At 41.2% G+C, this 71,377-nt stretch overlaps 4 protein-coding genes across 9 annotated transcripts in view; all 4 read left to right on the forward strand.

Moving 5' to 3' along the window:
* The first annotated feature begins 11,102 nt into the window (after window positions 1-11,102).
* Window positions 11,103-24,793, forward strand: LOC135097692 (fibrocystin-L-like). The gene is made up of 4 exons (XM_063999654.1): window positions 11,103-11,681; window positions 14,626-14,843; window positions 24,337-24,434; window positions 24,588-24,793. The coding sequence occupies exons 1-4, from the start codon at window positions 11,674-11,676 to the stop codon at window positions 24,738-24,740; spliced, it is 477 nt and encodes a 158-aa protein (XP_063855724.1). The 5' UTR covers window positions 11,103-11,673; the 3' UTR covers window positions 24,741-24,793.
* Window positions 24,794-26,117: 1,324 nt separating this feature from the next.
* LOC135097691 (uncharacterized) lies at window positions 26,118-48,778 on the forward strand. 6 transcript variants are annotated; one of them, XM_063999652.1, is made up of 10 exons: window positions 26,118-26,407; window positions 26,785-26,879; window positions 31,393-31,514; window positions 33,781-34,191; window positions 38,568-38,720; window positions 39,286-39,396; window positions 40,076-40,256; window positions 43,521-43,617; window positions 43,993-44,119; window positions 44,199-44,334. In XM_063999652.1, exons 4-9 carry the CDS (start codon window positions 34,047-34,049, stop codon window positions 44,086-44,088), a joined length of 783 nt encoding a protein of 260 aa, XP_063855722.1. In that variant the 5' UTR covers window positions 26,118-26,407; window positions 26,785-26,879; window positions 31,393-31,514; window positions 33,781-34,046; the 3' UTR covers window positions 44,089-44,119; window positions 44,199-44,334. The 6 variants fall into 6 exon arrangements, 2 of the variants coding, with proteins under 2 accessions (XP_063855722.1, XP_063855723.1); XR_010265977.1 differs by lacking the exons at window positions 43,521-43,617; window positions 43,993-44,119 and adding an exon at window positions 48,653-48,778 and having other exon boundaries at window positions 26,123-26,407; window positions 44,199-44,548; XM_063999653.1 differs by lacking the exon at window positions 43,993-44,119 and having other exon boundaries at window positions 26,206-26,407; window positions 44,199-44,360.
* A 4,977-nt stretch (window positions 48,779-53,755) lies between these two features.
* On the forward strand, window positions 53,756-66,929 carry LOC135097690 (fibrocystin-L-like). The gene is made up of 7 exons (XM_063999651.1): window positions 53,756-53,877; window positions 54,013-54,248; window positions 54,605-54,787; window positions 55,838-56,186; window positions 56,315-56,518; window positions 56,830-57,071; window positions 66,227-66,929. The coding sequence occupies exons 2-7, from the start codon at window positions 54,017-54,019 to the stop codon at window positions 66,265-66,267; spliced, it is 1,251 nt and encodes a 416-aa protein (XP_063855721.1). The 5' UTR covers window positions 53,756-53,877; window positions 54,013-54,016; the 3' UTR covers window positions 66,268-66,929.
* LOC135097704 (fibrocystin-L-like) overlaps window positions 66,293-71,377 on the forward strand; it is a 9,196-nt gene continuing 4,111 nt past the window's right edge. Inside the window, exons 1-3 of the mRNA XM_063999689.1 lie at window positions 66,293-66,370; window positions 66,505-66,687; window positions 66,774-67,225. Of these exons, the coding sequence (XP_063855759.1) occupies window positions 66,293-66,370; window positions 66,505-66,687; window positions 66,774-67,225 (713 nt within the window). The remainder of the gene's footprint in view (window positions 66,371-66,504; window positions 66,688-66,773; window positions 67,226-71,377) is intronic.

Below are 71,377 nucleotides of genomic sequence, written 5' to 3' on the forward strand. Positions count from 1 at the left end.
ACAGAGGTGATAGTGTCTGGCATGGAGGCGTACATTCCTCACTCTTTTTCTCGTCCTAAACCTTCTAAACCTTGGTTTAACACAGCTTGTTCTCGTGCTATACATGATAGAGAGGTGGCCCACAAAAGGTACTTAAGACTTCCTTCACCAGAATCTCATGCACTTTATATTTCTGCCCGGAACCATGCCAAGTCTGTTCTCCAACTAGCCAAAAACTCCTTCATTAACAGAAAATGTCAAAACCTTTCAAGATCTAACTCCCCTCGTGATTTCTGGCATCTAGCCAAAAATATCTCTAATAACTTTGCTTCTTCTTCTTTCCCTCCTCTACTTCAACCAGATGGCACCACTGCTATCACATCTATTTCTAAAGCTGAACTCTTTGCTCAAACCTTTGCTAAAAACTCTACCTTGGACGATTCTGGGCTTGTTCCTCCCTCTCCTCCACCCTCTGACTACTTCATGCCTCGTATTAAAATTCTTCGTAATGATGTTTTCCATGCCCTCGCTGGCCTAAACCCTCAGAAGGCTTATGGACCTGATGGGGTCCCTCCTATTGTTCTCCGAAACTGTGCCTCCGTGCTTGCACCTTGCCTAGTCAAACTCTTTCAGCTCTGTCTGTCAACATCTACCTTTCCTTCTTGCTGGAAGTTTGCCCACATTCAACCTGTTCCTAAAAAGGGTGACCGCTCTAATCCCTCAAACTACCGTCCTATTGCTTTAATTTCCTGCTTATCTAAAGTTTTTGAATCTATCCTCAACAGGAAGATTCTTAAACATCTATCACTTCACAACCTTCTATCTGATCGCCAGTATGGGTTCCGTCAAGGCCGCTCTACTGGTGATCTTCTGGCTTTCCTTACTGAGTCTTGGTCATCCTCTTTTAGAGACTTTGGTGAAACTTTTGCTGTTGCCTTGGACATATCAAAAGCCTTTGATAGAGTCTGGCACAAAGCTTTGATATCCAAACTACCCTCCTACGGTTTCTATCCTTCTCTCTGTAACTTCATCTCAAGTTTCCTTTCTGACCGTTCTATTGCTGCTGTGGTAGACGGTCACTGTTCTTCTCCTAAATCTATTAACAGTGGTGTTCCTCAGGGTTCTGTCCTGTCACCCACTCTCTTCTTATTATTCATTAATGATCTTCTAAACCAAACTTCTTGTCCTATCCACTCCTATGCTGATGATACCACCCTGCACTTTTCCACGTCTTTTCATAGACGTCCAACCCTTCAGGAGGTAAACATACTCGTATCACGCAGGGAAGCCACAGAACGCCTGACTTCTGATCTTTCTAAAATTTCTGATTGGGGCAGAGCAAACTTGGTATTGTTCAATGCCTCAAAAACTCAATTCCTCCATCTATCAACTCGACACAATCTTCCAGACAACTATCCCCTCTTCTTCAAACTGTCCCCCTCTTCTACACTGAACATCCTCGGTCTGTCCTTTACTTATAATCTGAACTGGAAACTTCACATCTCATCTCTAGCTAAAACAGCTTCTATGAAGTTAGGTGTTCTGAGACGTCTCCGCCAGTTTTTCTCACCCCCCCAGCTGCTAACTCTGTACAAGGGCCTTATCCGTCCATGTATGGAGTATGCTTCACATGTCTGGGGGGGTTCCACTCATACTGCTGTTCTAGACAGGGTGGAATCAAAAGCTTTTCGTCTCATCAACTCCTCTCCTCTAACTGACTGTCTTCAGCCTCTCTCTCACCGCCGCAATGTTGCATCTCTAGCTGTCTTCTACCGCTATTTTCATGCTAACTGCTCTTCTGATCTTGCTAACTGCATGCCTCCCCTCCTTCCGCGGCCTCGCTGCACAAGACTTTCTTCTTTCTCTCACTCCTATTCTGTCCACCTCTCTAACGCAAGAGTTAACCAGTATTCTCAATCATTCATCCCTTTCTCTGGTAAACTCTGGAACTCCTTGCCTGCTTCTGTATTTCCACCTTCCTATGACTTGAATTCCTTCAAGAGGGAGGTTTCAAGACACTTATCCACCAATTTTTGACCACTGCTTTGACCCTTTTAGGGACTGGCATTTCAGTGGGCATTTTTTTTTATTAGATTTTTGTTGCCCTTGGCCAGTATCCTTCCTACATAAAAAAAAAAAATATATATATACTGGATAACCAGCTTTGGTGGACACCACCAGACTCACCAGTGAACATAAAATCAAAATGTATGATAAAAAAAAAAAATAACAAAACAAAAAGGAAAATGGTATTACGATGAGTTGAACTGTGAAGATTTATGTGTTTTAAGTATGCTCGCTATTTTCAACAATTTAGCATTGAATGCTGAAATATATTATTACACTTAAGTAGAAAAAATACTCTCGTGAACATGATAGCGCGATCAGAATGAAGATAAAACTCCACATATTGAAAACACAGAGTCATTTATAGCAACATATCACTCGCCGCAACCATCACGACGGCGCGACTGTTGGCGTGGCGTGTGGAGGCGAGCTCCGTATGACCAAGTCTGCGACGCGTTTAATAATCAGATGCCCCCCGCCGCTCCGCAGCTTAGAGCATCTATTATTTATTTATTTATTTATATATTTTATTTATTTATTTTATTTATTTTTTTTTTGTGGTGTGAAATAGACAGACAGCCGACAAAAAAATGAACACAGCGGTAACATAGATCAGGATGATGATGATGATGACTTGTAGATCTTGAGGAAGAAGAGACTAGCGGCATATCAGCGTCCATGGCTGGAGACAGTTGGGTCTAGGAGGTGGAGTTTGTGGCTTAACTCGCCCGAAAACTCTTATTTAAATATTTATGTGCACAAAATAACTTTTCTTTTTATTATTATTTACAAGCTTTATCACCAAGAAAGTATGGTTTTGTGATGCATAAAGTGAAATCTTGCATGGAACACTGAAAACGAAGCATGAAAAGGAAGAGGCTGATTTGCCCCACACGTGCGCGCTCCCCATTCCGCCTCGCAGCAATAAGTTTGTATTGTGATTAAGTATTGTTTTCGTCGCTTCTCCTGCATATATTGGATATTTTCTTTGCATACTTCCACGTTCGTGCCTTGAGGCGAGAAAGGCGCTTTTGGAATCGCCTTGATTCCTTGGCATTGAGTGATAATGAGCTGATGCTCAAATACCACTTCCCTAGGCAGTTGCCAGTGGGTCCTTCCAAAACGTCATTGGAGACACTGCAGGTAAGATGATACTGGTGTTGCATGCTTCATTCAGCACAGGGGCTGGCTGTTGTGGAAATTGTCAGGGAGCCCTTTCCCTGACCTCATTACTGGTCTATTCTCTTACATTCTTCGCATATACCTTTAGGTACACAAAACATAACTTTAAGGCGAGGAAGAAGTGATCCTGTTCTTCAGGGGGTTCAGGGGATGGGCGAAGGCCACCCAGAGGTTAACAGTGGTTAGGTTAGTCACCGTACACTTTTATATGAAACATTACCTAATCTAACGTAACCACGGGGGCTAGACCCACCCTTAAGGACACTAATATAAGTTAGTATAACTTCTGGAACACCCCTAAAGGATGGGGACACATCTCCCCCAACCTTATACTATATTTCAGGTTTATCAAGAGGTATATGCGAAAGAATGGAAGAGGATAGACGTGTAATAAGGACAAGAGGGGACTCTAAACAATTACTACTATTTTTTTTTTTTTTTTTTTTTTTTTTTTTTTTTTTTTTTTTTTTTTTTTTTACAAATTGCACAATATCCCATTAATAACTTTTGTAGGTGAATAAACTGATGTTCAGTATGGTGAATAATATTTAAGTGTGGCTGACTTTCAAGGGTAAAAGGCATAAAAGTCAATCTACTGCATGCCACGGTTTATAAAGTTGTAATCCAGTGTTAGGAATATGTCAAGATTAGTTCCTAGTGTCAAAATATGTGAATGTATAATCAATAAGGAGGGATGAGGGATGATGCTAACCTTACCAAACGTGCCATCAAGTACACCTGGGTGTACTTGAACGGTGCACTACATATAGAGGGATCATTGAATTTATGTTGCTGATTTTTTTTTTTTCTTTTTCTTTTTTCTTTTTTTTTTTTTTTTTTTTTGCTTACAGCAGAAAGATGTATCTTATTTAAAATAAATAAAATGAAAACTAATGGCTTATAATCTGCTTTCAGGACTTACGTAAGTGTCAGCAGGGTCTTCGAGTGTGTGTGCATTGTGTTGAGTGATAAGTCGGTGCAGGAAATCAAGATGCCTTCAACACACCTTGATCAAAGGAGAACTGCACAGCAGTTCTTCAGGATCAAAAATTTCTTAAGAGTTATTGGGACCATTGATGGTAAGATTAACAATAATATATTTTGTTTAAAATTTATTGCTATTGTTATAATCTATCACTTCATCGGTGTTTACTTTGAGTGAAAGGTATCTCACAGCCTCAAGTTCTTGTTAAGCATTAAAAAGTTTTCATATCTTATGTATATTGTGTGCATATCCAGTGCAGGGATGCTATATATATATATATATATATATATATATATATATATATATATATATATATATATATATATATATATATATATATATATATATATTAATGGTAGATATATGTAGCTACTGTGTATCATGATCATCCAATACATTCTTTTGTGTGCACAGGCACCCACATTGCCATCAAGGCCCGAAGAGTGGACGAGGCCCTCTACTTTAACTGGAAAAGCTATCACTCCCTCTGAAAATCCAACTTGTTTGTGATGTGAATGGAGTGATCCTCAGCTACTGCTTCAGATTCCCAGGTATATAGTATTATTGCATTACATGTTTACCCAACCATGTATTTTATTGATTTTCATGTGACTGCAATTGGTTACTGGTATTACATAAGAAAACAGTGTGACAAACCTTGACATTAGTTATAGAAGGAGGCAGTAGACACCTGCCAAAACGATAATTACTCCCAGTGAGGTCTAAAGCACTATTCAGGGTGTGCTGTGAACTTATCATTAAACCCAGCTGTGACCTCACTGAACGTTTCCCTTTGTGTCTCACAACACAAGGAGGCAGTCACAGCCTGCCCTCTAAAGACAACTCTCTTCCTCCACACAAAACTACAAGCACCTAAAAACACACACACCCTTCACTCAAAAATTTCAAAATCATCATGGCGACTCCTACACCAGCCTCCGAGTCCCCATCTGGGGAGGGGACCATAAATGTGCCTAGGTCGGACTGCCTTTCTGTTAACGACCTTAAGTGTCTTGACACCCCCCTCAACGTTCTCTTCATTAACTTCTGCAACATTCGCAGTCTAAGATCTAATTTTCAATCTGTAGAACACCACCTCTCCTCTTCTAAACCTCATCTTCTTTTCCTCCCTGAAAATCAGGTGTCTGAGACAACTGACAGTAGCCCCTTTTCTGTTCCCTCCTACTTTCTCTATCCTCATTTTCGATCCAAAGCTGGATGTTGCCTTTATGTGTGTAATGACTTAACATGCTTTTGTGCCCACGCTCTTGAATCTTCCGAGTTTTCCACCATCTGGCTACGAATACAGAGTCACTCTCAAACTAAATTTATCTGTGCTGTATATCTCTCACCTAACTCCTCTGACTATAAGAAATTCTTTGACTGCTTAACTTCCAAAGTGGAGCACATTCTGACCCTCTTCCCTTTTGCAGAGATCTCCATTCTTGGAGACTTTCATGGACTCTCCCCAATCACTGTTCACCTCAGCCCCCTTGTGTCAGCACTAGAGGCCATCCATACAATTAATACAACAGACCTGCTCATCTCAGCCACTACTGTCAGCACTAGAGGCCATCCATACAAATTAATGCAACAGACTTGTACACCTCAGCCACTACTGTCAGCACTAGAGGCCATCCATACAATTAATGCAACAGACTTGTTCATCTCAGCCACTTCTGTCAGCACTAGAGGCCATCCATACAATTAATGCAACAGACTTGTTCATCTCAGCCACTTCTGTCAGCACTAGAGGCCATCCATACAATTAATGCAACAGACTTGTACACCTCGGCCACTGCTGTCAGCACTAGAGGCCATCCATACAAATTAATGCAACAGACTTGTACACCTCAGCCACTACTGTCAGCACTAGAGGCCATCCATGCAAATTAATGCAACAGACTTGTACACCTCGGCCACTGCTGTCAGCACTAGAGGCCGTACATACAGTTAATGCAGCAGACCTGTTCATCTGAGCCACTTCTGTCAGCATTCCTTATAGTTGTTGTGATACCAGACACACATTTTTCTCAGAGTGATGAAAATCTGGAATTTTCTTGCTAACAGTGTGCCTGAATCTAATTCTGTTGATGGTTTTAGGTACAGTTTGTCCAATTTCTCAGGTGTACATCTGTTTGATTCTTGCTGGTGACATATACGCTGTGCTGCTAGTCAGATTTATTATTTATCTTGGGCTGATGGCACACTTGCCAGGCAGTTAGATAAGCATGTACAGACTTTGGTGTCTTTTTGATAGTGGTGGTGAGCTGACCCTGAACTGGCCCTGAAGGGGTTCTCTCTTGTGAGACCAGCCAGGTAAAAAATATGTTGAAATGTAGCCACATTTACTATTGTGAAGTATTTACTATTCTTTTCATTTCTTCTCTGTTCACAGGTGCTCTGGAAAATCAATTCAAGGCTAATTATTATTTTTTCTTTATTCATTATCCACAGTTGCCTTGGAAAGTGCATTCCTGGCTGAGTGTGGTGCGTGTGCCTGCTACTCGTGTGGTGGTGCTGCTGCTGCGTGAAGCCTCTGCCGTGGGAACCCACCACAAATAGCTAATGGATTCTGTATGACGGGATCAGCAGCAGACAGAATTGCAGTGATGTATTAACATGCCTAGGTTTGGTCCTAAAGGATTGATTTGATGTTGTATTTACTACTCATTTGTCTGTAGTCTATATAGTTTTACTACTACTGGAGTAGTAGTAAAACTGGGGCTTTTTTTCTTTTTTTATTCAAAATTTTTGTTGCCCCTGGCCAGTGGCCCTCTTACAGGAGAAAAGTAGTAGTAGTAATATTTATTTTTGTATGTGTTTGTGTCTATTATAGTATACTGCACTGTAGGAAAAGTTTTGTGAGGAACACATGTTAATCTTGACAGTCATTGGTTTGAACCTGAAGCACAACTTTCCAGAAACAAGACCTTGCATTTAGTATACAACAAACTAACTTACCAGCTTCCTGTGTTAGCTTAATTCTATCTTGTTTGTATTCTTAATGCTTTGCTTTCTCATTAAAAAAACATTTTCAAAGGCCATACAGATGATCACCAAAATTCTCATGGGGCATTTTCTTTTTCTCTTGCAAAATCCTTGCATTGTCAGTCATGAAAATGCCCCTGGAGACCACAACAACACCACCTGAGTAAAGATAAAGGTGAAAATAATGATAGTGGTTGTGGCAGTGGTGGTGGTGGTGGTGGTGGTGGTGGTGGCGGCGGCTCTGAGGAGAATTAAGTACTAATATCAGAAGGATGTGGTTTTCATGTTGCAGAAGAAACCAGATGGAAAAAAAGTGTGTGTGTGTGTGTGTGTGTGTGTGTGTGTGTGGGAGAGAGAGAGAGAGAGAGAGAGAGAGAGAGAGAGAGAGAGAGAGAGAGAGAGAGAGAGAGAGAGAGAGAGAGAGAGAGTGGCTGGGTTAGGGAGAGAGAAGAGAAAGAGGTAAGTGGAGATATGGAGGCAAGGGAGAAGGAAGAAAAAGCAGAGGAGTTATGGGAGAGATGGAAGAAAGGGAGGAGGAGGGAGGGAGGGTAGATGAGCAGTATGTAAGTGAGTGTGAGTGGAGTCAGCATATAAAAGGGAGAGAAATGAATACTCTAAGGAGGGAAGAAATAAAGAATTCATGAAAAGACATTATAGACATATGTAAGGATGAACCAAGGATGTTCTATAGAATGGTAAAATGAAGAATAAGAATGGGTTCAACAAACTGAAAATAAATGGCAAACATGTTGAAGAAGAAGCACAAATTGCAGAGGTTTTGAATGACTTCTTTCAGTGTCTTCACTGGAGAGGGAACATTTGGTAGACCGGTGACAGAAGATGTGAGAGTAGAAGAGTGAGTGAGATTGAGGTAACAGTGGATGAGGTAAGAATAATGATGGAAGACTTGGATGTGAGGAAGGCACAGGGACCAGATGGAGTGTCTGATTGGGTGGTGAAGGAATGCAGAGATCAACCTGCACACATGATTTACAAACTCATCATAACTTCATTAAGGGAAGGAGTGGTGCCCAGCATTGGAAAAAAGCATGTATAGTCCCCATATATAAGAGTGGAAGCAAAGAAGAACCATTTAATTATAGACCAGCATCATTAACAAGTGTAGTGGCAAAATTGTGCCAAAGAATAGTGAAGCAAAGATGGAGTGAATATCTGGAAAAGAGAGAAATATTAACAGACAGACAATTCAGATTTAGGAAAGGAAGGTCATGTATAACAAATTTAAGGTGTTTCTACTCCAGTCATAGATATGGTACAAGAAAGAGAGGGATGGGCAGATTGTGTTTATTTTGATAAGGTGCCCCACAGCAGACTGTTGTGGAAATGAGAAATGTCTGGTGGGCTGAGAGGAGCACTCCTACATTGGATCAGTGACTTTCTGAGAGGAAGGGAAATGAGAACAGTGGTCAAAGATAAAAAGTCATCATGGAGAGAGGTAGTTAGTGGTGTTCTGCAGGGTTCAGTACTACCACCAGTCATGTTTGCTACCTGTGTGAATGATGTGATGGAAGGGGTGAATAGTTACATGAGTCTATTTGCTGATGATGCAGAATTGATGGGAAAAGTGGAGAGGACAGAGGATTGTGAAGCTCTACAGTGAGATCTGAATGTGATTTGGGATTGGAGTGACACTTGGAAAATGGAGTTTAACATAAAAAGATGAGGAGTGTTGAAGTTTGGGCATAGTTGTGTGATGCCAGTCTTCAGTTATAAATTGGGTAATGAGGAAATAAAAGTGAAGAGTGAAGAGAAAGACCCTGGAATTACTGTCACTGATAAGTTGTCCTCAGAGGTACATGTAAGAAGAAAGACAGGGGAAACATATAATCTGGTGAGAAACATAAGAACAACATTCAACTACCTGGATGAAGAGATGATTAGGGATGTAACTGACAATGATAAGACCTAGTTTGAAATATGCAGCAGCGATGTGGTCTCCCAGCACTAAAAGGGACATAAAGAAATTAGAAAGAATACAATGAGCAGCGACAAAGTTGCCTCTGACCCTATCAGACTTATCATATGAAGAGAGACTAAAACTAAACCTACCCACCCTTGGAAGAGAGAAGAGAGAGAGGTGATCTGATGGCCTTATATTGGATTTTGTCAGACTGTGAAAAATTGGACCAGAGTAATTTGGTGGTGAGAGACTTTAGAAGCACGAGAGGGCATGAGAAGATGAAGAAGAAGGGTGTGTGTAGGATGATATTAAGAAAACCATTTGAATCACAAAAACATCCTTGCAAACCCTGACAGCATCCACTAAAACCTGTTAAACTGTCACTAGCCTTATCAAACCATTACTTGATCATGAAAACACCCTTGAAAAACCTGGTAACATCCATTAAAGTCTGTTGAACTATTACTGACCTTATTAAACCATTACTTGAATCATGAAAATGCCCTTGAAAACCCTGATAACATCCACTAAAGCCTTTTAAACTATCATTTCAATCAGGGGAGCTCCAAACACCATTAGAGCCAGTTAATAAAGAAAAGGCACTGAGATATTAGGGATTGCACATTTCAAGCTGTAGCCTTACCTCACATCCTTAACTCCCATAACAGGGCCTTTGTTGGAAGCATCCCCTGTGATATAGTGGACGAGAACCTGGAGCTCTATGACACACTGACAAGGGAGAAGGTTACTTGTCGCTCCAAGGCTAAGCTGGTTGGCCCCATGAACGCCACTGTCTACGTTACTGGAAGAGGGGCATCTGAAGTGACCAAGACAGGAATGTATGTGGACTCCCAGGACAGATTGTACCAGTTCCATACATATGCTGGTGTGTACATATAGTATGCCTGCACATGTATGCATGTGGATCTAGTCTTACCTTATGTGATCAGTGACTTTATCCTGACTATTGGAAATAACTGTATAGGAATTAAGCTTATAATGCCCTGTGTTTTAGTAGTAGATTGTTGTGTTTTTCTTAGTTTTTACATGGTGTCCTCCAAGTTTAGGTACACTTTGGGATTTGATAGTTCAAGTAATTCTAAATTGAAAATACTCTATACACATATGCTGTGTTTTGCTTTATTTTGTGAGAAATTAATGTGTAGCTAAGTTGTGAATTGCGGGAGCTGCTTGCCTGGGTGTGCCTCCGTCTCTTTCCTCCCTCCTTGGCTCATTACGTGGCTCATTACGTACTCACATGGTGCTGCACAGCATTAAGTGATATTTTTTTGTGTTCAACATATGCAGTCAAATCCTTACAGGAAATAACAAATGACATTAAATTTTTGTACTCGTATGTGTCTGAAGAAAATGTGCAGGTAACACAGCAATACAGTGGTTATTCAGTGCTGCTTTTTAAAACATACATGGCAGTTCACTGCAAATGTCATCCCCTTTGACAGTCATCATCTTGACATTTAAATGGTAAGCCTTGTCAATCAAGTGACTGCCTAAGTGCATCATTTTGCTCCTTTCATTCCTTATCTGCTCTGCTGCTTCCTCGGTGGGGTGAATCAGCTCCACTCTGTAACATGATTTGTTCTTGTACACCAAGGATTTCATGAGTCCCCAAAGGAAAGAAATCCGTTGGTGTTAGGTGAGGGGATCTTGCTGGCCATTCCTGTGGGCCTCCATGACCTATCCATCATCAGGAAACTGATCCCAGGCAAGCAGCTCCCACAACACACAACTTACATGTTAATTTCTCACAAAATAAAGCAAACAGCGTGTGTGTGTATAGAGTATTTTTGACCCAGGATTACTTGAACTATCATATCCCAAGGTATGTACCTTAATTTATGGGACACCCTGTATTGTTAGTACACACACACACACACACACACACACACACACACACACACACACACACACACACACACACACACACACACACACACATCAGAGTGATGAAAATCTGGAATTTTCTTGCTAACAGTGTGCCTGAATCTAATTCTGTTGATGGTTTTAGGTACAGTTTGTCCAATTTCTCAGGTGTACATCTGTTTGATTCTTGCTGGTGACATATACGCTGTGCTGCTAGTCAGATTTATTATTTATCTTGGGCTGATGGCACACTTGCCAGGCAGTTAGATAAGCATGTACAGACTTTGGTGTCTTTTTGATAGTGGTGGTGAGCTGACCCTGAACTGGCCCTGAAGGGGTTCTCTCTTGTGAGACCAGCCAGGTAAAAAATATGTTGAAATGTAGCCACATTTACTATTGTGAAGTATTTACTATTCTTTTCATTTCTTCTCTGTTCACAGGTGCTCTGGAAAATCAATTCAAGGCTAATTATTATTTTTTCTTTATTCATTATCCACAGTTGCCTTGGAAAGTGCATTCCTGGCTGAGTGTGGTGCGTGTGCCTGCTACTCGTGTGGTGGTGCTGCTGCTGCGTGAAGCCTCTGCCGTGGGAACCCACCACAAATAGCTAATGGATTCTGTATGACGGGATCAGCAGCAGACAGAATTGCAGTGATGTATTAACATGCCTAGGTTTGGTCCTAAAGGATTGATTTGATGTTGTATTTACTACTCATTTGTCTGTAGTCTATATAGTTTTACTACTACTGGAGTAGTAGTAAAACTGGGGCTTTTTTTCTTTTTTTATTCAAAATTTTTGTTGCCCCTGGCCAGTGGCCCTCTTACAGGAGAAAAGTAGTAGTAGTAATATTTATTTTTGTATGTGTTTGTGTCTATTATAGTATACTGCACTGTAGGAAAAGTTTTGTGAGGAACACATGTTAATCTTGACAGTCATTGGTTTGAACCTGAAGCACAACTTTCCAGAAACAAGACCTTGCATTTAGTATACAACAAACTAACTTACCAGCTTCCTGTGTTAGCTTAATTCTATCTTGTTTGTATTCTTAATGCTTTGCTTTCTCATTAAAAAAACATTTTCAAAGGCCATACAGATGATCACCAAAATTCTCATGGGGCATTTTCTTTTTCTCTTGCAAAATCCTTGCATTGTCAGTCATGAAAATGCCCCTGGAGACCACAACAACACCACCTGAGTAAAGATAAAGGTGAAAATAATGATAGTGGTTGTGGCAGTGGTGGTGGTGGTGGTGGTGGTGGTGGTGGCGGCGGCTCTGAGGAGAATTAAGTACTAATATCAGAAGTATGTGGTTTTCATGTTGCAGAAGAAACCAGATGGAAAAAAAGTGTGTGTGTGTGTGTGTGTGTGTGTGTGTGTGTGGGAGAGAGAGAGAGAGAGAGAGAGAGAGAGAGAGAGAGAGAGAGAGAGAGAGAGAGAGAGAGAGAGAGAGAGAGAGAGTGGCTGGGTTAGGGAGAGAGAAGAGAAAGAGGTAAGTGGAGATATGGAGGCAAGGGAGAAGGAAGAAAAAGCAGAGGAGTTATGGGAGAGATGGAAGAAAGGGAGGAGGAGGGAGGGAGGGTAGATGAGCAGTATGTGAGTGTGAGTGGAGTCAGCATATAAAAGGGAGAGAAATGAATACTCTAAGGAGGGAAGAAATAAAGAATTCATGAAAAGACATTATAGACATATGTAAGGATGAACCAAGGATGTTCTATAGAATGGTAAAATGAAGAATAAGAATGGGTTCAACAAACTGAAAATAAATGGCAAACATGTTGAAGAAGAAGCACAAATTGCAGAGGTTTTGAATGACTTCTTTCAGTGTCTTCACTGGAGAGGGAACATTTGGTAGACCGGTGACAGAAGATGTGAGAGTAGAAGAGTGAGTGAGATTGAGGTAACAGTGGATGAGGTAAGAATAATGATGGAAGACTTGGATGTGAGGAAGGCACAGGGACCAGATGGAGTGTCTGATTGGGTGGTGAAGGAATGCAGAGATCAACCTGCACACATGATTTACAAACTCATCATAACTTCATTAAGGGAAGGAGTGGTGCCCAGCATTGGAAAAAAGCATGTATAGTCCCCATATATAAGAGTGGAAGCAAAGAAGAACCATTTAATTATAGACCAGCATCATTAACAAGTGTAGTGGCAAAATTGTGCCAAAGAATAGTGAAGCAAAGATGGAGTGAATATCTGGAAAAGAGAGAAATATTAACAGACAGACAATTCAGATTTAGGAAAGGAAGGTCATGTATAACAAATTTAAGGTGTTTCTACTCCAGTCATAGATATGGTACAAGAAAGAGAGGGATGGGCAGATTGTGTTTATTTTGATAAGGTGCCCCACAGCAGACTGTTGTGGAAATGAGAAATGTCTGGTGGGCTGAGAGGAGCACTCCTACATTGGATCAGTGACTTTCTGAGAGGAAGGGAAATGAGAACAGTGGTCAAAGATAAAAAGTCATCATGGAGAGAGGTAGTTAGTGGTGTTCTGCAGGGTTCAGTACTACCACCAGTCATGTTTGCTACCTGTGTGAATGATGTGATGGAAGGGGTGAATAGTTACATGAGTCTATTTGCTGATGATGCAGAATTGATGGGAAAAGTGGAGAGGACAGAGGATTGTGAAGCTCTACAGTGAGATCTGAATGTGATTTGGGATTGGAGTGACACTTGGAAAATGGAGTTTAACATAAAAAGATGAGGAGTGTTGAAGTTTGGGCATAGTTGTGTGATGCCAGTCTTCAGTTATAAATTGGGTAATGAGGAAATAAAAGTGAAGAGTGAAGAGAAAGACCCTGGAATTACTGTCACTGATAAGTTGTCCTCAGAGGTACATGTAAGAAGAAAGACAGGGGAAACATATAATCTGGTGAGAAACATAAGAACAACATTCAACTACCTGGATGAAGAGATGATTAGGGATGTAACTGACAATGATAAGACCTAGTTTGAAATATGCAGCAGCGATGTGGTCTCCCAGCACTAAAAGGTACATAAAGAAATTAGAAAGAATACAATGAGCAGCGACAAAGTTGCCTCTGACCCTATCAGACTTATCATATGAAGAGAGACTAAAACTAAACCTACCCACCCTTGGAAGAGAGAAGAGAGAGAGGTGATCTGATGGCCTTATATTGGATTTTGTCAGACTGTGAAAAATTGGACCAGAGTAATTTGGTGGTGAGAGACTTTAGAAGCACGAGAGGGCATGAGAAGATGAAGAAGAAGGGTGTGTGTAGGATGATATTAAGAAAACCATTTGAATCACAAAAACATCCTTGCAAACCCTGACAGCATCCACTAAAACCTGTTAAACTGTCACTAGCCTTATCAAACCATTACTTGATCATGAAAACACCCTTGAAAAACCTGGTAACATCCATTAAAGTCTGTTGAACTATTACTGACCTTATTAAACCATTACTTGAATCATGAAAATGCCCTTGAAAACCCTGATAACATCCACTAAAGCCTTTTAAACTATCATTTCAATCAGGGGAGCTCCAAACACCATTAGAGCCAGTTAATAAAGAAAAGGCACTGAGATATTAGGGATTGCACATTTCAAGCTGTAGCCTTACCTCACATCCTTAACTCCCATAACAGGGCCTTTGTTGGAAGCATCCCCTGTGATATAGTGGACGAGAACCTGGAGCTCTATGACACACTGACAAGGGAGAAGGTTACTTGTCGCTCCAAGGCTAAGCTGGTTGGCCCCATGAACGCCACTGTCTACGTTACTGGAAGAGGGGCATCTGAAGTGACCAAGACAGGAATGTATGTGGACTCCCAGGACAGATTGTACCAGTTCCATACATATGCTGGTGTGTACATATAGTATGCCTGCACATGTATGCATGTGGATCTAGTCTTACCTTATGTGATCAGTGACTTTATCCTGACTATTGGAAATAACTGTATAGGAATTAAGCTTATAATGCCCTGTGTTTTAGTAGTAGATTGTTGTGTTTTTCTTAGTTTTTACATGGTGTCCTCCAAGTTTAGGTACACTTTGGGATTTGATAGTTCAAGTAATTCTAAATTGAAAATACTCTATACACATATGCTGTGTTTTGCTTTATTTTGTGAGAAATTAATGTGTAGCTAAGTTGTGAATTGCGGGAGCTGCTTGCCTGGGTGTGCCTCCGTCTCTTTCCTCCCTCCTTGGCTCATTACGTGGCTCATTACGTACTCACATGGTGCTGCACAGCATTAAGTGATATTTTTTTGTGTTCAACATATGCAGTCAAATCCTTACAGGAAATAACAAATGACATTAAATTTTTGTACTCGTATGTGTCTGAAGAAAATGTGCAGGTAACACAGCAATACAGTGGTTATTCAGTGCTGCTTTTTAAAACATACATGGCAGTTCACTGCAAATGTCATCCCCTTTGACAGTCATCATCTTGACATTTAAATGGTAAGCCTTGTCAATCAAGTGACTGCCTAAGTGCATCATTTTGCTCCTTTCATTCCTTATCTGCTCTGCTGCTTCCTCGGTGGGGTGAATCAGCTCCACTCTGTAACATGATTTGTTCTTGTACACCAAGGATTTCATGAGTCCCCAAAGGAAAGAAATCCGTTGGTGTTAGGTGAGGGGATCTTGCTGGCCATTCCTGTGGGCCTCCATGACCTATCCATCATCAGGAAACTGATCCCAGGCAAGCAGCTCCCACAACACACAACTTACATGTTAATTTCTCACAAAATAAAGCAAACAGCGTGTGTGTGTATAGAGTATTTTTGACCCAGGATTACTTGAACTATCATATCCCAAGGTATGTACCTTAATTTATGGGACACCCTGTATTGTTAGTACACACACACACACACACACACACACACACACACACACACACACACACACACACACACACACACACACACACACACACACACTGTGCCGCCCAGCTAATTGGACACATCCACAGCAGCTCTAAGGAGTTACCTAGGTTTTGGTTGTACAGGGGAGCTGAGCTTGAGTCCTGTCTCCATAATAGGGAATTGTGTGATGTGTGAGTGCAGGGGAAGTGAAGTGTAAATTGGGAAGTGGCCGAAAAGGTGATTGGGAGAGTAGTGTACAGGTAAACATTGTCTTACCAGGGAATATTAAGAAGGAAGATGTCAGTGGACATGGCAAATATTTTTGAGGGTTTCAAGGAAGAAGACCTCAGTGTAGCTCATACAAATAAACGAATGTGGAAAATTGAAGAAAATGTCAAAATACAAAAAGAAATACGTAACTTAGCAGTGATAATAAAGACATGAAAGGAAGAGAGAGGGAGGTGGGTGGTGACAATGTAAAAAAGATATCCAGTGATATAATAGAGATGAAGAAGAAGATGGAAAAAGAAAGGAAAACAAAGAACTTAGAGAAGAGGTGACAAAAATAGTGACTTAAACAAGAAGTACTATAAAGAAATCAAGAAACTCAAGGAAGAGAACAAGGTGTTAAAGAAAGCTTTACAAAAGAGAGAGAGAGAGAGAGAGATTAAGGATGGGAAAGTGAAAGGGTAGTGACAGCAGAAGTCAAAAGTTGAAAAGAAGAGAGAGAACAACAACAAAAGGCAGATATGGAAGAGATAATAAGGCAACAGCAACAGGAACACAATAAGGACATGGAAAAGCAAGTGATTAAGATAATAAAGGAAAAAAGTAATCTTGTGAGAGACATGGTACAGAGAAAGATGAATGTGATGGTATTTGAGGCCAAGGAGAACCTACTCATGAAAATAGCTACAGAGAAAAAAAAAAGAGGCAAAGAGGGTTAAGGAGATTATAGCAGAAGTGGCAGAGGAAGGAGAGGAGATAGTTGAACAAATTGAAGAGGTTTACAGGATTGAAAAAGTACAACAAAAATGGAACAAGACCAATGAAAATAAGATTCATGTCACAAACAGCAGCAAAACATGTCTTGCAAAGAACAGGAAAATTGGTAAAAGTAGAAGAAATTAAGGAAATGTGGATAAAAATGAGACATGAACAAAGGAGAGAGAAGTAAACTGAAAGAGTTGAGAGTAGAGGCCCAGTCAAAAAACAAGGAGAGAACACAAGAACAAGCGAGGAGATTCATTTTGAAAGTTCTGGACATGAAAGTGAGGAAATGGTGCCACAAAGATGCCACACAAGATCACCAGGCAGAAGTTTAAAGATTATGTATACTAATATAGATGGTTTGGTGTTGAGCCTATTGGAACTTAAAGAATACCTAAAGAACAATAAATCAGATGTGGTATGTTTAATGGAAAACAAACTAAAACAGGAAATAGAGTTGGGATTTGCAAAGGAAGGTTATAGTGCATGGAGGAGAGATAGAAAAGGAAAGGAAGGAGCAGGAGCAATGATATTGGTAAAAGAGGATATTGTTGTTGATGAAGTTGAATATGGTGATGAAATGGCAGAAACTTTGAGTGTTGTGATTAGGATGAAATGAAGTGAAAAAAAAGGAAAGTTACTGTGATGTACATACCACCGAAAACTAATGCATGGGAGACCAATAGATATAAAACTATAAAACTAGAAACAAGAAATAGCACAGAGGAAATGATAAGAAAAAGTAACAAAGTGCTCTTAGTAGGCAGCTTCAACACTAAAGGAATTAAACTGGAGGAGATGGAAGTGAAAGAAAATGTCAGGTCATGGAGTGAAGAACTTATTTTTTTTATATATTTACTTATTTATTTATTTTTTTATGTAGGAGGGACACCAGCCAAGGGCAACAAAAATCCAGTAAAAGAAAAGCCCACTGAGATGCCAGTCCCCAAATATGGTCAGAAGTGGTAGTCAAGAATTGAAGGATAGGTGTCTTGAAACCTTCCTCTTGAAGGAGTTCAAGTCATAGGAAGGTGGAAATACAGAAGCAGGCAGGCAGTTCCAGAGTTTATCAGAGAAAGGGATGAATGACTGACTGAGAATACTGGTTAACTCTTGCAGTAGAGAGGTGGACAAAGGGGTGAGAGAAAGAAGAGAGTCTTGTGCAGCGAGGCCATGGTAGGAGGGAGACATACAGTTAGCAAGATCAGAAGAGCAGTTAGCATGAAAATAGTGATAGAAGATAACAAGAGATGCAACATTACAGCAATGAGAAAGAGAATGAAGACAGTTAGTTACAGGAGAGTTGATGAGATGAAGAGCTTTTGATTCTACCCTGTCTAGAAGAGTGGTATGAGTGGAACCCTCCCAGACATGTGAAATATACTCCATACACAGACAGATAAGGCCCTTCCACAGAGTTAGCAGCTGGGGCGGGTGAGAAAAACTGGCGGAGATGTCTCAGAACACTTAACTTCATAAAAGATGATTTAGCTAGAGATGATATGTGAAGTTTCCAGTTTAGATTATAAGTAAAGGACAGACCGAGGATGTTCAGTGTAGAAGAGGGGAACAGTTGAGTGTCAATGAAGAAGAGGGGATAGTTGTCTGGAATGTTGTGTTGAGTTGATAGATGGAGGAATTGAGTTTTTGAGGTATTGAACAATACCAAGTTTGCTCTGCCCCAATCAAAAATTCTAGAGACATCAGAAGTCAGGTGTTCTGTGGCATCCCTGTGTGAACTGTTTACTTTCTGAAGGGTTGGATGTCTACAAAAAGACGTAGAAAAGTGCAGGGTGGTATCATCAACATACCATGCATACCATGATAGTCAATACAATCAGACAGTGGGTGAATGAACCTACAAGATACAGAGAAGAACCATCACAGCTGTACTTAGTTTCTACAAAAATCCCAGAAAGTAGACCAAGTATTCATTGAGTCCACTGGAAAGAAATGATCATGTGACAATAGAAATAGTACCATAGTAGGAAAAAGTGCTGCACAGGAATTAACAATTTAGAATGGGAGACAGAACTATGCTAAGGCAAACTTTGCAGAACCTAATAAAATTTATGGAAAAAAGAACTGGAAAGAGCTATTTAAAGGTGAAGTAGTGCAAGAAAAATATGAGATACATTTGAGCAAGTATAGAGAGGGGGTGCAACAGTTTGTGCCAAGTTATAAAGTGAAAATTTGGAAGCATGAATGGTATAATGGCAGGTGAGTAGAAGCAAAAAAGAAAAAGGACAGGGCATGGAGGAAAATTATGAGAAAACTGAACACAAATACTAGGGGAGAATGCAGAAAGGCAAGGAATGAATATGGTATAATAAGAAGAAAAGAAGAAAGAAATTTTGAAAGTGAGATAATAAGAAAATGCAAGGAAGAGCCCAAACTCTTTTACAGTTACATAAATGGGAAAATGAAACAGGGATGACATAAACAAATTAAGAAGAGAAGGAAGAATTTATGAAACTACTGAGATGAGTGACCTAATGAATGAGAGTTTTCAGTCTGCATTTAGAAAGGAAACTGATTTTATGATATTGAAAATAGTATCACAGAATGAGGGAATACAGGAGATACAAGTAAAGGGGCAAGAAATCAAGAAACTGCTGGAAGAGCTGGATTTTAGAAGAGCTATGTGACCAGATCAAGTAACAATCAAGTAACAATCAAGTAATGATAATTACTCCCAGTGAGGTCTAAAGCACTGTTCAGGGGGTGCTGTGAACTTATCATTAAACCCAGCTGTGACCTCACTGAACATTTCCCTTTGTGTCTCACAACACAAGGGGGCAGTCACAGCCTGCCGTCTAAAGACAACTCTCTTCCTCCACACAAAACTACAAGCACCTAATAACACACACATCCTTCCCTCAAAAATTTCAAAATCATCATGGCGACTCCTACACCAGCCTCAGAGTCCCCATCTGGGGAGGGGACCATAAATGTCCTCAGGTCGGACTGCCTTTCTGTCGACGACCCTAAGTGTCTTGACACCCCCCCCCCCTCAACTTTTTCTTCTTTAACTTCTGCAACATTCGCAGTCTAAGATCTAATTTTCAATCTGTAGAACACCACCTCTCCTCTTCTAAACCTTATCTTCTTTTCCTCACTGAAACTCAGGTGTCTGAGGCAACTGACAGTAGCCCCTTTTCTGTTCCCTCCTACTTTCTCTATCCTCATTTTCGATCCAAAGCTGGATGTTGCGTTTATGTGCGCAATGACTTAACCTGCTCTCATGCCCACACTCTTGAATCTTCCGAGTTTTCCACCATCTGGCTACGACTACAGAGTCACTCTCAAACTAAATTTGTCTGTGCTGTATACCTTTCACCAAACTACTCTATAAGAAATTCTTTGACTACTTAACTTCCAAAGTGGAGCACATTCTGACCCTCTTCCCTTTTGCAGAGATCTCCATTCTCGGAGACTTCAGTGCTCACCACCAGCTTTGGCTTTCCTCTCCCTTCACTGACCATCTTGGTGAACTAGCCTACGGTTTAGTATCCTCCACGACCTAGAGCAATTGGTGTAGCACCCTACTCGTACTCCTGACCGTCTTGGAGATACGCCCAACATTCTTGACCTTTTCCTGACCTCTAATCCTTCTGCTTATACTGTCACCCTTTCTTCTCCGTTGGGCTCCTCCGATCACAATCTCATATCTGTATCTTGTCCTATTGCTCCAATCCCTCCTCAGGATCCCCCTAAGCGAAGGTGCCTCTGGCGTTTTGCCTCTGCTAGTTGGGGGGACCTGAGGAGGTATTTTGCTGATTTTCCTTGGAATGACTACTGCTTCCGTATCAGAGACCTATCTTTGTGTGCTGAGCGCATAACGGAGGTGATAGAGTCTGGCATGGAGGCGTACATTCCTCACTCTTTTTCTCGACCTAAACCTTCCAAACCTTGGTTTAACACATATTGTTCTCGTGTTATACATGATAGAGAGGTGGCCCACAAAAGGTACTTAAGCCTTCCATCACCAGAATCTCATGCACTTTATATTTCTGCCTGGAACCATGCCAAGTCTCTTCTCCAACTAGCCAAAAATTCCTTCATTAACAGAAAGTGTCAAAACCTTTCAAGATCTAACTCCCCTCGTGACTTCTGGCATCTAGCCAAAAAATATCTCCAATAACTTTGCTTCTTCTTCCTTCCCTCCTTTATTTCAACCAGATGGCACCACTGCTATCACATCTGTTTCTAAAGCTGAACTCCTCGCTCAGACCTTTGCTAAAAACTCTACCTTGGACGATTCAGGACTTGTTCCTTCCTCTCTTCCATCCTCTGATTTCTTCATGCTACCTATTAAAATTCTTCGCAATGATGTTTTCCATGCCCTTGCTGGCCTAAACCCTCGGAAGGCTTATGGACCTGATGGGATCCCTCCTTTTGTTCTCCGAAACTGTGCCTCCGTGCTTGCACCTTGCCTAGTCAAACTCTTTCAGCTCTCTCTGTCAACATCTACCTTTCCTTCTTGCTGGAAATTTGCCTACATTCAGCCTGTTCCTAAAAAAGGTGACCGTTCCAATCCCTCAAACTACCGTCCTATTGCTTTAATTTCCTGCCTATCTAAAGTTTTTTAATCTATCCTCAACAGGAAGATTCTTAAACATCTCCCTCTTCACAACCTTCCAAACTACCCTCCTACGGCTTCTCTCCTTCTCTCTGTAACTTCATCTCAAGTTTCCTTTCTGACTGTTCTATTGCTGCTGTGGTAGACGGTCACTGTTCTTCTCCTAAATCTATTAAAAGTGCTGTTCCTCAGAGTTCTGTCCTGTCACCCACTCTCTTATTATTCATTAATGATCTTCTAAACCAAACTTCTTGTCCTATCCACTCCTACGCTGATGATACCACCCTGCACTTTTCCACGTCTTTTCATAGACATCCAGCCCTACAGGAGGTAAACATTTTACGCAGGGGAGCCACAGAATGCTTGTCTTCTGATCTTTCTAAAATTTCTGTTTGGGGCAGAGCAAACTTGGTATTGTTCAATGCCTCAAGAACTCAATTCCTCTATTTATCAACTCGACACAACCTTCCAGACAACTATCCCCTCTTCTTCAATGCCACTCAACTGTCCCCCTCTTCTACACTGAACATCCTCGGTCTGTCCTTTACTTATAATCTGAACTGGAAACTTGACATCAAATCTCTAGCTAAAACAGCTTCTATGAAGTTAGGCATTCTGACACGTCTCCGCCAGTTTTTCTCACCCCCCAAGCTGGTAACTCTGTAGAAGGGCCTTATCCGTCCATGTATGGAGTATGCTTCACATGTCTGGGTGAGTTCCACTCATACTGCTCTTCTAGACAGGGTGGAATCAAAAGCTTTTTCGTCTCATCAACTCCTGTCCTCTAATTGACTGTCTTCAGCCTCTCACCACTGCAATGTTGCATCTCTTGTTATTTTCTATCGCTATTTTCATGCTAACTGCTCTTCTGATCTTGCTAACTGCATGCCTCCCCTCCTCCTGCAGCCTCGCTGCACAAGACTTTCTTCTTTCTCTCACCCCTATTCTGTCCACCTCTCTAACACAAGAGTTAACCAGTATTCTCAATCATTCATCCCTTTCTCTGGTAAACTCTGGAACTTCCTGCCTGCTTCTGTATTTCCACCTTCCTATAACTTGAATTCCTTCAAGAGGGAGGTTTCAAGACACTTATCCATCATTTTTTTACTACTGCTTTGACCCTTTTATGGGACTGGCATTTCAGTGTTTTTTTTTTTTATTGGATTTTTGTTGCCCTTTGCCAGTGCCCCTCCTACATAAAAAAAAAAGGATGGATATTAAAAGAATGCAGAGAACAAATGGAAGACCCCATATGGGATATAATTAACAGCTTGTTGAGAGAAGGAAATGTAGCAAGGGAATGGAAAAAAGCTAACATAGTGCCAGTATACAAAGGGGGAAATAAAATGGAACCATTTAAATACAAACCAGTGTCTTTAACAAGTATTGTAAGCAAGCTTTTTCAAATAGTAATTAAAGACAGATGGGTGCAGTATTTAGAAGATGAAAAGATAATTACAGAAAAGCAATTTGGATTCAGAAAAGGAAGATCCTGTGTCACAAATCTACTGAGCTTCTATACAAAAGTAATAGATGGAGTGCAAGAGAGGGACTGATGGGTTTGTACGGTACACCTGGATCTCTAAAAAGCATTTGATAAAGTTCCCCACAAAAGTCTTATGTGGAAATCAGAGAATGGAGGAGGGCTAAAGGGAGCAACATTAAGATGGATGAAGGATTATTTACAAGGGAGGGAAGTGACAACAGTGATCAGAGACAATAATTCAAGTTAGCGCAAAGTGACAAGTGGGGTACCGCAAGGATCTGTGTTGGCACCTATTATGTTTCAAATATATGTAAATGATATGACAGAGGATCTAAATAGTTATATAAACCTTTTTGTTGATGATGGAAAAATAATGAAAATAATAAAGGATGAAAATGACTGCAAGGAGTTACAAAAGGATATTGACAAGATACATGCATGAAGCCAAAGATGGAAACTAGAATTTAATGCTTTCTAGTATTAAATTCTAAATTCCATGTGTTGGAAATAAGAAAAAGTAAAAAGAGACCTTCATGGAATTACAAAATGGGATGAAAAATAATAAAAAGTAATGAAGAAAAGATTTGGGAGTAATGATTCAGGACACACTATCACCTGAAAGCCACATAAACAGAATATTTGGCTCTATATACAGCTTGTTAAGACATTAGGGTGGTGTTTAACTATTTAGATAAAGAAATTATGAAGAAAATTATAACAAGCATGATACTCGTACAACCTAAATTAGAACATGTAGTTTAGGCTGCGCATAGAAAAAAAAAAAAAAAGATATACAGAAACTGGAAAGAACACAGAGGATAGCAACAAATTTAGTACTATAATTGAAAGACTTAAGCTATGAAGAAAGACTTGAAGAGATGGGATTACCAACACTACAAGAGAGAAGAGAAAGAGGAGACCTGATTACAATGTACAAATTAGTAATAGTAAACAATATAGAAAGAATAGACAGAAATGACTTGGTACCACAGATGGAGGAAGGAGAGAGACAGATGAGGCAGCATGGGAAGAAAATAAAGAAGAGTGAATCTTAAGCAACATCAAAGAATACTGCTTCTCATATTGAACTATTGAAATCTGGAATGATTTGAAGGAAGAGGTGGTTGTGGTAAACAATGTACACATGTTTAAAGAGAAACTGGATAAATATGGTTATTGAGACAAGGCAAAATGAGCTTTCGTTCGTGCCCTGGACAATACAACTAGGTAGACACGCATACACACACACACACACACACACACACGATCAGCATGAGTGTTTATGTAGATGCAAGGGACAAAAAAAAACAACAACTGAAGGAGACTTGTCCATGACACCAACCCCTCATTCTAGGCAAACAGCAAAAGAAGTGTGTATGTAGTAGTGCAGTGTGGAGTGGCTAGCGGAGTGACGTGGTGTGTCTCCATGCAGGTATGCGCAATGTGAGTCCTCTCAGGGGGTCCTCTCAGGGCGGCACGCTGTTCACTATTGATGGTGCTGGCTTTGACCCATACAAGGAGCAGACCAAGGTACAGCAACAGTGGTACTGGCTACTCCTTCACTACCCTGTGTTTCTGTATTGCAATGCCCCTGTGGGAGTGCCATGAGTGATGAGGTGTGATGTTCTTGGCTTTGACTCATACAAGGAGAGAGTACTGTGAGTAATGAGGTTTATGCTGCAGGTGTTGGTGGGGGGTGCTCAGTGTGCCATCCAGGACATCACTGATGAGCAAATTCGGTGCCTCACTCCAACCCAAGGGAAGGCCTCGGCCGGCTCAGGTCAGTTCACTGTCTTGCTGGTCATCACTGTACAGGGAGTCCTCAGTTTACAGTGATCTCAGTTTCTGCCGTTTTGGGGGTGCGATGCAGGCAGTTCTTCCCCCCCCCTTTTTTTTTTTTTACTGATTTATTTCATTATTTTTATTTATTGTATATCCTTCATGTGTTTTCTTTACAGGTACAGTAGTTATGTTTAAAAAGTCTTGATTAAGTTATTTAGGTTTTTTCAAAGGGGAACAGTGGTAGTTTGAAAGGTTCTAGTGTTAGTTATTTAGGTTCTTCAAGAGGGCACAGTGGTAGTTTGAAAGGCTCTAGTGTAAGTTATTTAGGTTTTTCACGGGGGCGGACTGCTAGTGTAAAAGGCTCTAGTGTAAGTTTTTTTTTTTCAAGTATTTTATAATTCTGATGGTAGATTAAGAAGGGCAGTAGTAATTTAACAGACTCTATTGGAAGTTATTGCGGTTTTCGAGGGTGTTCTGTCATGACTTACTGTAGGTACTTACTACTTAGGCTGGTTCAGACCTACACTCAAAACTAGTTTATGACATGGCATAGGAACTGAACTCCATCTTAACTCAAGGACCTCCTGTATTTTGAAATGCTGTCCATTCATTAGGGTTGTTTTTACAGGCCATAGAGAGGATTGATCAAGTTCTCATTTTTTTTTTTTTTTACCAAATGATGCAGAATCTGTTGAAGTATTACTAGAATCATGAAAACACACATGGAAACCCTTATAACTTGTGCTGGAATCTGTTAAATTATCACTAGCCTTGTTTAACTATCAAGAAAATCACAAGTAGTCTTGAAAACCACACTGGAGCCTGCTAAACTATCACTACAATCACACACGCACACACACACACACACACTTCATCCTTTCCATGTACAGGTGAGCACAGGTTACTTGTTGAGCTGTACCAAGGAGAATACTTTGAGTCCAACTTCCTGGAGGAGACAAGCTGGGCAGCCCTGTCTCCCTCCCATGCTGGCTACAAGGCTTTTGTCCCTCAAGATGCTGAGCTCAAGTTTCCCATTGAGGTGACCCGGGATACTGTTGGCACTCTGAAAGGTGGGACTCCTGCTTATGTGTGTTATAGTGATAGAGGAAGTGTGTGTCTGTGTTCCCTTATGACTCAATGCAAGATAAGTGATGTATTAGTTCTTCCTGATGGTATTGTGTGCATTTGAGTTAGTGTGTGTCCCCTGCATTCTCTCAGAACTCAGTGCAAGTCTTGTTTTGCCTGTAAGAAAGATAATATATTTAATCTTCATGATGATGAAGAAGAAATATAAAAGTGACACACACACACACATAGACACACACACATACAGACATTCAACCATAATATTTTCAGTTCTTTTTAATGCTGAAGAAGGGATACAAAGGTAATACACAGACATACAAGCATAATATTTTCAGTTCTTTTTAATGGTGAAGAAGGAATGCAGAGGTGACACAGACATGCAACCATAATATTTTCAGTTCTTTTTAATGGTAAAGAAAGAATACAAAGGTGATGCACTGACATACAAGCATAATATTTTTAGTTCTTTCTAATGCTTAAAAAGGAATACAAAGGTGACACTCAAACATACAACCCCATGATCTTCCTGCACAGGGTACCTACATCCACCACATGATGGGACCTACTCTCTATCAGTTCAGGTTGGTGAGCGGATGCTTGTGATGCTGGCAGCCAATGGAGATTCAGACAGCGAAGTAAGACAGACAGAAACACTACTTATTCCATGTCTTGATGAGTTTTTTCACATTGCTTGTCTTTATTTTGAGAAGTTTTAAGAAGAAAAAATAAAAATGTGATCTTTTTTTTTCTTTGTATAAGTGATTGACATGATTTATTTTGTTGCTCATTTGCATTTTGAGAAGCTGGGAAGCTTCTGAGAAAAGTAGAAATATAAGCTTTATTATTATTATTTTTTTTTGTGTATGTAAATGATACACATGATTTATTTGATTTAATCTATACATGGCCTCCCTATCTGTATGTATGTGTGTGTGTGTGTGTGTGTGTGTGTGTGTGTGTGTGTGTGTGTGTGTGTGTGTGTGTGTGTGTGTGTGTGTGTGTGTGTGTCTAGTGTTTTACTTCCACAGTTTGAAGTTATGCAGTGGCAAGAATTTGAACTTAAGAAGGGAACACCTGCTTATTTAGAGATACGGTTCCAGACTAGAGGTTGTTATTGTTACTATTATTATCATTACTATTATTATTATTATTATTATTGTTGTTGTTGTTGTTGTTGTTGTTGTTGTTGTTCACATTCTGTGCATCTTTTTTTCAGCTATACCAGAATTTTTTTTTTTTCTTATGTAGGAAGGACACTGGCCAAGGGCAACAAAAATCCAATAAAAAAATATGCCCACTGAAGTGGGTCTATTTTCCCATAAAAGGGTCAAAGCAATGGGCAAAAACTGATGAATAAGTGTCTTGAAACCTCCATCTTGAAGGAATTCAAGTCATAGGAAGGTGGAAATACAGAAGCAGGCAGGGAGTTCCAGAGTTTACCAGAGAAAGGGATGAATGATTGAAAATACTGGTTAACTCTTGCATTAGAGAGGTGGACAGAATAGGGGTGAGAGAAAGAAGAAAGTCTTGTGCAGTGAGACTGCGGGAGGAGGGGAGGCATGCAGTTAGCAAGTTCAGAAGAGCAGTTAGCACGAAAATAGCAGTAGAAGACAGTTAGATATGCAACATTGTGGTGGTGAGAGAAAGGCTGAAGACCGTCAGTTAGAGGAGAGGAGTTGATGAGACAAAAAGCTTTTGATTCCACCCTGTCTAGAAGAGCAGTATGAGTGGAACCCACAACGACATGTGAAGCATACTCCATACATGGACGGATAAGGCCCTTGTACAGAGTTACCAGCTTGGGGGGTGAGAAAAACTGGTGGAGATGTCTCAGAACGCCTAACTTCATAGAACCTGTTTTAGCTAGAGATGAGATGTGAAGTTTCCAGTTCAGATTATAAGTAAAGGACAGACCCACGCTCTTGAATCTTCTGAGTTTTCCACCATCTGGCTACGACTACAGAGTCACTCTCAAACTAAATTTATCTGTGCTGTATACCTCTCACCTAACTCCTCTGACTAAAACAAATTCTTTGACTACTTAACTTCCAAAGTGGAGCACATTCTGACCCTCTTCCCTTTTGCAGAGATCTCCATTCTTGGAGACTTCAGTGTTCACCACCAGCTTTGGCTTTCCTCTCCCTTCACTGACCATCCTGGTGAACTAGCCTACAACTTTGCTATCCTCCATGATCTAGAGCAATTGGTGCAACACCCTACTGGTATTCCTGACCGTCTTAGAGATACGCCCAACATTCTTGACCTTTTCCTGACCTCAAATCCTACTGCTTATGGTGTCACCCTTTCTTCTCCGTTGGGCTCCTCCGATCACAATCTCATATCTTTGTCTTGTCCTATCATTCCAATCTCTCCTCAGGATCCCCCTAAGCGAAGGTGCCTCTGGCATTTTGCCTCTGCTAGTTGGGGGGACCTGAGGAGGTTTTTTGCTGATTTTCCTTGGAATGACTACTGCTTCCGTGTCAGAGACCCGTCTTTGTGTGACGAGCACATAACAGAGGTGATAGTGTCTGGCATGGAGGCGTACATTCCTCACTCTTTTTCTCATCCTAAACCTTCTAAACCTTGGTTTAACACAGCTTGTTCTTGTGCTATACATGATAGAGAGGTGGCCCACAAAGGTACTTAAGCCATCACCAGAATCTCATGCACTTTATATTTCTGCCTGGAACCATGCCAAGTCTGTTCTCCAACTAGTCAAAAACTCCTTCATTAACAGAAAATGTCAAAACCTTTCAAGATCTAACTCCCCTCGTGACTTCTGGCATCTAGCCAAAAATATCTCCAATAACTTTGCTTCTTCCTCTTTCCCTCCTCTATTTCAACCAGAGGGCACCACTGCTATCACATCTATTTCTAAAGCTGAACTCTTCACTCAAACCTTTGCTAGAAACTTTACCTTGGATGATTCTGGGCTTGTTCCTCCCTCTCCTCCACCCTCTGACTACTTCATGCCACCTATTGAAATTCTTTGCAATGATGTTTATGGAGCTGATGGTCTCCCTCCTATTGTTCTCCGAAACTGTGCCTCCGTGCTTGCACCTTGCCTAGTCAAACTCTTTCAGCTCTGTCTGTCAACATCTACCTTTCCTTCTTGCTGGAAGTTTGCCTACATTCAACCTGTTCCTAAAAAGGGTGACCGTTCTAATCCCTCAAACTACCGTCCTATTGCTTTACTTTCCTGCCTATCTAAAGTTTTTGAATTTATCCTCAACAGGAAGATTCTTAAACATCTATCACTTCACAACCTTTTATCTGATCGCCAGTATGGGTTCCGTCAAGGCCACTCTACTGGTGAACTTCTGGCTTTCCTTACTGAGTCATGGTCATCCTCTTTTAGAGATTTTGGTGAAACTTTTGCTGTTGCCTTGGGCATATCAAAAGCTTTTGATAGAGTCTGGCACAAAGCTTTGATTTCCCAACTACCCTCCTACGGTTTCTATTTTTCTCTCTGTAACTTCATCTCAAGTTTCCTTTCTGACCGTTCTATTGCTGCTGTGGTAGACGGTCACTGTCCTTCTTCTAAATCTATTAACAGTGGTGTTCCTCAGGGTTCTGTCCTGTCACCCACTCTCTTCTTATTATTCATTAATGATATAATCCAAACTTCTTGTCCTATCCACTCCTACGCTGATGATACCACCCTGCACTTTTCCACATCTTTTCATAGACGTCTAACCCTTCAGGAGGTAAACATATCACGCAGGGAAGCCACAGAACGCCTGACTTCTGATCTTTCTAAAATTTCTGATTGGGGCAGAGCAAACTTGGTATTGTTCAATGCCTCAAAAACTCAATTCCTCCATCTATCAACTCGACACAACCTTCCAGACAACTATTCCCTCTTCTTCAATGACACTCAACTGTCCCCCTCTTCTACACTGAACATCCTCGGTCTGTCCTTTACTTATAATCTGAACTGGAAACTTCACATCTCATCTCTAGCTAAAACAGCTTCTATGAAGTTAGGTGTTCTGAGACGTCTCCGCCAATTTTTCTCACCCCCCCAGCTGCTAACTCTGTACAAGGGCCTTATCCGTCCATGTATGGAGTATGCTTCACATGTCTCGGGGGGTTCCACTCATACTGCTCTTCTAGACAGGGTGGAATCAAAAGCTTTTCGTCTCATCAACTCCTCTCCTCTAACTGACTGTCTTCAGCCTCTCTCTCACCGCCGCAATGTTGCATATCTAACTGTCTTCTACCACTATTTTCATGCTAACTGCTCTTTTGATCTTGCTAACTGCATGCCTCCCCTCCTTCCGCGGCCTCGCTGCACAAGACTTTCTTCTTTCTCTCACCCCTATTCTGTCCACCTCTCTAACGCAAGAGTTAACCAGTATTCTCAATCATTCATCCCTTTCTCTGGTAAACTCTGGAACTCCCTGCCTGCTTCTGTATTTCCACCTTCCTATGACTTGAATTCCTTCAAGAGGGAGGTTTCAAGACACTTATCCACCAATTTTTGACCACTGCTTTGACCCGTTTATGGGACTGGCATCTCAGTGGGCATTTTTTTTTTATTAGATTTTTGTTGCCCTTGGCCAGTATCCTTCCTACATAAAAAAAAAAAAAACCTATAGATATGTGAGTAGTAGTAGTAGTAGTAGTAGTAGTAGTAGTAGTAGTAGTAGTAGTAGTAGTAGTAGTAGTAGTAGTTGTTGTTGTTGTTGTTGTTGTTGTTGTTGTTGTTGTTGTTGTTGTTGTTGTTGTTGTCATCATTGTTGCTTACTGACACAAGTAATACAAAAGTTACAATATAATTTTTTTTTGTCCAGCTGAAATAGAAATTAAAATAATCTCTTGTGGATGTGTAATAGCAGAGTCAAACCAGGCATAACACACACACACACACACACACACACACACACACACACACACACACACACACACACACACACACACACACACACACACACACACACACACAGACACACACACACACACACACACACATGGAGCATTCATGGCTTTAAAGATGAATATGACAAATTAACTTTAAAAGACAGAACATTACAAGGTTGACTCAATCATATAAAATTGTAATTAGTTAAGAACAACACACACACACACACACACACACACACACACACACACACACACACACACACACACACACACACACACACACACACACACACACACACACCACACACACACACACTTTTTTTTGTATATTCTAAGCAAGATATATACATGAGAGACACAGATGGAGAACAAAACTACTAACATTACTTTCTCTTACACACTTTTTATATTCTCAGCAAGGTACACAGCAGAGAGAGAGAGGAAAGAGAGAGAGAGGAGGAGAGAGAGAGAGAGAGAGAGAGAGAGAGAGAGAGAGAGTGAGAGAGAGAGGAAGAGAGAGAGAAGAGAGAAGAGAGGAGAGAGAGAGAGAGAGAGAGAGAGAGAGAGAGAGAGAGAGTAACATAACTAAAGCCACATTCTCATATACACTTCTGTGATTTAAGTAAAACATGTTTATGAGAGAGAGAGAGAGAGAGAGAGAGAACGAGAGAGAGAGAGAGAGAGAGAGAGAGAGAGAGAGAGAGAGGAGAGAGAAAGCCAGAAATATAATCATACTCGACACTCCTGTCCTCAGGTTTGCTTTGCTGTGAGGGGCAACATGCAGGGCTCCATGTCAGTCCAGTACCTGGTGAGGGACAAGGAGGGCAATGAGGAGGAGGAGACTGTGCTACTGGAGCGTTCTTTTCCAGCCAACCGGTAGGATGTTAGAATGAAAAGTGTTCTGTGTAGCTCTGTCCATGCTGAGTGTTCTGTAGCATGAAGAAAAGGAATACAAAAGTGAGGAGGTAAAGGTATCAGTTGATGAAGATATCATATCTGCTTCCTTCTTCTTGTCTTTTTAACCATTAATACTATGGTGATTGTCCATGAATGACTGTATCGTGGGACGATGATCATTCTGGAAATCATGAGAAATCATGATTTTTCATGCCACACGTTTGTTATTTTCCTCCTGCTTACTCAAATCGGAAGGCTGTTGTAAGTATCTAGCAACTCTCTTCACTAGCTGAGTTGCCGCTGTGACTATTTCAGTTTGGTCTCACTAAGCTTTTTTTCCCTCCTGGAGATAACATCTGGTAACTCCCATGACACTGAGGGTGGAACACACCCACTGAGTGAAGGGAGCAATGTGGATAGTGACCTAAACATGTCATCTGGGAGTGATGCGGATATTACTAATGAGAGTGAAGACAGTTTATGTTTACAGTAAAATCCCTCTCATCTGGCATTCAAGTATCATGGCAGCTTCAAGTATCCGGCACATTTTTCCCCGAGCCTTAAAATCAATAAAAAAATCAATGTGTACTCATAAAATAATCGATTAAAGTTCCCACGCGAGGCATACTTTGTCCCCTCGCCACCAGAGCGCACTGCTTCGCGCCACCCACGGCCCACTGCACTGTGTTTATTCAGTGGCTCAGTCCCGCGTGTGCACTGTTTATCGCCTGACACCCTTCATCATGCCTAAAGTTGTAGAAAAGAGTAAGCGTGTTGTGCTCACACTTAAGCAGCTGATCAGATCAGCTGCTGATTAAGATCAGCTGATCTTTGTTATGGTAAGATGCGTGAGTGTAGGGTGGTGATAGTGGATATAATTTCACTTCTATTCAAGTATCCGGCAATATTCAAGTATCCGGCATGTCGGTGGTCCCGTTGATGCCAGATAAGAGGGATTTTACTGCACTAGCCAAGTAAAAAAAATTTACAAGCTACCTTTGTGTATGAGAGAGAGAGAGAGAGAGAGAGAGAGAGAGAGAGAGAGAGAGAGAGAGAGAGAGAGAGAGGAAGAGAGGAGAGAGAGAGAGAGAGAGAGAGGGATGGGTTGGAGGAAAAGGGGAGGGCTTATCAAGTGATGTTTGACATGACAAGCCTAGTCTCGTGTACACCTTATAGCTGAGAATTCCAATTGCATGTGCGCACACACACGTGTGTGTGTGTGCGTGTGATAAGACCCTCTCGTATCACTCACGCTATTTATTTGAAATTGGAGATGGAGGAAGGGTAAAAAGGCAACCACTTCCCCTCCTCTGACAGTCACAGTGGACCTCTGTGGCCACCTCTCAAACTTCCATCTCTCTCTCTCTCTCTCTCTCTCTCTCTCTCTCTCCTCTCTCTCTCTCTCTCTCTCTCTCTCTCTCTCTCTCTCTCTCTCTCTCTCTCTCTCTCTCTCTCTCTCTCTCTCTCTCTCTTCTCTCTCTCCTCTCTCTCTCTCTCATTGGAAGTACAATTTTTCAACCCAAATGAAATGCCCAAAAGGAGAGAGAGAGAGAGAGAGAGAGAGAGAGAGAGAGAGAGAGAGAGAGAGAGAGAGAGAGAGAGAGAGAGAGAGGAGAGAGAGAGAGAGAGAGAATTTGCGCAATGTTATCGCACTTCAAGTTAATTCTGCTCGGCGGGTTACACCGCGCGTCAGGGAAGGAACTTTTGATATGCTTTAACTTTACTTTCAAGGGTCATAGTGTGATGGAAAGTACATCATTGCATTCAGAATTACAAAGAGAAATTAATTTTTAAAATAAAATTATCTTCTGGCATTTTCTAAGTTTGCCATATTTACCCAGAGATGGAGATGGAAATTAACTTAAGGGGTTAAAGTTTCTATACAACTTGCTTCTATTGAACATGCAATGTGATATTAAAGGAAAGAAAACAGAAGGTAAAACAGGTCAATAAAAGAGATAAAAGATAGGAAAAAAGTGCCTTATTTTGTTTTTTTGATCTTCAGGTGTTTTTTTCCCACAAATGATGGTTACACCTCACTTCTACACTGCAGATCAATAGTTACACCTTTCTCTTCTTTTATAGAGCAAATAGTCTTCCAGCATGACCTCACCAACAAGCAGTTTAACCTTTCCCTGCAAAGAATAACACCTGTACACACCTTCCTCCTCCACATTATACAATACCTAGCCAGCTTCTCTCTCAGTCTATCCATCTACCATCCATCCCACATGGGTTGGACCAGATGAAGCTCCACACACTCAACATGCCCTGCCAACCACTGGTGGAAAGAGACAGTCTTGTGGACCACCTTATTACATCCCAGGAGCTTCAGCATAGCACAGCTGGCCATGTACATCCATAGCAAGGCCTGGCACCATACATTGGATAAGTACTTTTGAATCATGTAATAATAAAACCAAAAAACTTTTATAGGAGTTAAAAACAAGTATTGCTGTTTTCATTCTGTTCATTAATGCCCACAGCTGGACGTACCACTGTGAGGATCTGATGGAGGCAATGGTCAGTTCGGAAAGATCCATTTACAAGACAGGAGACACATTGCTGGTGAAGAGTGTGAGTCTCCCAAAGCCTGCAGGAGTGACTGATGATGTGTATGTTGATGAGGTGGCCTTCCTCACCACCCCAACTTCTGGTAAGTGTGAGGGAATCCATACATCTGCTGTTCATACTCTCTAATAGTAAAACACACACACACACGCACACACACACACACACACACACGTTGAGAGCAGACGTGTCAGGAGCAGCTGCGCAGACTTGCCTATTTGTGGGTACAGGGTCCGAGGTATTTTCTTAGCCTGGCTCCATACAAAAGTATAAGAAAGTGCACAGTGTGGGGTGGAGTTTTTATGGAAGTAGAAAAAGATCGGAGATGGAATAGATGAAGTGAAAATTGTGGGTGAAAGCACCGAATCCAAATTGGTTGTAAACAAAGCGTGATGGCGGCCGCCGCCGCGTCGCCGTCGCCCAGAGGCACACCAAAATTTGAAGGATTTAGTGAAAAGGATATACAGGTAGGCAAGTTAAATGCAAGATTATGGAAATTAGAAGAAGAGAATGAAAAGATAAGAGAGGAAATAAGAGGATTGGTGACATTAGTCAGAGGAAAGGAGATAAGGAGAAGGGACTTAAAGACACGAACGACATTGTTGAAGAGCTGGAAGAGTTGAAAGGAAGGGAGTTAAAAAGAGAAAGGGAAAACAAGAAACTGAGAGAGGAAGTGGAAAAGATAGTGGATTTAAATGTAAAGTACAGTGAAGAAATACAAGAACTCAAAAAAGAAAATGGAAAGTTAAGGAGCATGGTGGAGAAGGAAGAAGTTAGGATAGATGAAGGCAAAATCCAGAGTGAAGTAAAAGGCTTAGTTGAAAAGGAAGTGAAAAGTTGGAAAGAAGAGAGAGAACAAGAGAAGATAGATATGACAGAAATAATAAGAAAACAGCAAGAAGAACATGATAAAGAGATGGCGAAAAAAGTAGTGAAAATCATTAAGGAAAAAGATAACATAGTAAGGGATACGGTACAAAAAAAGATGTGCCTGATGGTGTTTGGGGATAAAGAGAAGACCATATCAAATAAAGTTCTAAGAGAAAGAGAAGAATTACAAAGAGCAAAAGAAATCATTGGGAAAATTGTAGAAGAAGGAGATGAAACGGATATACAAATAGAAGTGTACAGGATTGGGAAATATTCAGAAGGGGGGAAACGTCCCATGAAAATAAGACTTAATACCCAAGCGGCAGCCGAACACATCTTGAAAAGAACGAGTTTGTTAAGAAAGATAGAGGGTATGAAGGATATATATATATATATATATATATATATATATATATATATATATATATATATATATATATATATATATATATATATATATAAGAAGAGAAATGAATGAGGAGGAAAGAAACAAGGTGAAAGAGTTAAAAGAGGAGGCCAAGACAAAAAACGAAGAGAGAACACAGGAACAGGCAGAAAGGTATATATGGAGAGTGATAGACATGAAAATGAGGAAATGGTGGTTAAAGAATGCGGGGCAAGAAGTAAGACAACAAAGAGAGAACACAAAAGAAATGGGTCCACAATAAATAAAATTAAAGTTATGTATACAAACATAGATGGATTAGTGTCCAGCCTAAGGGAACTAAGAGATTATTTACATGAAAAGAAACCAGAAGTGGCATGCATTACGGAAACAAAACTAACAAGGGAGATTAATGTTGAATTTGAAGAAGAAGGATATAACACATGGAGAAGAGACAGAAAGAATAAGGGAGGAAGAGGAGTGATGATTCTAGTAAGAAAAAATATCTTGATAGAAACAGTGGAATATGGTGAAGGGAGGTCAGAAACATTGAGAGTGGAGATCAAGATCCAAGGACAAGAAAGCAGAAAAATTATTGTTGCATACATGCCTCCAAAGACCAACACTTGGGGGACTGATGATTATAAGCACATGCAAAGCGAGTTCATAAAAAGTATAGATGACATGCTAAAGATAAGAAACAAGGTGTTACTAGTAGGAGATTTTAATAGCAAGGAGATAAACTGGGGGGAGATGGAGGTGACAGGGATTGCCAGTACATGGAGTGAAGAATTTTTACAGACTATGATGGTAAACACGATGGATCAATGGGTGAAAGAAAATACTAGGTACAGAGGGGAAGATGAACCATCACTCCTAGACTTGGTTTTTACAAAAAAGCCAGAAAATGAACCAAGTATAGAATATTTGTGTCCAGTGGGAAAAAGTGATCATGTGAAGATGGAGATAGAGATCAAAGAAGAAGTGCCAAAATTCAATGAGGAATATAAAAATGAGAGAAAAAATTATGCTAAGGCAGACTTTACAGGGTTAAAGAAATTCTACGGAGAGCTTGATTGGAGTAATTTATTAAGAGGTATGGAGGTGCAGAAAAAAATATGAAGTGTTTTTAAGCAAGTTTAGAGAAGGTGTTGAAAGATATGTGCCAAGATATAAGGTAAAAGAAAATAAGAAAGTGTGGTTTAATGCAAAGTGTGCAGAGGCAAAAAAGAAGAAAGAGAGGGCATGGAAAAAAATGAGGAAACAATGGAATGAGATAAATAGAGAAGAATACAGGACAGCTAGAAATGATTATGTTAAAATAAGAAGAGAAGAAGAAAGAAATTTTGAAAGAGATGTAGTTGGAAAGTGTAAAGAAGAACCCAAACTTTTCTATAGATATGTAAATGGAAAAATAAAGCATAGAGATACCATTACAAAGCTGAAGAAAAATAGAGAAATTTATGAAACCACACAAGAGATGGCTGAGATACTGAATAAAAGCTTTAAGTCTGTATTTACAAGAGAAACTGTCTTTGCATCACTGGGAGATGAGGAACAACAGAAAGGAATAGCAAACATACAAGTGGAAAGAAAAGAAATGAAAAGACTACTGGAAGAGCTAGATACTAGGAAGGTGATGGGACCAGACAAAGTAAATGGATGGATATTGAAAGAATGTAGAGAGGAACTGGAAGAACCAACATGGGAGATAATTAACAGTTCTTTGAAGGAGGGAAAAGTACCAAAGGAATGGAAGAGAGCAAATATAGTACCGTTATACAAAGGAGGTAATAAAATGGAACCACTGAATTACAGACCAGTCTCACTCACGAGTATTGTAAGTAAACTCTCTGAAATAGTCATTAAAAACAGATGGGTGCAATATCTTGAACAAGAAAATATAATAACAGAAAAACAATTCGGTTTCAGGAAAGAGAGATCTTGCGTAACAAACTTACTGAGCTTTTATACAAGAGGAATAGATAAACTACAAGAGAGAGATGGTTGGGTTGATGCAGTCTATTTAGATCTGAAAAAAGCTTCTGATACAGTTCCACATAAAAGTCTCGTATGGAAACTGGAACATCGAGGAGGGCTAAAAGGAAAAATACTTAAGTGGATGAAGGATTATCTCCAAGGTAGGGAAATGAGCACAGTAATCAGAGATAATAAATCAAGTTGGTACGAAGTAACAAGCGGAGTACCACAAGGGTCTGTGTTGGCACCTATAATGTTTCAGGTCTATATAAATGATATGACTGGGTTTAAATAGCTACATTAACATGTTTGCAGATGATGCAAAATTGATGAAAGTAATAAAGAACCAAGAGGATTGTGAGGAACTACAGAGGGATATTGATAGAATTTATGAATGGAGTAAACGATGGAAATTAGAATTCAATATAAAAAAGTGCCATGTAATGGAGATGGGAAGAAGTAAAAGGAGACCTTCATGGGAGTATAAGATGGGAGGAATCACAATACGAAAGAGCAAAGAAGAAAAAGACTTGGGAGTAATAATTCAAGACACGCTATCACCAGAAAAACACATCAATGGAATATTTGGCTCTACATATAATTTGCTAGCAAATATCTGGGTGGCATTTAATTACCTAGACAAAGAAATGATGAAGAAAATCATAGCACACATGATACGCCCCAAACTGGAATACGCAGCAGTGGTATGGTCTCCACACAAGAAGAAAGATATAAGGAAATTGGAAAGAATACAAAGAACAGCTACGAAAATTATACCTGAATTGGAAGACCTAAGTTATGAGGAAAGACTGGAAGAAATTGGATTACCAACACTGCAAGAAAGAAGGGAAAGAGGAGACCTGATAACAATGTTCAAATTAGTAAATGGCATGGAGAAGATAGACAGAGATGACCTAGTTCTAAATGTGGAGGAAGGAGATAGACGTACAAGGGGACATATGAAGAAATTAAAGAAGAGTCATTGTTTGGGAGATATTAAGAAATACAGCTTTCCGCATCGAACGGTTGAAATATGGAATAACTTAAAAGAAGAGGTGGTTGCGGCAAAGAGTGTGCACATGTTTAAAGAGAAATTGGACAAATTCGGGTATGGAGACAGGACTAATTGAGCTTTGGCTCGGACCCTGTACTATACAACTAGGTAAATACAACTAGGTAAATACACACACACACACTAACCCTTACTGCCTCCTCCCCTGCCACAGTGACACAGATGTACCCGCCCGCCCTCAAGCAGAAGGGAATCCTTATTGAGGATGTGGCAGTCAAGAAGGTGACAGAGAATGGGTACTCCCTGGAATTCCAGACCACAAACTGCAAGACTGGAATGCCCCTCCTTGGTCTCCTGCAGGTGGAAGGTAAAAATAATGAAGAAGGCGAAATGTTTATCCTGTTTTGTCCTCCATGTTTTTTTTTTTTTTTTTTTTTTTTTTCCCGTCACTCTGTTTCCTCTTCTTATCTGCTTTTTTTTTCCCCATGGAGTTTGTGGTATTTTTACTCTTTTTTTATTTTAATTTATTTATCTTTTTTTACTTTGTTTAGTAGTGTCATGATGCTGGATGTGTGTTATTGGATCATGAGATGAGAGAGAGAGAGAGAGAGAGAGAGAGAGAGAGAGAGAGAGAGAGAGAGAGAGAGAGAGAGAATCATAAGAAAAAGATGCCTTATCATCCACATTTACATTCAACAATAAAGGAAAACAATGCAGCTTAATATATTTTCCTTTTAGTCTTAGGTAACCCATTGACAAGTCTGGGGACTGACACCTTTAGTGGGCCCTTTTCATTTGTGTTCCATCATATTGTTGCCTTAAACAAAGCCACCCACATACTAAAAGAAGGAAAAAAGACAAAACTTAATACACACTGCCATAAAACCCACAGCATTAATCAGTACTTTTCCCACTCTCTCTCCCTCTATCAGGTCCTCCAGCAAGCTTTGACACTCAGGTGACAGTCACATGCTCCTCTCAGACTGCCACGGGTCCCCTCGCTGGCAACTGGGACCTCGGAATTCAGGGGCAGGTTGTAAAAGGTTTGTTGGGAGACTGAACTATGGATGTCACAGGCCAGTGTTCCTATATGTCTTGCTGTCTTATCTTATTTTCATTTTAACAGGCTGCAGTGGAGGTTTCCTCAGGCTTTTAAGAATGCCATTGGTAGTTTAAAAGGCTCTAGTGGAAGTCATTTAATTTTTCAAGGGTGGTCAGTGGTAGTTTGAAAGGCTTTAGTGGAAGTTATTTAGTTTTTCAAGGGTGAAGTGAGAGTTTAAAAGGCTGTAGTGGGAGTTATTTAGGTTTTCAAGAGTGAAGTGGTAATTTTTAAAAGGCTCTAGTGTAAGTTATTTAGTTTTTTCAACGGTGAAGTGGGAGTTTAAAAGGCTTTACTGGAAGTTATTTAGGTTTTTCAAGAGTGTTTTATAATTCTGGTGCAAGCTTAAGAAGGACAGTAGTAGTTTAACAGGCTGCTGTGGAGGTTATTTGGTTTTCAAGGTGTTTTATGATGCTGATGATAGTTTAAGAGGGGTAGTGGTAGTTTAGTGAAGTTTTCAGAGATATTTTTCATCACTAATGACAGTTTCATAAGAATTCTGCACTTTTAACAAGCTGAATTTTGGAGATTTTCAGCTGTTTTTCATAATGTTAATGATGGTTAAGGAAAGATTCTGCATCGCTCACTCACTCACTCACTCACTCACTCACTCATTTTGGCAGACATTCCAGCAGGTGTTGACCCAAAGGTCCTGGAGGGCATTCTGGAAAGTGCCCTGGGAACTGATCTCACAGTCCAGTACTCCGGCTCCTGCAAGAACTACCACTACTACATTGAGTGGGAGGAAGATCCCGGCAGAAAGGAGCTGGTGGAGATACACACAGATAACCTGATGTTTGATGGGTGAGGGATTGGAAGTATTTGTTGCTCTCTCTTCTGTTTATTCCCATATTTATTTAGAGTTAGATGTGAAAAACCTGTATTCTTTGGTGGCAGAGTTACGAGATTTGTCTCTTCTGTGTGGAATAATTTTCTCTCAGCCTTGGCATATGTATGTATGTATGTATGTATGTATGTATTTTCAGCTATCTTCTTTCTTTACACTGTCATATTTATTTAACCTATTCCATGGTATCTGTTTGACCTAATCCTTTCTTCTTTGTAGGGTCATTTTCCTTACTGTATCCTATCCTATCTTTTTGACTTACTTGCTTCATTATTCGGGTATTTTCTTTATGCAATCTCTATTTAACTTAACTGTCTCTCATTTGTTGGGTTATTTCCTTTGTCCTATCTATATGTTATGGGGGGAAACAGCCTTGGCATATGTATGTATATATTTATGTATGTACGTATGTATGTATGTATGTATTTTTAGCTATCTTCTTTCTTTACTCTGTCTTATTTATTTAACCTATCTATCTGCTTTTTCTACCATTTTTGTTATTCTGTTATTGCCCATCTGTTAGGTTAGGTTAGTCCATTTGTTCAAGTTAGGCTAGATTTGTTCACATGTTTAAGTTAGGTTAGGTCAGTCCATTTGTTTAAGTTAGGTTAGGCTAGTCCATATTTTTTTTTTTTTTTTTTTTTTTATGTAGGAAGGACACTGGCCAAGGACAACAAAAATCTAATAAAAAAAAATGCCCACTGAAATGCCAGTCCCATAAAAGGGTCAAAGCAGTGGTCAAAAATTGGTGGATAAGTGTCTTGAAACCTCCCTCTTGAAGGAATTCAAGTCGTAGGAAGGTGGAAATACAGAAGCAGGCAGGGAGTTCCAGAGTTTACCAGAGAAAGGGATGAATGATTGAGAATACTGGTTAACTCTTGCATTAGAGAGGTGGACAGAATAGGGGTGAGAGAAAGAAGAAAGTCTTGTGCAGCGAGGCCGCGGAAGGAGGGGGGGCATGCAGTTAGCAAGATCAGAAGAGCAGTTAGCATGAAAATAGCGGTAGAAGACAGCTAGATATGCAACATTGCGGCGGTGAGAGAGAGGCTGAAGACAGTCAGTTAGAGGAGAGGAGTTGATGAGACGAAAAGCTTTTGATTCCACCCTGTCTAGAAGAGCAGTATGAGTGGAACCCCCCCAGACATGTGAAGCATACTCCATACATGGACGGATAAGGCCCTTGTACAGAGTTAGCAGCTGGGGGGGTGAGAAAAATTGGCCGAGACGTCTCAGAACACCTAACTTCATAGAAGCTGTTTTAGCTAGAGATGAGATGTGAAGTTTCCAGTTCAGATTATAAGTAAAGGACAGACCGAGGATGTTCACTGTAGAAGAGGGGGACAGTTGAGTGTCATTGAAGAAGAGGGGATAGTTGTCTGGAAGGTTGTGTCGAGTTGATAGATGGAGGAATTGAGTTTTTGAGGCATTGAACAATACCAAGTTTGCTCTGCCCCAATCAGAAATTTTAGAAAGATCAGAAGTCAGGCGTTCTGTGGCTTCCCTGCGTGATATGTTTACCTCCTGAAGGGTTGGACGTCTATGAAAAGACGTGGAAAAGTGCAGGGTGGTATCATCAGCATAGGAGTGGATAGGACAAGACGTTTGGTTTAGAAGATCATTAATGAATAATAAGAAGAGAGTGGGTGACAGGACAGAACCCTGAGGAACACCACTGTTAATAGATTTAGGAGAAGAACAGTGACCGTCTACCACAGCAGCAATAGAACGGTCAGAAAGGAAACTTGAGATGAAGTTACAGAGAGAAGGATAGAAACCGTAGGAGGGTAGTTTGGAAATCAAAGCTTTGTGCCAGACTCTATCAAAAGCTTTTGATATGTCCAAGGCAACAACGAAAGTTTCACCAAAATCTCTAAAAGAGGATGACCAAGACTCAGTAAGGAAAGCCAGAAGATCACCAGTAGAGTGGCCTTGACGGAAGCCATACTGGCGATCAGATAGTAGGTTGTGAAGTGATAGATGTTTAAGAATCTTCCTGTTGAGGATAGATTCAAAAACTTTAGATAGGCAGGAAATTAAAGCAATAGGACGGTAGTTTGAGGGATTAAAATGGTCACCCTTTTTAGGAACAGGTTGAATGTAGGCAAACTTCCAGCAAGAAGGAAAGGTAGATGTTGACAGACAGAGCTGAAAGAGTTTGACTAGGCAAGGTGCAAGCACGGAGGCACAGTTTCGGAGAACAATAGGAGGGACCCCATCAGGTCCATAAGCCTTCCGAGGGTTTAGGCCAGTGAGGGCATGGAAAACATCATTGCGAAGAATTTTAATAGGTGGCATGAAGTAGTCAGAGGGTGGAGGAGAGGGAGGAACAAGCCCAGAATCGTCCAAGGTAGAATTTTTAGCAAAGGTTTGAGCAAAGAGTTCAGCTTTAGAAATAGATGTGATAGCAGTGGTGCCATCTGGTTGAAATAGAGGAGGGAAAGAAGAAGAAGCAAAGTTATTGGAGATATTTTTGGCTAGATGCCAGAAATCACAAGAGGAGTTAAATCTTGAAAGGTTTTGACATTTTCTGTTAATGAAGGAGTTTTTGGCTAGTTGGAGAACAGACTTGGCATGGTTCCGGGCAGAAATATAAAGTGCATGAGATTCTGGTGATGGAAGGCTTAATTACTTTTTGTGGGCCACCTCTATCATGTATAGCACGAGAACAAGCTGTGTTAAACCAAGGTTTAGAAGGTTTAGGACGAGAAAAAGAGTGAGGAATGTACGCCTCCATGCCAGACACTATCACCTCTGTTATGCGCTCAGCACACAAAGACGGGTCTCTGACACGGAAGCAGTAGTCATTCCAAGGAAAATCAGCAAAATACCTCCTCAGGTCCCCCCAACTAGCAGAGGCAAAACGCCAGAGGCACCTTCGCTTAGGGGGATCTTGAGGAGGGATTGGAGTGATAGGACAAGATAAAGATATGAGATTGTGATCGGAGGAGCCCAACGGAGAAGAGAGGGTGACAGCATATGTTTAAGTTAGGTTAAATTAGTCTGTTTGTTTAGGTTAGGTTAGTCCATTTAAGTTAGGTTAGGCTAGTCCATATGTTTAAGTTAGGTTAGGTTAGTCCATTTGTTTAAGTTAGGTTAGGTTAGTCCATTTGTTTAAGTTAGGTTAGGTTAGTCCATTTGTTTAAGTTAGGTTAGGTTAGTCCATTTGTTAAAGTTAGGTTATGTTAGTCCATTTGTTTAAGTTACCCATTGCTCCTTCACAGAACTCTAAAAACCAAGATCATTCGTGACTCAGCCAGAGTCCTTTGGCACAGCCCTCTTGAGACAGACTTTGTGACCACTCATAGGGACTCTCCTCATGTAAGTCCTTGCTGATTGGCAGAGAGAGAAAGAGTGAGAGAGAGAGAGAGAGAGAGAGAGAGAGAGAGAGAGAGAGAGAGAGAGAGAGAGAGAGAGAGAGAGAGAGAGAGAATATAGGCATGGATCACTAATGATAATGATATTTTTACTGCAAGAGGGACATTGACCAAGGGCAACTAAAAGAAAAAAAAAGCTCAGTGAGTGCCAGTAACCTACAGGAAAGTAAAAAAGGATCATCCAAAACTGGAGGATAAGTGTCTTCAAACCTCCCTCTTGAAAGAGTTGAAGTCACAGGAAGAGGGAAATACAGAAGCAGGCAAGGAGTTCCAGATGATGAGGATAACTAATAACATGATCTTGCCTCATTGCTATCAGGTGACAGTACAAGTGAATGGTTACTTTGGTGCATGTCTTGGTGCCTGTGCCTTCACCTACAATGATGCCACCACTCCCATGCTGACTGGCATGTAGCTCTGCCTCTTCCCTGGCTTTCCTTCATCAGGTAAGGGCCCATGGCATTCCCTCACCCTCACCTTCACCATCTAATTTAACTCATTCCAAACTTGTATTTTTCCTGACAGGCAAGGGGCTGCAGCACACCCTCACCCTGAGTGGCATGGCCATCACTGCCACCCAGCTCACCTGCACTGTAGCACTGTGGGGCGGCTTGCATTCAGTGGCACTCAGCATGCAGCCGGCTGGCTCGGCACTGCTCCCCTCCCCCATCATCTACATGGTGCCAGTCACCGTGGTTGCACTCAGCATCACGGAGGGAAGCACTGGTGGACAGTATCCTCTCACTGTGACTGGCACTGGCTTCCCAGACAGTGATGGGTGGGAGGCTGGCAGTGCCATTATGACTCTGGGTGGCAAGAAGTGTGTGGTTATCTCTGGTGGACCCACAGAGGTCACCTGCACAGTGCCTGCTGGTGTGAGTATAAAGTGTGTGTGTGTGTGTATTTACCTAGTTGTATTTACCTAGTTATGCTTTATTGGAAAAGAGTTATGCTTGTGCTGTCCCATCTCCATATCTTTTAATATCCAACTTAGCCTTGAATCCATGTATACTTTCTTCATTTACTATCTCCTCATCCCAACTGTTCCATACATCAATACTTCTATATGGGAAACTATACTTTTTGGTGTCTCTTCTACAAGCACTCCTCTTCAGCCTCTTTCCATGTCCTCTAGTGTCCCGTGTATCCCAGACCATTAAGTTGCTCCGGTCCACCTCCTCTACTCCCTTATATGCTTTATATATCGCAATCATGTCTTCCCTTTCTCTCCTCTTTTCCAACGTTTGTAGATGTATCCTTTCCAGTCTCTCTTCATATGACAAGTCTCTGATACTTGGTACCATCTTCGTAGCTGCTCTCTGAACTCTCTCCAACTTACTTTTATCCTTTTTCTTGTATGGCGACCACACTACTGCTGCATATTCTAGTCTGGGTCTTATCAGCGACACGATCATCTTCCTGACCATCTCTTCATCCATATATGCAAAGGCCTGCCTTATTCTTCTCAACAAGTTATAGGTTACTCCTGTAATTTTGCTAATGTGTCTCTCCGGGGTCAGGTTCCCAGTCACTGTAACACCGAGATCCTTTTCCTCTTCTGCTCCACTCAACCTTACACCATTCAACACATAATTTCCTTTTACTCTTCTTGTACTTTTTCCAAATTCTATTATTTTACACTTCTTTAAATTAAATTCCATTTCCCATCTATAACTCCACTCTGATATCTTGTTCAGGTCTTCTTGTAACGTTTCACAGTCCTCTGCACTCTCAACTTTCTTCAGCAACTTTGCATCATCCGCAAAAAGGCTCATGTAGCTTTTCACCTTCTCCGTCATATCATTTATATAGACTGCAAACATGATTGGTAAGTACTGAGCCTTGGGGTACTCCACTTATGACTTCCCTCCATGATGATTTTTGATCTTTTACCAAGTTTCTCATTTTTCTGTTTGTCAAGAAATTTTCCATCCATCTCAGCAAGCCCCCCCTTAGCCCACCATTATGCTTTAACTCCACAACAATTTCCTGTGTGGCACTTTATCAAAGGCTGCCTTCAGGTCTAAATAAACACAATCAGCCCATCCATCTCTTTCTTGCATTATATCCACCACTCTAGAATAAAAACTCAGTAAGTTTGTAACACACGATCTCCCTCTCCTAAATCCAAATTGTTGCTTTAATATCACTTCATTTCCTTCTAGATACTGCATCCATTTATCCTTCACCAATCTTTCACACATTTTGCACACCACACTTGTTAGAGACACAGGTCTATAGATTAAGGGCTCCTCTTTACTACCACCTTTGTAGATTGGCACTATGTTAGCTCTCTTCCATTCAATTGGGACTCTACTTTCAATTAGGGAGCTTTCTATAATATTATGTATTACCTATGTCAACTGCTGATTGCACTCTTTTAGTATCCATCCTGACACTCCATCAGGTCCAGGGGCCTTCCTAACGTCTAGTTCCTCCATCTGTTTCTGGACATCCTCTTCAGTCACTTGGATTTCCCCGAGACCCATTTCCTCACTCATCTCACTCTGGTACACAAATGTTTTCTCTTTTGTGAATACTGACTGAAAACTCCTGTTCATTATCTCTGCCAATTCAGCCGGATCCTCATACATTTGACCATTCACCTTCAATCTGCTTATTCCTTCTCTATTTTTCATTTTGCTGTTCACATATCTGAAGAATAGTTTTGGTTTCTCTTTGCATTTGTCCATAACATCTTTCTCATAATTTTTTCTTTCTTCCCTAATAACCTTTACATATTAATTTCTTGTGGTTGTGTAGTTTTGCCACAGCTCCTGCTTTTTTTTTCCTCCGCCATCTATTCCATGCCGTTTCCCTCTCCTCCCTAGCTATTTCACATCTTCTATTATACCAGTCATTGTTATATCTTCTCTTTGTCTCTACTTTTGGTACATATCTTTTCACTCCCTCTTCATAAATATTGATGAAAGCTTCCCACTTCTTTTGCACATTACTTGCTGTGATAAGTGTACTTCAGTCCCCTTCACCAAAGTATCTCCTCATTTGTTCAAAATTTTACTTACCATAATTAAATCTTTCACTTTTATAATCTTCACATCTACTCTCCTCTCTTTTTTCTTTAATACAAAACCTTATCATGACATGGTCGCTTTTTCCTAGTGGACAACTATAGTTCATGTCTTCTATAATATCTGTTTCTTTTGATAATACCAAATTGATGGCTCCTCTGCTCCTCTGTATCTTGTGTTTTCCTCAACCCACTGTGTCATAATATTGTTCATTGCCAGTTTCAGAACCTTATCTTCCCATGAGTCTTCTCCTCCTCTTGTGTTCCACTCCTCCCAATTTATCTCTTTACAATTAAAAATCTCCCATTATAACAATTTTGTTGTTTTCTTTAATTTTCTTTACAAGCCATTCTTTTGTCTCACTCAGCAACTGTTCATTCTCTTGTCTATTCCAGGTCTTTGTTTTTGGTGGGACATACACTACTGTGACATATTGTATTCCTCCTCTTCCATTTATTAGTTGTAAGTTTAGGCCTTCCACCAAGCCTTCTGCCTTTTCCACTCTCCACCCTGATACCCTTTTTAACAAGTATCATCACCCCACCTCCTCCTTTTCCACATCTGTTTCTTATCCACATATTGTACTTCCCCCTCCTAAATTTGATGTCTCTGAATCTCTTAGTTTAGTTTCTACCATTGCCATGATGTCTGGTTCATTTGCTTTCATAAATTCATTCACTTCATCCATCACTGAAACTAAACCATCCACATTAGTGTATGCCACTGTCTATGTCCCTCCCTCTCTTGGAGCTGTGCCTCTGCACCCTTCACTCTTCACATGTACCACTTCCTCAACCTTAGGTCCATTACTCTCCAGAAGAAAGTTCCTTTTCCTCTTGTGTTCTCTGTTCATTCCTTTCTTTTGCTTCACTTCTCAATTCATTAAGTTTCTTCCTTTCTTCCTCATTCATTTCTCTTCTAATCCAGACTTATTTAAACTTGTTACTTTTGGCTAGCTTCCATGCATTTGCCAATGTTTCTTCAGCTGTTGTTTGGGATTTTAGTTTGATTTTCAATGGTCTACTTTTTCCTTGATCATATTTACCAATCCTGTACACCTCTATTTCATCTTCCAGCTTTGTATCCCCTTCGTTTATCACACTCAGTACTAATCGAGCTGTTTTTCTTTGTTCTGCTTCTCTTTTATACCATTTTTTTTTTATCTCACTTTCTTCCAGGCCAAAGATCATTACACTCTTCTTTTTATCTACAGTGTCTCTTACCAGATTTTCCTTTTCCTTTATTACCTTTATAAACTCTCTTGTCAAGCGTTCTTTACCTCTCTGGTCCTTCACTACTTCTCTATAACTCACTTTTTTCTCCAACTGTGTGTGTGTGTGTGTGTGTCAGTGTGTGTGTATGTGTGTGTGTGTGTTTGTTCTTATGTAATTTTATTTTTAAAGAATTTAGTAAAACTTGTAATGTCTTATCTTTTAAAGTTAATTTGTCATATTTATCTTTAAAGCTATGAATGCTTTGTGTGTGTGTGTGTGTGTGTGTGTGTGTGTGTGTGTGTGTGTGTGTGTGTGTGTGTGTGTGTTTAAAGCTATGAATGGTTCCTGCACACATAAATTGGTCAGTCAGTGCCTTCCACTGGCTAATTGCTCTGTCAGGAAAACTATATTTATATCACATACAAGCTGCATCACACATAGCTTGGGTGATTTGCGCCCACAGCACAGAAAGATAACACCAACAACATACATATGTTGGTGTTACATTTTTTTGGTGTGGCTACTTTTTGCGTATGAGACAGAGCCAAAGCTACATGTGATGCTGCTAAGTGAAAAATGTATTTTAGGATTAGAAATACTATTTTCTCACATTTTCTTTCCTCTTTTGTTTGTACAATTTCTTACTGTAAGAGTGTGTCATGATGGTGATGATGGTGGTAGTGGTGTTAGGTTAGGCCAGGCCATCACCTCCTGACCCTCTCCACTCTGGCAGGAGGCACGGTGGATGTGGTGGTGGATGTGGGCAGCACAAGTGGCTCCCTCCCTTCCTCCTTCACTTATGACGTCTCACTGTCACCCACCATCATTGGCCTTTCCCTCCACACCCTCTCCCTCTTTGGTGAGTCTCTTATCCTCCTCCTGTTCCTCCTCCAGTTGTGGAAACAGTGAAGATCTAAGTCATAACAAATATTTTCTCTAATGTGTTTCTGTGTCTTATTTTCTCCTCTCTCACAGGTCAAGAGGAACAAACTTTGGCACTTCAGGATCAGTTCATGTGAGTGTCATTCTGTCCTTCCCTCCCTCCCTCCCACCCAGTAAAAGTCAGGAAAACATAACCTATTCCCTCCATCTCAATCTCAATCTCAATATTTAATGTGTAGGGTGCATATGGGGAGCTGGCTGCAAGGAGATGTCAGAGAGGGAAAAGGTTATTTGGGGGTTGGGTGAGGGGAAAACTAAGTGTCCAGGGTAGGAGTTTTATGTGCATGTTCTGAAATGTGGGAGTGTTAGGTGTTTGAATGCACGTGCTGTGTTTTTGAGGGGGAGTCCGTTCCAGCTGCATGTGGTCCATGGAAGTGTGAGTGCTTGAAAGAGTCTGTGTTATTGTGGTATGTTGAATATTTGTGGTTGTGTGTGTTATGGGTACTAGCTGTGTGTGGTGTAAGTATTCATGTTTGTTGATGTCAGTTTGATGGTTTGTGAGTTTGTGCATTATTGTCATTATTGTTAGTCTGTGTGCTTCTCTGTGAAGTGTGAGGGTGTCCATATTTAATTGTTTAATGCGTGTTGTTATGCCAGAAGTTTGTGTGTAATTGTTTTGTAATGAACCTGGCTGTAGCTATGTTGAGCTTTTCCAGCCTCTTTATATTTGTCTGTGTGTGTGGGTCCCCAAGACAGTGACCTGAGGGACACCTGAACAGACAGGGACAGGGTCAGATGCAACACTGTCAAAAAGAACACGTTAGGTCCTGTCGGAAAGAAAAGAAGTGACCCAGTGAAGAATTGGTCCAGTGCTGCCACAATGCTGTAGTTTCAGAATCAGTCTTTTGTGGAGTACTTTGTTAAAGGCTTTGGCAAAGTCTAGCACGATAGTGTCAACTTGTTTGGCATCACGTCTGTCTGGGTGTCTTGTAATGTCATGGTGGGTAACAGTGAGTTGTGACTCGCATGATAATTTTGGTTGGAATCCATGTCGTGTGGTCTGATAATACGTATGTTGTTTGTGTCAAGATGATTTATTATGTGTCTGTGTATGATGTGTTGAAAGATGTGGGAGATGATAAAGATGGGAGAAATGGGGCAATAATTAGAAGGGTCACTCCAGACACCTGCCTTGAAAATGGGGTGACATCAGCACAAAGCCAGTCAGAGAGAAGAGAGGATGCATGAAGAGGTTGGGTAAAGATCACTTAGAGGATGGGTGGAAGGCTGAGAGCAAGGATGGGGGCACAAGTCTTAAGGAAAAAGGGGGGGGGACTTTTATCAAGTCCAGGTGATCTAGTGGTGTCCAGAGTCTGTGGTGACCTCTGCATTCGGTCTGTCCTGATGTCGAGGGGAGGGAATGGGTGGGTAAGGGCTATTTGGCTTGTGTGGGGTTTTTCTGGATGAATACAGAGTGGAACTGTGTGTTGAGTAAGTGCTCTTTGTGTTCTGGCGTGGTAGCAAGAGTGTCGTCGCAGTCTTTAAGGACAAGTACTGTACTTGATGGCTTATAAGCCATGCCTTTTTACCAAAAAAAAGTCTGAGAAAATAAGCATGCGTCTTATAAGGCCAAGGTTCAGCTTTGGAGCAGTGGCCACTGGTAAGTCTGTGGCAACAGTGGCCTTTAAAACAAACCCCAAACATCTTTGCACATGTAAACAAAGTGATGACCATTTCTACACTTCAAAAACAACTTTTTTTTGGAAGATAACAATGTATAACAGGTGGTACTTACCAGTAATTCACATAAAATAACACCAGTCAGGAAGAAATTAAGTGATGACCCTCACATTGCATGTACCAAAACAAACTCATGGTGGGTCACACACCAAACCTGGTGACACGTGCAAGATTCACTGTGTTCCTTAGTGTGATGCCGTTATTCCTTGAAGTGAGACACACCTTCATACAACTGAAATTGTGCCTATCTTCTAACATTATTAGCTTGCTTACATGTTCAATAAAACTCAAAGCTAATGAGAAACTATTGTTTTTTTAGAAAATAGCTTACTATCTAACAAAACAAAAGGTTTTATAAGTGAAGAGAGCATCATACAAACTTTAGTATCCCTCTGGGCTCTGACAGTGTCTTTGCCTACACCATATTTGTTCACATCTCACAGCAGGATTGGTGTATGGTAGTGTTAGTAGGTCCTAGCAAATATAGAAGTTTTTAAATGTAAAATATTGGGGTCTAATAAGGATCTGAATATGTAAGAGAGGCCTTCAAATTTCAGTTGAAACCTTTCAGTCCATATTCAGAGCATATTTATCTTTTTTTTTTTTTTTTTCAATGCCTGCCCAAAGTGAGGTGTGCCTTATAAGCCCATGCGTCTTATGAGCTGTCAAATACTGTATGTTTGTTTTGTCCTGTCTGCATGCCTTGAGGAATTTGAAGAAGTGTTTGGTGTTGTTTCTAACATTATCTGTGAGATATCTACAAAGGTGTTCACGTTTGATCTTCTTTATGTTTTTTGGCAAGATTCTTTTGGAAAGATCTGAAGGCGGCCCATTTCCCTGGTGTGTTCTGTGATTGTTTGCATCTGTCATCTCTGTTTTCTGTGGTGTTGTTTCCATAGGTTCCTGGAGAACCAGGGGAGTGTATGTCTACATGAGGGTGTTTTCTATGGGCTGTAGTTGTTCATGGTGGTGTGTATGGTGTGTCAGGCTGTTCCAGTTTCTTGGAGGAGTCCAGAGTATGAGTCAGAAGATAGAAAATTGTCTCTGTAGAGCGTTTAATTGAGTCTGTCAGCTCTAGAGTAGAGTAGGATTGACCCACATCTGTGTTTTTGTCTTGTCGGTAGAAGGTCTATGTCAACTGGAACATTGTTGTGGTCATTTAGTCCTGGAACTACCTGGGTGTTTATTATATTGTGTATGTTGTTTTTGAGAAGGTCTAATGTATGGACTGTGGTGAGAAGGCCTCTGGCACCAGAGGGGTGTGTGGCAGCCTGTTTTTGTTGGCTTGAGTACTGTTTGCATGAGTGAAAATGTATTTTTGTTGTCAATTAGTGTGTTGTGTAGCTGGCACCTGTTTGTGTGGGGAATGATAGGGTTGAAGACATCAGTGTCATAGGGATTGGAGGGGGACATAGTGGTCCAGTTGATGTCAGGGAGGTTGAAATCATGTACAATCCAGATGTGTTTGTCTGGTGTGAGGTGTGAAAGAGCTGTGTGAAGGTTGTGTGAGTATTCTGTGTTGGAAGATGGAGGTCTGTTGAAAGCTGCAAGTAGAACCCCATGGCCTCTCTGCACAAGACTTTCTTCCTTCTCTCACCCCAATTTTGTCCTCCTCTGTAATGCAAAAGTTAATCTGTATTCTCAATCATTCATCCTTTTCTCTGGTAAACTCTGGAACTCCCTGCCTGGCTCTGTATTTCCTCCTTCCTATAACTTGAACTCTTTCAAGAGGGAGGTTTCAAGACATTTATCCTTCAATTTTTGACAACCACTTTTGACTATGCTTGGGGATCAGCACCTCAGTGGGACTTTCTTATAAATGTATTGCCCTTGGCTGGTTTCCTTCCTACATAAAAAAAAAAAGTGAATTACAGTTAGAAATTTTTATGACTGTCTTGCTAAATGGTGGAGGAAAGACTTCTGCAGAATCTGTGTCGGGTGTTAAGCATGTTTTGGTACCTACAGTGAAGTCTGGGTCATTTGTGTGTAGGGCAGGAGAGGCACTGGGAGAGGTTGCTGGGGGAGTTGGGGAGTGGGGGAAGGTTTAGGTGAAGGGGGTGTAAGAGAGGTGAGGGTAGTCATGATGTGCAGGAAATGCCAAAAGCAATGGGAAATGGCCCTGGTTGACAGATTGATGGACTGGTGTTACAAGGGTGTTTAGGTGATGTGGAGCTTGAATGTCTTGTTGTGTGGTGGGATGTGTGGCTAGGTGTTGGTGGTTGTGAGGGTGAGTGTTGCTGGTTCATGGAAGGAAAATGTATATGAGATTTGTTAGTACTGTGTGTGCATAGCAGGTCAAAGGAGCTAGAGGTTGGAATAGGAGGTAGTGAGAAAGAAGATGTAGAGACATTAGGAGAGCCACATCTGCTGCAGATACACACGATACTATTGTTAATTGATCCGTGGTGTACCTGTGCAAACGATCTGATGCAGCCGACATGACACCACACAGCATGCTTGGACCGGTTACAGCAGATATCACATTGGATGCCCCTTTGCCTCACTAAGCTGCTTTGGCACAAACTGTCTTGAATGTGTGTTTGTATTGTTGTGGTGTGTTTTGGAGCAGTGTGAAGCATCTTGGCTAAGTGTGATGTTGGTGCTTGTGGATGATTTGGATGTGTGGTGTGGGGATGTAACTGTTCATGTCTGCACATGGCATATTAGTGTGTGTAGTGTAAGTGCCAAGAGTATTCCTGTTACCATGCTGAAGGCAAGGTGTAGCAGTATGTGGCATCTGTACTGGTGTGTTCTTACCTTCCATGAGAGTGTGCTTGTGTGGTGTTTTCTTGTTGTTGGCCAAAGCAACATTGCTGTTGCTGGTCATGGTGACTGGAACAACTGTTTCTGACATTTATGTGCTGCCTTGCTAGGAACATTTTTTTTATTCTAAGAAAGTGATAAGACTTATTGAGTTAATAAAAAAGTAAAAAAGAGGCCAGAAAGATTTTAGAAATTAAATTGTGTGTCAAAGCAATGTATTGAACATTTATCTGAGGAGAAGGCAGGGCAGGGGAGGGGCCAGGTGCCGGGGAACAGGAACAAGGGTAGGGAGCCGAGGTGGAAATGTCCATTCATCTCAGAGTCAACAACCAAATTCCCTAGTACTGATATAAAGTCACTACTTCCCCCCCTGACCTTCCTAGTAACCCTGACCTAACCTATCACTTTCCCAATACCCCTGACCTGACCTATGACCTCATGCCGCCAGATCGGATCAGAGCTGTGTTATACGACTCATTGGAGTAACATCAGCGTGAGCTGTCTTACCCCGGCACTGTCAGCTGGCACTCATACCCTGGTACTCTCCGCTGATGGCTTTGGTGCTGCTGCCAGGTGGGTGTTTCTCTCTCTCTCTCTCTCTCTCTCTCTCTCTCTCTCTCTCTCTCTCTCTCTCTCTCTCTCTCTCTCTCTCTCTCTCTCTCTCTCTCTCTCTCTCTCACTGATAATAGAGTGACGATGTTGTGGCAGGGAAATGGAGTACGTACTGCAGGTGACCTCGGCCTCAGCTACCCAGGGGTCAGTGAAGGGTGGCACGCTGGTCAGGCTGGGCGGCACAGGCTTCAGATCGGATTGTTCCCGCCTCAAGGTGAAGCTGGGCCAGGTGTATGAGTGTGAGGTGCTGCAGTGCTCCGATGAGGCCCTCACCTGCATCACCAGGCCCATCACCACCAACCACAGGATTGTGAATGTTGGCACCAGCTCTGGTGAGGCGCTGATTCATACACACACACACACACACACACACACACACACTTGATGATGCAGAATTCCTGTTAAAGTATCACTAGAGTCACATAAACACCCTTGAAAACTCCAATAACATCCTGTGCAGTCAGTTAAACTATATCTATCCTTGTTAAACTGCCCATAAAATCCCGAAAGTGCCTCTGAAAACCTGCAGTAACTTCCAACAGAACCTGTTAAAAGCAGTCAAGATAAGATGCTGAAACACTGATGAACACAGATGAAGCCTTTATCAAGCACCTCTCACTCACCAAACCTAGTCATCTTAGTACCATTTGTGGACTTCAAGCAACCCCATTACCTTCAATTTTCACAGAGACTGTATCATGGTATCCTCGTGTGCTGGAGGTAGTGGAGGGAGACTCAGTAACCTGGCAGTGGAGTAAGGTGTCTGAGAACTCACAGCTGCAGTACGGAGTGTGTGAGGTGGCCAGCCCTGTGGATAAGTGTGAGGACGCTGATGGTTCTGGCTTCTTCTCAGGGACACAGACTGCTGCAGGTAAGGACAGAGAGACTGGGATGAGGTGAGGGGGAAATTGAGACAGGAAAGCACAGAAGTGAAGTGAGAGAAATGAAGGGATAGAAGGATAGTGACAAGGAGAGAAAGAGAGAGATTGGAAAGTGTAAACAGGAAGGAAAGGAAGGAGGATGGATTGAAAAGAAAGAAGGAAGAGAGAGAAGGATGGAAGTGGAGGAAGAGCGGAGAAAAATGAAAAGAAATAGGCAGGAGGAGAAATATGAGTAGTTTTTTTTTTATGTAGGAAGGACACTGGCTAAGGGCAACAAAAATCCAATAAAAAAATATGCCCACTGAAATGCCAGTCTCATAAAAGGGTCAAAGCAGTAGTAAAAAATTGATGAATAAGTGTCTTGAAACCTCCCTCTTGAAGGAATTCAAGTCATAGTAAGGTGGAAATACAGAAGCAGGCAGGGAGTTCCAGAGTTTACCAGAGAAAGGAATGAATGATTGAGAATACTGGTTAACTCTTGCATTAGAGAGATGGACAGAATAGGGTTGAGAGAAAGAAGAAAGTCTTGTGCAGCAAGGCTGCAGGAGGAGGGGAGGCATGCAGTTAGCAAGATCAGAAGAGCAGTTAGCATGAAAATAGCGATAGAAGATAACAAGAGATGCAACATTGCAGCGGTGAGAGGCTGAAGACAGTCAATTAGAGGAGAGGAGTTGATGAGACAAAAAGCTTTTGATTCCACCCTGTCTAGAAGAGCAATATGAGTGGAACCCCCCAGACATGTGAAGCATACTCCATACATGGACGGATAAGGCCCTTGTACAGAGTTAGCAGCTGGGGGGGTGAGAAAAACTACTACTAATACTGCCACCACTACTACTACTACTGTTAATAATACCACCATGACCACCACTATTACTATTACTACTACTGCTACTGCTGCTGCTGCTGCTACTTCTACTACTACTCCCACCAGTACTACTACTACTACTACTACTACTACTACTACTACTACTACTACTACTACTACTACTACTACTACTACTACTACTACTACTACTACTACTATTGCTTTCCCACAGGCTCCTTCACAGTGGCCTTCCCCCAGCAAGGCATCCACTATTATGCTGGCCCCACACTGCCTGGTGGTGTGGTGATGCGGGGCCAAGTCAACGTGGTACGGCCACCTCATCAGGCCCTCAGGATGGCCGTACTGCTGGGTGACAAGGAAGCCACCTACCAGGTTGCCGGGAGTCAGGTCGTCAACATGAGTGGCTGTGACCCCATCCTGGAGATGCCTCTGGACAGGTGTGACCTCCCCGACCTGACCACACCAGAAAATGGATACCTGTACTTTCATTTCCACACCTGTCACACACCTGTGGTCTCTGCCCTGGCCTCCTCCACCACCCACACTGTGAAGGGCCTGAGGTGAGGGCAGGCTGGTGCAGGCCAGGGTCCCTCTTGCATTAGTGATGGTAATGGTAGTAATGATAGCAGCACCAGTGGCAGTAATAATGGTTCCCCATGCTGAGTGTTTCCTGTTTTCTTTGACACAGCGGCCTGCAGGTGGTGGGCGGCGACTCTCTCACCATCACTGGATCAGGCTTTGGTGACCTGGCCTGCCAGGTAGAGGTCAGTGTTGGTGAAGCATCCTGTAGTGTGACCTCTGCTTCAGACACCTCTGTGACCTGCGATCTGGACAACCTGGACAACCTGAGGTCGGGTGCATACCTGCCCATCACTGTCAAGGCAATCAACAGGTGAGTGCAGCTAACATACAGACAGACAGATAGACAGACAGGTCAGCACAGATGAGAGAAACTGGATGTTTGAGATGATATGAGAAAAAAAAAGGAACATGCTTCAATGACAGAAATACAGCTTTGTACCACAGCAGCATCACTACACCCACAGCACCACCACACCTCACCACACTATCATACATCACATTACTGCACTACACCACCAGAGCATCACCACACAACACCATGGCATTGCCATGCCACCACAGCATCACTGCACCTCACCACACCACCACACCTCACCACGCCTCACCACACCTCACCTGCAGGGGCATGGCAGTGACAGACATCGCAGGGTACAGTAGTGAGGGCCGTGTGGTGATGGTGCCGCAGGTGTCCTCCCTCAGTCCCCTGGAAGGCTCCCTGGGTGGCAGCACCCTGCTCACCATCAGTGGAAGTGGTCTGCAGGGTCTGGTTGCCTCTCTTGTGGTGCTGGTGGGGGGGCCAGACCTGCCTCACTCCACCCTCCACCTCTGCCACCGTGGCCACCTTCACTCTGACTGTGGCCGGTGTAAGTGTTGTGTGTGTGTGTGTGTGTGTGTGTGTGTGTGTGTGTGTGTGTGTGTGTGTGTTATGTAGGATGGACCCTGGCCAAGGGCAACACAAATCCAATAAAAAAAATGCCCACTGAAATGTCAGTCCCATAAAAGGGTCAAAGCAGTAGTCAAAAATTGATGAATAAGTGCCTTGAAACCTCCCTCTTGAAGGAATTCAAGTCATAGGAAGGTAGAAATATAGAAGCAGGCAGGGAGTTCCAGAGTTCACCAGAGAAAGGGATGAATGATTGAAAATACTGGTTAACTCTTGTGTTAGAGAGGTGGACAGAATATGGGTGAGAGAAAGAAGAAAGTCTTGTGCAGCGAGGCCGTGGGAGGAGGGGAGGCATGCAGTTTGCAAGATCAGAAGAGCAGTTAGCATGAAAATAGCGGTAGAAGACAGCTAGAGATGCAACATTGCGGTGGTGAGAGAGGCAGAAGACAGTCAGTTAGAGGAGAGGAGTTGATGAGACGAAAAGCTTTTGATTCCACCCTATCTAGAAGAGCAGTATGAGTGGAACCCCTCCAGACATGTGAAGCATACTCCATACATGGACGGATAAGGCCCTTGTACAGAGTTAGCAGCTGGGGGGTGAGAAAAACTGGCGGAGACGTCTCAGAACGCCTAACTTCATAGAAGCTGTTTTAACTAGAGATGAGATGTGAAGTTTCCAGTTCAGATTATGAGTAAAGGACAGACCAAGGATGTTCAATGTAAAAGATGGGGACAGTTGAGTGTCATTGAAGAAGAGGGGGATAGTTGTGTGGAAGGTTGTGTCGAGTTGATAGATGGAGGAATTGAGTTTTTAAGGCATTGAACAATACCAAGTTTGCTCTGCCCCAATCAGAAATTTTAGAAAGATCAGAAGTCAAGCGTTCTGTGGCTTCCCTGCGTGAAATGTTTACCTCCTGAAGGGTTGGACGTCTATGAAAAGACGTGGAAAAGTGCAGGGTGGTATCATCGGTGGAGTAGATAGGACAAGAAGTTTGGTTTAGGAGATCATTAATGAATAATAAGAAGAGAGTGGGTGACAGGACAGAACCCTGAGGAACACCACTGTTAATAGATTTAGGAGAAGAACAGTGACTGTCTACTACAGCAGCAATAGAACAGTCAGAAAGGAAACTTGAGATGAAGTTACAGAGAGAAGGATAGAAGCTGTAGGAGGGTAGTTTGGAAATCAAAGCTTTGTGCCAGAAGCTTTGGTGCACTGATGGGTGTGTGGAGTTCCAGCCAAGGCTGCATGTGTGTGCATATTTTACCTAGTTGTAATTTCCAGGGCCTGAGGTATGCTTGTGTGGTCCTGTCTCCATATCTACACTTGTGCAGTTGTTCCTTAAAGTTGTACACACTCGTTTCCAGTACTACCTCCTCACTGAGCTTGTTCCATACTTCTGGATTTCTTTGTTGGAAACTGTTTCTTTATGTTATTCAAGCATCTTTCTTTTTTTATTTTTTTGCTGTGGCCTCGTGTGTATCTGTTATTTTCTACTTCTCTTAGCAGCAGTTTCTCATTATCAATTTCTTCCATTCAATTCCACAATTTATATATAGTTATTAAGTCTTCCTGTTCTCTTCTTTGTTCCAATGTGGCAGATTTATCTTCATTAACTTGTCTTCATACGTTAATTCTTCCAGTTCTGGAACCATCTTCATTGCCATCCTTTGTATTCTTTCTATTTCTTTGACATGTTTCATCTTGTGGGAAGACTACACTGATTTAGCATATTCCAGCTTTGGTCAAATCATAGTGGTAATTATCTTTCTCTTCATACCTTTATCCATGTAGTGGAATGCTGTTTTAATATTTCTCATCGTTCTATATGTATCTCTGAACATCTTCTGTATGTGCATCTCTGATTATTGACTGTCCTGTATATTCACTCCCAGATCTTTCTCTTCTTGTACTTTTATTATTTCTGCATTTCCCATTTTCTAGATCCATTTTGGTCTCTTTTCACTTTTTCCCACTTACATTACATGACATTTTTTCATATTAAACTCCATCTCACATTTCTTGCTCCAGTCCCAGATTTTATTCAGATCCTCTTGTAGATTTTCAGTCTTTCATATGTTTGTGTAATTTTGCATCATCTGCAAACAAATTTGTGTAACTCATTACTCCTTCTGGCATATCACTGGTGTAGATAAGGAAAAGTATTGGTGCCAGCACTGATCCTTGTGGTACTCCACTATCTACTTTTCTCCATTTTGACTTTTACATCCTTTACTGCCATTCTCATTTCTCTTCCCTTTAAGTAGCTTTCCATCCAGTTTATTATTTTTCCATTTAATTCTCCAACATTTTCTAGCTTCCATAGTAGCCTGTTGTGGGGAGCTTTGTCAAAAGCTTTTTTTTTTTTTTTTTAGATCTAAATGCACACAGTCTACTCATCCATCCCTCTCCTGCATTATATCAGTCACTCTTGAATAGAAGCTGATCAGATTTATTACACATGATTGTTTTTATCTAAAGCCATACTGCTTTTCTGATATTATATCATGTTCTCTAGAAGTTTTGTCCACTGCTTCTGCGTCACTTTTTCACAGATCTTGCATACTATGCTGGTCATTGATACTGGTCTGTAGTTTAATGGCTCTTCTTTTTTTCCACATTGATAAATTGGCACTATACCTGTTCTCTTCCATTCCTTAGGCACTTCCAATTGATACTGAGCATTTTATTATGTCATATACTGGTTCAATTAACTGTTTCCTGTTAAAATGAAACCTGATACTCCATCTGGTCCTGTTGCTTTTCTCTCTTCCAGTTCCTCAACCATTTAATAAAGTTCTTTGATTACTGTAATTTCCCACATTTGTTCTTTTGTGTTCACATCTTGTGGTTCTTTAAATTCTGATCCTTTTGTGAAAACTTGGTGGAACTTTTTGTTTAGCAATTCACTCATGTCTTTTGGGTCTTCATATGTTTCATGTCCATCCTTCAACTGTTCTAGTTTTTCTTTGAGTTTAATTTTTCCATTTATGAATCTAGAATAGTTTTGGTTTGTCCTTGCACTTCTCAAGTGCATCTTTTACATATCCTTTTTCTTCCCCTCTCCTTATTTACACATATTCATTTCTTGCTATCTTAAAGTCTTTATTTTTTTGGTTTCCACTTCTTTTCGTTGTTATCCATGCTTCATCTCTTTTCTCTTTGTTCTTGCACATCTTGCGTTAACTACACCAGTTTTCCTTTTTCTTTAGGTTTGTATAGTGGGACATATTTATTCACTCCTGCCTCATATAGTCTTATATTGCCTTGCATATAATTTGCTCTCTTCAGCTTTCTCCTGTCCGTTGCTTCATAGAATCTCGTAAGATATTTACGTTAACTTTTCCATAGTTTCTCCTGTTTTGTTTGTAGGATTCATCCTCTGCACTGACATCACTGTCAGTCTCTATTTCTATCATTATATGGTCACTTTTTTCCATGGGGGACATGTACCATTTCTTTAGTTAGGTCAATTCCTTTTGTTAATATTAGGTCAAGTCTTGTTGGTTCATCATCTCTTATATATCTTGTATTTTTGGTCACCCATTGCATCATTGTGTTTTCTATAGTCAGCTTCAGAAATCTTTCTCACCATGCAGTCTTGTTTCCTCATGCCTTGAATGTTTCCTAATTTATTTCTTTGCAATTGAAGTCACCAACCAATAATTCTGTTTTATTACTTTTGATTAATTTACTCAAATGCTGAGTGGTATCTTCTATTATTTTCTCACAGCCTTCCTTGCTCCAAGAATTTGTTTTGGGTGGTACGTGGGTTGTTATTACCATCAGTATTTCTCCATGATTATCCTCCAAGTTAACAGTCACTATTTCTGCTTTTCCTTCCCCATATTTCATTATTTTTGTCTTCACCTCATTTCTTGTCATTATCATTACACCTCCCCCTCCTTTGCCAATCCTGTCTCTTCTCCACATATTGTAGTTGTTGTTAATGATAGTCTGATTTTCTTCTTGTGGCTTTATTTCCGTTAAACACGCTATCTTCAGATTCTTTTTCTTTTAAATAGTCTTATAATTCCAGTGTCCTGTGTAACAGTCCGTCTGTGTTGGTGTACATCACATTCAGTCCTTCATTTTTGCAATTTTTTTCTTTTACTTTAATTTTTTCCTTTTCCTTTTTTAACTCTGCCTCCAAAAACTCTCCAAAACTCTAAAAAAAGTTTAGTCTTTTCTTCTGTTCTTGATTAATTTTTCCCTTTAGCCTCTTTGTGTGTGTGTGTGTGTGTGTGTGTGTGTGTGTGTTTGTGTGACATGCAGGAAAGAGCTTTGCTTGTGCTATCCTGTCTCCATATCTATTTTTATCTAACTTTGTCTTAAATTTATGTATTGTATTTGTATCAATGACTTCTTTGTCCAAATCATTCCAGACCTCCACAGTTCTATGTGGGAAGCTATTTTCTTAACATCTCTTCTACATGCATCTTTTTTAAGTTTTCTGCCATGTACCCTTGAGCCTCTTGTATCCCACATCACCAAGTCCTTCCTATCCAAGTTTTTCATTTCAGTCATCATTCTGTATAGTATGATCAGATCACCTCTCTCTCTTCTCTGTTCTAATGTTATAAGACACGATTTAGACATTCTTTCTTCATACATTAGATCCTCCAAACTTGGAGGTGACTGTTGCTACTCTTCCTATTTTCTTATAGATTTCTTGGTATTAGGTGACCATACCACAGCTACATACTCCAATCCTGGGTGTATCATGGTCACAATAATTTTTTTTTTATCATTTCCTCATCCAGATGTGCAAATGCTGTTCTTATGTTTTTCAGTGTTAATAGGTTTCACCTCTTACCTTGTTCATGTGTTTCTGGTGACAGCTTGTCAGTAATAATTACACCAAGGTCTCTTTCTTCTGTTCTTTTATTGTGTGTGTGTGTGTGTGTGTGTGTGTGTGTGTGTAGGGTCTGTTTTCTTTCTTATCCTGAGGTGCTGAAAGAAGGCCTTGGTGCACAGATGGATGTGTGGAGGTGCAGCCAAGACTGTGTGTGTGTATTTACCTAGTTGTGAAATACAGGACAAGAGGCACACTAGGCTCATGCTGTTCCATCTCCATATCGACTTTTATCCAGATTTTCTTTAAATTTATGGACTGTCTTGGCACACAGTCTCATCAATAAATGAATTCCACACTGCTATGCTCCTGTGGGGAAAGCTATGTTTCTTGATGTCTCTTCTGCAAACACTCCTTATCAATTTCCTTCCATGTCCTCTGGTATCTCTCTTATCAGGTATCACAAGATTATCCCTGCCCAATTTTTTCATCCCTTCCAATATTCTGTATAGTGCTATCAAATCACCTCTTTCCCTCCTTTTTTGTAGTGTAGTTGGGCCCAATCTCATAAACTTCTCTTCATAACTATGCCCTCTTAGGCTTGTAGGGATTTTAGTTGCAGCTCTCTCAATTCTTTCTAGCTTCCTGATATCCTTCGTCAAACTTGGTGAGCACACTAATGCTGCATACTCCAGTCCTGGATGTGTCATTGTTGTTTACAATTTTTCTTTTATCATATCATCTTCATTGTCGGTGAATGCCATCTTCATGTTTCTCAGCAGATTGCATGTTTATCCAGTGATCTTGTTTACATGCTTCACAAATGACACTTTATTAGAAATGATTGCTCCCAGATCTTTTTCTCTGATCTTATAGTAATTTTCTCATTTCCGAAATAGTAGATGCCTTCTGTTTTTCTCACACTTTTTCCAAACTTCACCACACTACATTTCTTGGCGTTAAACTCCATGTTCCATCTCAACAATCATTTATTTATCTTAATTAGGTCTTGATTCAGAGCTTTGCAGTCTTTTCATTTGTTACTTTTCTCATAATCTTGGCATCATCAGCAAAGAGACTCATGTGGCTTGTCATTCCTTCCATCATGTCATTTACATATATTGCAGAACTTCACTTATTACTGGTTTCCACTTTGACTTATTGCCTCTGATTACTGTCCTCATTTATCTCTCCGTCAAGAAGTTGGTCATGCATTTTAATAACGATCCTCCCAATCTTCCTATATTTTTCAGTTATCCATATTAGCCTTCTGTATGGTACTTTGTATAATGCATTTTGCAGGTCTAAGTACATGCAGTCAGTCCATCCATCTCTCTCTTGCACTATGTCCATTACTCTTGTGTAGAAGCTTATCAAATTTGTTACACAAGATCTTCCTTCTCTGAATCCAAATTATCTGTCTGTTATCACATTGTTGTCTTCCAGGCATTTCACCCATCTGTTCTTGATGATCTTTTTGCAGATCTTTGGTACCACACTTGTCAGCAATACTGGTCTATTGTTAAATGAGTCTCCTTTACTTCCAGCCTTGTGAATTGGGTAATATTCGCCTATTTCCAATCTTTGGGTACTTTTCCTTCCAACAGGGTGGTGCTAATTATATTGTGTATCACCTTAGCTAGTTTTGGGCTACACTTCTTTAGAATCCAGCTTGACAGACTATCAGGTCCCATTGCTTTCCATACACCCAGCTCTTCCAATATATTCTTTACTGTCTTCTTCTGTTGATGTTACTACCTCTTTCAGACCAGTCCCATTTTCCATCACTATCCTTTCTTCCCTAAAATAATTTTCTTTAGTAAGCAGTGAGTGGAAGTGTCTGTTGAACACTTCAGCCATCTCTTTTGGGTCTTCGACCATTTCTTCTCCAACTATTACTCAGCTGATGTCTTCTTTACTCCTCAATTTTCCATTCATAAATTTTTAAAACAGTTTTGGTTGGTCTTTGCATTTATGCACAACATTCTTTTCATAATTCTACTCATCTCTGTGTATTTTAACATATTCATTCCTCTTTCTTATATAATTGGTCCACAAGTCATGTCTCTTATATTTCTTCCACATTCCATGCTTTTTTCAGTCTCCAGTCTAGCTGTAGCACATCTCTTGTTACTCCAATCCTTCTTAAAAAGGTTTTCTGTTGATTTCATAGGTGTCCATTTCCCCTCTCCTTTATTATAAATGTTCAGGAAGGTGGTCCACTCTCCTTCTATATCACCCATTTGAAATACTTTGTTCCAATCCATTTCAATGAAATACTTCCTAAGCTGTCCAAAATTTGTCTCACTGCAGTTCAACCATTCTCTCCTGTGGTCTTTTCTCATAATTATCTATGTTTTTATTCATTACTAAGAACTGAATCAATGCATAGTCACTTTTATCTATTGGTTTTTTGTTTTAAATCCTTTATTATGGCTTGTTCCTTCGTAAAAATTAGATCCAGCTTTGACAGTATTTAATTTTCTCTGAATTTTGTGTCTTCTTTAACCCACTACATCAGAATATTCTCAACAGCCAACCCCAGTAATTTGGTACCCCCTGTGATGACTTGCTACGTTATGTGGTCCAATTTTCCCAAGATATCTCTTTACAGTTAAAGTCTCCTGTCACTAGTTCACCTCATTTTCATCCAGCAACTTGGATAAACATGCCTTTATGTCTTTCAGCATTCTCTTGTATTCTTCCTCACCCCTTGAGTTGGAATAAGGGAAACATAGGTCACTGCAGTATTTTGGCATCTTCCCACATTTCTTTTTAAGGCTATTTTCAGTACCTCTGCCTTCCCCTCCCCACATGTAGTAGATTTCACTGTCAATCCTTGTCTAATTAGGAGCATCACACCTAAACCCTGCTTAAATCTTTTATTTCTCATCCAGAGGTTGTAATTTCCATCACCAATATCTAAAACATCCGCATCACTCTCCAGTTTTGTTTCAACAATTGCCATGATATCTGGCTTCTCTTCTCTCTTAAACAGTCTCTAACTTTCAACACTACTGGTATCAGACCATTTAAGTTAGTATACTCCACTTTTAAACCTCCACTTCTGCATTGTCCTCTTTCCTCTACCACTTTCTCAGCCTCATGTCTGTGACCCTTCAATAGAACCTCTTCTCCACTTCTGGTCTTTTTTCGTTTTTTTTTTTTTTTCATTTAATTCTCTTCTTAGTTTATTTATAGTAGCTCTCTCTTCTCTGGTCCTATCTTTTTCATCCACACTTGGTTGTACTCTTCAACTCTGGCCAATTTCTAAACTTTGCCTAATATTTCTTCAGCTGCTGCTTGTGACCTGTGTGTGTGTGTGTGTGTGTGTGTGTGTGTGTGTGTGTGTGTGTGTGTGTGTGTGTGTGTGTGTGTGTGTGTGTGTGTGTGTGTAGAGTTATTGTAAGCCAGCTTCTCACTATTTATGAGTTACGTTAGAGCTGTGAAGTCTTTCTGCTCACCAAGTACTGCTACTTCACTCTCATTCCTCAAGTCAAATTACCTAGTGGTTGGCCCAAGGGTTTGAGTGGGGCACGCCATAAACACAGCTCTAAAAGTTCTATAATTATTTATTAACCAGTGAATTATGATCCCAGTCATTACTCCTTAACAGCAAAGTGAGTGATGTGTTGGGCCAAAGCACAAGGGGATGGTTTTGGCTGCACATGTGTTGTCATTCTGAACAGCTGAATGAGGGTTGTCTTGTGAGGCTGGACTGCTTGCATCACCATTACTCTTGTGGGGGGCAGTGACAGATGAGTGAGTGTTGTCTTGTGAGCCACTTGTGTCTTGTGAGCCACTTGTGTCTTGTGAGCCACTTTCGCCGTCATTAGTCTTGCATGGGGTGGTGACGGCACTGGTGTCAGTACTATGTCATAGTGTTTTATTTCTATTCCTGAGGTGCTGAGAGAAGGCCTTGGTGCACTGATAGGTGTGTGGAGGTGTGTCTAAGGCTGTGTGTGTGAGTGTGTGTGCATACATGAAGTTAAAAGAACACTTGTCTTCACTCTAAACTTGAGGCAAGAGGAACACAGCAGAGTACTGAGTCAGAGCTGCTGCCTGGATGTGTGGTGAGGCACTGTTGGCAGTGGTACTCATGTGTGCATTACTGTATTACCACATGGCACATCTTCCTTTCAGTGCAGAATGATCAAGATGAGTGAATTATTTAAATCTGTCACCATATCTAAGACTAGATGTGTATCCAACATCAACAGTGTCTTTGCAAAAGACTATATACTCGTAAATTCCTTTTCTCGTCTCAAACCATAATATGGTAATTTGGTGTCTTTTGAGTGACTAAATCTTAAAAAGCTTAAAAGAAAATCTCCTGCAGGTGCCGGCCAAGATGGACACCCTTACCTTCACCTACAGTGAGGCACTCACCCCTGTGGTCACCAGCATGGCAGTGCAGGGCAAGGAAGTGACATTGTCTGGCCACAACTTTGGCAGTGACAACACCAAGGTCATCATCACTCTGGTGCAACAGTCGGTCCCCCGTGGCTGCTGAGAGGTGCCTCAGGAGGAGGAGAAGGAAGACTTGATGGTGGAAGAAAGGGAAGAGTGGTGGTGGTGGTGCTGAAGGATGAGGTTGAGGACTTCCTGGGTGTGGAGGCGGGTGATGAGATGGACCACCTGGTGGAGACAGTGGCCGAGGATGAGGATAACGTGCTCAGTGGTAAGTACCTGCATGGCCTGGGGCAGAAGGCGAGGCTGTCCCTGGTGGATGTGCTGGAGGCCCCTCGGGGCTTCTGGGGTAGCTTCACCGGCACCGGGGCAGCCACCTTTGAGGAGACGGTGCAGCTGGGTGCCTGGCGCATGGCTGGCATTGGCCTCTTCCCCACATACTGGACCACAACCCCCAGGAGAGACACCCACAACAGAGTCACTCAACAGAGGACCATCCCACCTCCTACTCCTGCACCATCACCTCTCTCACCCCCACCAAAGTGTCCTGCACAGCAGCCGGCCTGTCCGCAGGCTCCTACAGACCCATGGTGACCGTGGCTGGGGCTAGGGCAGTTGTGGGCAACAAGGTGTCCTCCACTACCCTGCCCTTGGCCTCTGCCCTAACACCTCAGTCCAGCAGCATCAACGGAGGTGCGGTGCTGGTGGGGAACATCTCAGGGTTCATTCCCGGGTACATGATGGTGGTGGTTGGTGGTGCTGAGTGCCCCATGCTGCAGGAGAGTGCCAACACCATCTCCTGCCGCCTGCCACCTGGCATTGAGGGGGAGGCAGCGGTGGTGGTCAGTGTGGCCTGCAGTGAGAATGTGATGGCTGCCAAAGCATTCACCTACACTGCAGCCGTCACCCCCATGCTTCTCTCTGTCACGTGAGTCTTGATGCCATGCACCCCACTTCACCACACACACACACACACACACACACACACACACACACACACACACACACACACACACACACACACACACACACACACACACACACACACACACACACAAACACACACATCTTCTGTATCACTGGTGTTTTGTTTATAATAATAATAATAATAATAATAATAATAATAATAATAATAATAATAATGATGCTACTACTACTACAACTGATAATAATAATAATAATAATAATAATAATAATAATAATAATGATAATAATAATAATAATAATAATAATAATATAATAATAATAATAATGATGATAATGATGATGATGATAATGATGATGATGATAATAATAATAATAATAACAGTAATGCATTATTAATATTATCATTATTAAATATGTTCACTAATTTCAATGAGAACAAATATTTATCATCATGTTCAAAGTGATTGTGTTGGCCAGCACCCCCACCACCTCATTTACCCAGTGACCTCAGATCTTGATGTTGCAGGTGGCGCAGGATCACTCCTGAGCTGGGTCTTTGTGTTGGCAAAGACAGTTCAGTCAACACTAGGTGAATTGCCACACTCTTGAATCTTCTGAATTTTCCACCATCTGGCTTCAACCACAGACTCATTCAAACTAAATTTATCTGTGCTGTATACCTCTCATCTAACTTCTCTGACTATAAGAAATTCTTTGACTAACTTCCAAAGTGGAGCACATTCTGACTCTCTTCCCTTTTGCAGAGATCTCCATTCTTGGAGACTTCAATGTTCATCACCAGCTTTGGCTTTCCTCTCCTTTCACTGACCATCCTGGTGAACTAGCCTTCAACTTTACCATTCTCCACAACCCAGAGCAACATCCTACTTGTATTCCTGACTGTCTTGGAGATATGCCCAACATTCTTGACCTTTTCCTTACTTCTAATCCATCTGCTTATGCTGTTACCCTATCTTTTCTGTTGGGCTCCTCTGATCACAATCTCACTTCTGTATCTCATCCTATTGCTCCAATTCCTCCTCAGGATCCCCCTAAGCAGAGGTGCCTCTGACATTTTGCTTCTGCTAGTTAGGGGGCCTGAGGAGGTGTTTTGCTGATTTTCCTTGGAATGACTACTGCTTCCATGTCACAGACTGTCTCTGTGTGCTGAGTACATAACAGAGGTGATAGTATCTGGCATGAAAGCGTACATTCCTCTCTCTTTTTCTCGACCTAAACCTTCCAAACCTTGGTTTAACACAGCCTGTTCTTGTGTTATACATGATAGAGAGATGGGTAACAAAAGGTACTTGAGCCTTCCATCACCAGAATCTCATGCACTTTATATTTCTGCCTGGAACCATGCAAAGTCTTTTCTCCAACAAGCCAAAAACTCCTTCATAAATAGAAAGTGTCAAAATTTTTCAAGATCTAACTCCCCTCATGACTTCTGGCACCTAACCAAACACATCTCCCATAACTTTGCTTCTTCATCTTTCTCTCTTTTATTTCAACCAGATGGCACCACTCTGATCTCATCTATTTCTAAAGCTGAACTCTTTCCTCAAACCTTTGCTAAAAACTCTACCTTGAATGATTCAGTGCCTGTTCCTCCCTCTCCTCCACCTTCTGACTACTTTGTGTTACCTATTAAAATTCTTCACAACGATGTTTTCCATGCCTTCACTGGCCTAAACCCTCAGAAGGCTTATGGACCTGATGGGGTCCCTCCTATTGTTCTCCGAAACCGTGCCTCCGTGCTTGCACCTTGCCTAGTCAAACTCTTTCAACTCCATCTGTCAACATCTACCTCTCCTTCTTGCTGGAAGTTTGCCTACATTCAGCATGTTCCTAAAAAGGGTGACCGTTCTAATCCCTCAAACTACCATCCTATTGCTTTAATTTCCTGCCTATCTAAAATTTTTTAATCTTTCCTCAACAGGAAGATTCTTAAACATCTTTCACTTCACAACTTTCTATCTGATCGCCAGTATGGGTTCTGTCAAGGCTGCTCTACTTCTTCTGGCTTTTCTTACTGAGTCTTGGTCATCTCTTTTAGAGATTTTAGAGAAACTTTTGCTGTTGCCTTAGACATATCAAAAGCTTTTGATAGAGTCTGACACAAAGCTTTGATTTCCAAACTGCCCTCCTACGGCTTCTATCCTTTTCTCAGCAACTTCATCTTAAGTTTCCTTCCTGACCGTTCTGTTGCTGCTGTGGTAGATGGTCACTGTTCTTCTAAATCTATTAACAGTGGTGTTCCTCAGGGTTCTGTCCTATCACATATTCTCTTCCTATTATTCATCAATGATCTTCTAAACCAAACTTCTCGTCCTATCCACTCGTATGATGATGATACCACCCTGCACTTTTACACGTCTTTTCATAGATGTCCAACCCTTCAGGAAGTAAACAGGTCACAAAAGGAAACCAGAACACCTGTTGTCTGATTTCTCTGAAATTTCTGATTGTGACAGAGCAAACTTAGTATTGTTCAATGCCTCAAAAACTCAATTCTTCCATCTACCAACTCAACACAACCTTCCAGACAAATATCCCATCTTCGTCAATGGCACATAACTGTTCCCCTCTCCTACATTGAACATCCTCGGTCTGTCCTTTTCTTATAATCTAGACTGGAATCTTCACATCTCATCCCTAGCTAAAACAGCCTCTATGAAGTTAGGCGTTCTGAGACATCGCCAGTTTTTCTCACCCTTCCAGCTGCTCTGTACAGAGGCCCTCTCCATCCATGTATGGATTATGCCTTTCTATGGATTATGCTCTTCTAGACAGGGTTGAATCAAAAGCTTTTTGTCTCATCAACTCCTCAATAACTGACTGTCTTCAGCCTCTTACTCACTGCTGCAATGTTGCATCTCTTGCTATCTTCTATCACCATTTTCATGCTAACTGTTCTTCTCATCTTGCTAGCTGCATGCCTCCCCTCCTACTGCAGCCTTGCTGCACAAGACCTTCTTTTTCTCACTCCTACTCTGTCCACCTCTCTAATGCAAGAGTTAACCAGTAATCTTATCATTCATCCCTGTCTCTGGTAAACTCTGGAACTCCCTACCTGCTTCTGTATTTCCACCTTCCTGTGACTTGAACTCCTTCAAGAGGGAAGTTTCAACACACTTATCCTTCAATTTTTGATCACCGCTTTGGACCCTGTTTGGGGACTTGCATCTCGGTGGGTTTTTTTTTTAAATTGGGTTTTTGTTGCCATTGGCCCGTGTCCCTCTTACATGAAAAAAGTTCAACAAAGGATTGTTGTTAAGACACTGCACGTGAGGTGGCCCCCAGTTTGGAAGTATTGTAAATGAATGTTGCGATGAAATAGAATGGGTCTTTGAGACAACAACAAATAAGATGAATGATGATAGTAATAATAATGACAGTGATACTAATACTACTAATATTGATAGTAATAATACTACCTAATAATTATAGTGACAATAATAATAACAATGACAACATAATGTTAGTGCTCACTTTGTTCATTATCTAGCTTGTAGGAATTTTGGGTCAGCAGTCTTCACTTACCTCAAGACTCACAGGTCAACCAAGTGTTCCACCATGGAGGGCATGTCACTCACACCAGTTCTTCAGAATTGTCGTGCTTTAACACAGTCTGTGATGTAGTGGCAAGAAGTGTGTTTGTTGTTCTCAATACACAGCCTGCACTCACTGCTTTCACACATCAGAGCTTGCTGTTGGCCCAAATGAAATTATAGGGGCATAGGATGGGATTATCCCTTAATGAAGCCAACAGGTTGATAATGTCATAATTAATGTAGCCAAGGCCAGAGGCAGAGCCAGAGCCAGCCATTCCAGTTCATCAGCGTGGAGCAGAGCAGCCAGCCTGCCAACCTTCCACAACAGTGTCTGGGCACTAAGCAGAACTGAGTGTGGCCCTTCAGGTGGCCTGATTCCTGTATGAGTAACTTTTTTGTGGGGCCAGCCTGTTCAGGCCACTGGACAGGCCAGCCAGAGCATGCATGCTGGCCTCAAGGCTTAGTTTGGAGGGAGTCTAACGAAAAAAAAAAAAAAAGCAACTTTGGAGTGGTAGAATCGCGACACCTTGACCACATATGTAACACAAACTACTTTTGATAAACAAGCATAATCCCTGACTCTCATAGGACTCTGT

This window comes from Scylla paramamosain, unplaced genomic scaffold (genome assembly GCF_035594125.1).
Source record: "Scylla paramamosain isolate STU-SP2022 unplaced genomic scaffold, ASM3559412v1 Contig29, whole genome shotgun sequence".
In the NCBI taxonomy this organism is placed as follows: domain Eukaryota; kingdom Metazoa; phylum Arthropoda; class Malacostraca; order Decapoda; family Portunidae; genus Scylla; species Scylla paramamosain.

Coding starts and splice junctions, on each gene's coding strand:
- LOC135097692 (XM_063999654.1), top strand. Junction 14,844..24,336: donor CCAGTTCCATACATATGCTG/GTGTGTACATAT, acceptor GTCTCCATGCAG/GTATGCGCAATGTGAGTCCT. Junction 24,435..24,587: donor CATACAAGGAGCAGACCAAG/GTACAGCAACAG, acceptor TTTATGCTGCAG/GTGTTGGTGGGGGGTGCTCA.
- LOC135097691 (XM_063999652.1), top strand. CDS start 34,047: ATGGAGGCAATGGTCAGTTCGGAAAGATCCATTTACAAGACAGGAGAC. Junction 40,257..43,520: donor GATAACCTGATGTTTGATGG/GTGAGGGATTGG, acceptor GCTCCTTCACAG/AACTCTAAAAACCAAGATCA. Junction 43,618..43,992: donor CTCATAGGGACTCTCCTCAT/GTAAGTCCTTGC, acceptor CATTGCTATCAG/GTGACAGTACAAGTGAATGG.
- LOC135097690 (XM_063999651.1), top strand. CDS start 54,017: ATGGAGTACGTACTGCAGGTGACCTCGGCCTCAGCTACCCAGGGGTCA. Junction 54,249..54,604: donor GAATGTTGGCACCAGCTCTG/GTGAGGCGCTGA, acceptor CAATTTTCACAG/AGACTGTATCATGGTATCCT. Junction 57,072..66,226: donor TCACTCTGACTGTGGCCGGT/GTAAGTGTTGTG, acceptor AATCTCCTGCAG/GTGCCGGCCAAGATGGACAC.